The 71,712-nt window shown below is 49.3% G+C and overlaps 1 protein-coding gene and 2 pseudogenes across 1 annotated transcript; 2 read left to right on the forward strand and 1 right to left on the reverse strand.

Annotated features, from left to right (window-relative positions):
* Window positions 1-5,944: 5,944 nt before the first annotated feature.
* LOC111774787 (Y-box-binding protein 1 pseudogene) lies at window positions 5,945-6,865 on the reverse strand (annotated as a pseudogene).
* A 3,407-nt stretch (window positions 6,866-10,272) lies between these two features.
* Window positions 10,273-12,191, forward strand: LOC111774788 (Y-box-binding protein 1 pseudogene; annotated as a pseudogene).
* A 3,232-nt stretch (window positions 12,192-15,423) lies between these two features.
* LOC106781110 (cationic amino acid transporter 4) lies at window positions 15,424-35,706 on the forward strand. The gene is made up of 5 exons (XM_023646742.2): window positions 15,424-15,657; window positions 29,045-30,059; window positions 30,527-31,101; window positions 31,357-31,465; window positions 31,567-35,706. The coding sequence occupies exons 2-5, from the start codon at window positions 29,078-29,080 to the stop codon at window positions 31,623-31,625; spliced, it is 1,725 nt and encodes a 574-aa protein (XP_023502510.2). The 5' UTR covers window positions 15,424-15,657; window positions 29,045-29,077; the 3' UTR covers window positions 31,626-35,706.
* The last annotated feature ends 36,006 nt before the right edge of the window (window positions 35,707-71,712 follow it).

Below are 71,712 nucleotides of genomic sequence, written 5' to 3' on the forward strand. Positions count from 1 at the left end.
CCTGAATCAGACCGAGCCTCACCAGAGAGCTATGCCTTTGACCTTTGCTTTATTTTTAATCTAAGAGCTCTCCAGGAGGAGCTTAGGCCTTATTACCATAATCTGCAGTGTGTGTGGAAGAATGTTTTCCAGCTGAGCCTGCACAGGAGGATACTCACCTCTCCCTTTTGAACATTCATTCCTTGTCTAAGATAAGTGTCCCTGCTTCCCTTTGTTCAGGGATGCCATGACTCTGGAAATGATTCCTCGTGGTCTCCTATTTGCCACAAATACACTTTACTTTGTAAGACAACTACTTCTGGTGGAGAATCTGATTTAACTCACCATGAGGGAACCACTTTGGTTTTGGTGACACTATCATGTGAGACTTCTTGAGGTGGTGAGCACCCTAATGGCTCTTAACTGCTTGACCCATGCCCACAAATACTGTGGCCTTTTTTGGTTTCCAAGATGTCCCTTAGCAACAGCTTCCACCTCATGCACATACTCCATAGGTGGGCCCTACAGCAAACTTTACTGTGGGCCTTCCTAGACAATAGGCTCATGGCAATGTCTGCCTCTCACCCTATAGTTTTTCCCTTTTTATGACAAAAGACACACCAAAAAGCAGAGACAAGGAAAAATAGCAAACATCTCTCGGAGGAAAGGGATCAGCAAACCAATGAGTACTCAGTAGCTAGTACTATGTACTCCTTGCTAAAAGTCAGGCAATTCAGCCTAAGGGGTTACAGGTGGGGATGGAATTAGCATTTTCCATTGTTTCAGAATTTAGACACAGCTGGTGAAAAGTATATTTATGTGGCAGCTAGAACCAGATAGCAAAAATTTGGGGCATCACTGAAATCAAGACCCTTACAATGAAGGCCCAGACAAGTCATCCATCTAATGACCAATGTAGTTCCCCTGAGGCTGAGAGCAGTTTAGTAGGACCCTCAGCCACCAACAGGAGTGCAATCTGCATTTCTGTCCCACCATCTCTGACTGCAAAATGGGGTACAACCATATTTTTGTGTGACCACATTTTTGGACCCTCCCCCCAACCTGATGATTATCAAGCCAAGCCCTCAGGACATAAAACAAGCTTGGTAAGATTCTGCTGTTCTCTGTACACATTTACAGCTCCTGGAAACTCTAGGTCAAAAGGTGGAGGCCTTGGTTCTTTAAAGATCTCTTTGTGTCTCAATTTGAATGCTTAAAAGGAGCCCAAAGTAGCCACTGTTATTTTAAATTATCCCGAGTTATATTGCCAGCTGCTTATAGTTACCCCATTTTAGGGGGCTTTTCCCAAGGTCGCAACAGACAAGGTAATTTGAAGAGAGTTTGTTACCGTTACTGAGAAACTCAGTCCCCAAAACAGCCAATTCAATTCAGACAAATATTAACAGACAATACAATGCTACATATAACAGACCAGAATGTTACCTAGTTGTCCAGGAGTAGCTGAGAGCCAGTACCAGGCACTACCCAAAACCAGATTGCCAGGGGTAAGTGAGAACCAGTGCCAGGACTTGCCCAAATCCAGAAGCAACTTCAAGAGTGAATCCTTCTTTTTCTTGCCTCCAATTACCTTGTGTGGTTCAAGCCCAAGGTTCGGTCCTCAGCCCACCAAGATACCCCAGACTACAAGCCAAACTCCTATTTTCAGGAAAACAAAACAGAGAGATGAGGTAAAGGTGAGTCACTGTCTTAGAGTTACCCAGAGCCAGGAGACATCTTGATCCAGAAAGTGTATCTTCTCCTAAAGGGGGGGTAGGGGGGAACGCCTTGGGGCCCAGAGTGCTACAGGGAGGAAACTGGAACCCAATGAATAGAGCCTCTTGATGAAAAGACCCCACACCCTGCCAGGGGTTCCAAAGCCTCAGGTGGGCAGTCACAGGCCCTTTGTCCCACCCAGGGTACCAACTGCTACTGCACAAAATTGGGGTTTTCTGCCCAATGCACATAAACAAGACAATTAATTATGGCATCAGTCTTTGGGGGGAGAAATCAGCTTTTATTCTGTGAGATTGATCTGCAGGGAGATAGGGGGTGGGTGCCCTCAGATCTGTCTCTCTGACTCAGGATTTGGGGGGAAATTGAAGAAGTTAGGGAGAATAGGCTGGCGCACAGAATTGCTGGTGGGACAGGTTTTGATTGGCGAGCTTTTAGCATTTATGGTGGGGTTTTAAACACTTATGACAGGGTTCTAAAGATTTATGATGAGGTGGGGAAGGAATTTTAACACGGATCTTCCTGAAGGAGGGATCCCTCACTTCTGATAAGAGTCAGACTTTCAAGTTCATGGCATGCCCCCGTCCTTGGGTTCCATGGGGAGGAGGATCTTTAGCTCCGAGGTCGCTTCAGGTCACGATTTCTTCTTTTACAGGTGCTCTGTTTATGCGACTTTAAAGTTTTTCTGAGAGACAATTCTTAATCACTCTGTGGATAAGAGATGGGGTCAGCTGAACTGGCCCCATTGGGCCTGTGGTTACAAAGCCTAGTCCAATCCCAGAACGCCGGCCTCAGCGGTGAGAGGGCTCGCTGACAGCGCTCCGCGTTGGCTGCGCCGCGGGCTGCAGAGACTCTCACAGGCCCGGCCCTGTCCCTCCCGGCCGGTGCTGCTCGAGGAGAGCCCGCCTTTCACGGACGGACGGGGCTCGGGCGCCGAGAGAGCTGGCAGCGCGGCCTCCCCATCAGGGCTCCAGGGCCTTGTCCCTGACCGGCAGTGCTGGGACGGGCGCCACCCAGGGCCTTGTCTCAACAGCTTGTGGGTCGGGGGTGGGCACAGGGCACACTGCGCGGGTGTGGTCGCCCTCTGCCCTCACCCTTCCAGACTCTTCCTTCGGAAGCAGCACCGAGTGTTGCGCCCGAGCTCTCTCCTGCGCGTCTCTGCTGTGCTGGGAGCTCGCGAGGGCGCTTAAACGATGGGCAGTATTTACAAGGTCTTGTAATAAGAAAGATAGAAACCAGCATATGTGGAAAAATCTTGCTTCCCCCATTAGATAGGGGTTTTTTCCTGGTTGTTTATACTTAGAGTTTTTTTTTTTAAAGCAAAACCAAGCAAGCAGTCATAGATGTGCCGACATCCCCTCTTTCTTGCATCAAAGGTAGCACCCAGTATGCGCTCTGGCGCCTGTGGTTTCCTTGTACGGAAAGTCCGGCTCCCTCCGTCTCAGCTACAAGGATCTGCACGGTCGTTTGCCCCTCACGGTGTCCAGAGCGTGGCCGTGGGTCAGTCGGCCTGTTCGTGTTGCGGAGACTCGGGTGTTTCCAGTCTTGACCCAGAACGCTGCCGTGCGTGTCCGTGTGTGTCGGTTCCTGCCGTGTGGGTGTGCAGGGGCTGCCAGGGGTGAAGGGCTGGGAGTCTGTAGACGTGGGCAGATCCCTTTCTGTCGGCGACATGTGAGGATTCCTGTTTTCCCACACAGGGTGGGCTTCTGCCTTTAGCTTGTTCATTTTTGTATCCTCAGCTCATAGGTGTCTCCTGGGTAATTGTTGGACTAATATGTTAATAGTCTACACGTCGGTGGAACCCAACCATCATCACCTCTGTCATCATGCGCTTCTAGAACAAGCAGTGCCCAGAGACAGCCTGATGTGAAGAGAGGCCAGAATGACCCTGGGACCGGACGTCACATGGTCCAGTTCAAGTTTCACTTGTTCCCAGGGAGCTGAGTCTGACGGGTAATCATCTCAGCCTCAGTTTCCCCTCCTGACCACTGTGGTAGATTCCAAACTTTATAAAGAGTATGTAACTATACAGTAACTCACACCAACCTCTGCATTCTCCTTTCATAAAAGTTGGTTTTGAGGCTTCTGTTATTGGTCATTGCACAGCATGAAATCAAGCTGCTCAAAATTTCTTTAGAGGTGAAGTATTCCAAGTGTAAAGGAAAAGTTTCCTCTGTTACCTGACAGATGAAAGGAAGCTTCTGGGTTAGAAGAAATTTGTGCATTTCATCATTCTGAGGAGCTGTTATGTTCAGCAAAGGCTTTGTCTTAAAAAGAGAGAAATACCATGACTAATACTTTCAGAAGAGCTGTTCAGCTATTTTTGGTATACTAGGGTCTTCACAAGTTGAAATGCCTAAATGTGATTTTAAGTGTTCATAGTGCTTACTTGAACCAACTAAATTAAGAAAATTCAGGTGAGGGGGAGGTGGTGACAAGTCGGTGTGAATTTAACCTAAAAGAACTTACACTGACCTTCTCTGAGACAGTGTTGGCCGTCCCAGGTACTTTCCCTTTGTGTTAGAAGGGTTTGTGTCTCAAGAAGAATTTAATGGAAATCTCAGCCACAAAAATTTTGATTAAAATCCTACTTTATGCATCCAAGAACCAGGTCAGAAAGTTGAGAAACTTCTGGGGAATTTGTCCTGCCTGGAAGTGCAGTTTTTCCCCTGACTCAGTATTATGGTTTGGTGGGACATAGAATTAGCCCATTGGCTGTGAATTAGCCCCTTGTCTTTCACTGACTAAGGACAAGGCCAGAAGCAGAATTTCTAGGTTTGCAGAACATCATTCTCATGAGCTAGGAGATTACAGTGCTGGGTTAGGGCATCAGAAAGAACTCGAAGTAGTCTGAGATTTCTGAATGGTAATGTGCTCAGAATTGTATAATGGGAAAACGATACCCATGTTTAACATGCTCTGGCTCCTGATGTGGCCATTCTTGACTGTATATTTCACTTTGATTCTGGTTCTCTCTCCTTGAGTGAGCTCCAGTGGTAGGTGTAAGGAATTTGTCCGTTTCATCTGTGTTGTTGAATTTATTAGTGCAGAGTCGTTCATAATGTTCCTTTACCCTGTCAGTGTCTTAGTATCAGTAGTGACATCCTCTTTTTTGTTCCTGATTTTGGTAATGTGTGTCTTCTCTGTCTCTGAGTCTATTTGGCTAGGCATTCATCAATGTGATTGTTCAGCTCAAAGAATCAGATTTTGGTTTCATTGATTTTTCTTTTTTCTCTCTCTCTATTGTCTGTTTACTTTATTTCTGCTCTTATTTCTTTTTTTTGTGCATAATTTGGATAGCTGCTCTTTCTCTAGTTTCTGAAGGTGAAAGCTTAGGTCAGTGATTTTGAAACTTTTGAATGACTTTCTGTGTCCGTGTTCATGAAGGATGCTGGTCTGTGTTACCTTAGACTGTCATCGGTTTGGGTACCAGGGTGATGCTGGCCTCATAGAGTGAGTTGGGAAGAGTTCCTTTCTCTTCTATTTTCTGGAAGAGTTTTATAGCATTGATTTGAGACCTTTCTAGCTTTTTCTGATATGAGTGTTTTATATATGCTTCCCTCTATGCACTGTTTTAGCTGCATCCCACAAATTTTGGTATGTCATGTTTTCATTTTCACTCCATTCAAAATACTTTCTAATCTCCCTTGTTATCAGTTTCCAAACATTTGGGAATTTTTGAGATGTCTTTGTGTTACTGATTTCTAATATAATTCCAACATTCAAAAAACATATTTTGTAGTATTTGAATTTTTTTATTAAGATGTTTATTAACAGGGGCTTGCAGTTTGTTGAGTTTTTTGAAATTATCAAGTTGTAAAGCTTTATCACAAATTAAAAATGAGGTTCTTAATGAGCCAGCCCTGATGGCCTAGTGGTTAAAGTTTGGCGCACTCCACTTTGGCAGCCACGTTTGGTTCCCAGGCATGGAACCACACCACTCGTCTGTCCGTAGCCATGCTGTGGTGGTGGCTCACACAGAAGAAATAGAAGGACTTACAGCTGGAATATACAACTACGTACCAGGGCTTTGGGGAGAAAAACAAAAAGAGCAAGACTGGCGACAGATATTAGCTGAGGGCCAATCTTGTCAGGAAAAATAAAATGAGGTTCATAAATCCTAACTTGACCAGATATGAAACAATTGAAAAACATTTAGTATTGAGAAAAGCTAGACTTTATAAATAAATAACAAAACACGTTTGTCATTACCAAAAGAGACGTCTTTATATAATATAATGAAGGTCCCATGCTGCATAGATAATGCAGATGGTTGTAGTTATCTGGTCAATGGGCAAAAACCAAGCCCTTGGAGGTCTTCTGCTCCAATCTTTTGTTCACTTCTTGTTGGTGGAATGTCATCTTCATCTGTTCATGTTGGATGACTACAGACAGTGGTGGAGGTGGTAAGCCTGCGTCTACGCAACTGCCCTGCTCAGCCCCTGGAGGGGGGTTCTCAGTTGGGGGCTCTCACTGCTTTCGTCTCCTGGCCATCTTGTGGTCTAGGGATTTCTTGGCCTCTCTGTTGGTCGTTGAAGGTGCGGCGGTGCTGACGTTGAGGTGGTTGCTTACAGTAGGTCTCCTGTCCCTGATCTTCCTGATCTGCGTGGCCATCCTCTCTGGGCTGTCTTTGGCGAGGAAGGCTCCTGCGGCACTGTGGTCTATACCCCGATACAGTTTCTGTCTACTGGTCTAGCTTGTTCTCCTGCACCCTGGGTGTCAGTCAACTCATCACTTATTGCTGCACAGGAGAGCTGGAACACTGTGGTTGTCACCCATAGGGTCTCCACATGTAGTGGGGTGTGGACCATGGCCTGTGTGCAGTCAGGCCTGTGGGGGGCCTGGCCTTCAGGAGCACCCTCTGATCCCTTGTTCTCTCCTGCTGTCACTATTCTGGAGGATCTGCTGGGGGGTGTGGAGGCCCCTACGATGTGAATAGCAGCTATGCTGGCCCGGGGCTGCTGCATATTTACTGTCTGCACTGCAGCTGCACTAGGCCTGTCACATCTGTTGCCTCTGTCCCCTTCTCCCTCAGCAGTATCAGACTGCACAGTCTCCCCATCTCCTGCACTGTGAAGGTCCAGCTGGGCTTCATCCTCTGTGATGGTCTGGGTACCAGTGCATCTTCCCTGTTCCTTTCTGTGGATGAAACCATATCCACTTCTTACACTGAACCATTTTACTGTGCCCAAGCCTGTGTCACAATTACCCTCTTGGGCCTGCACTCCACCCGTGGTGCTGGGCTTGGTGTCGGCAGCACAGGGGGCGGGGGAAGCTGAGGGTCTTGGCCTTGCTGCTCAGGGTGTGGTGATGGTGGCTGGGCCAGCTCACCCCTCAAGGGTGCAGTGATGTAGACTGGAGCTGGAGGCAGGGCTGCTCAGGGCTCTCTGGGATCCACTCTTCCTCCCACTACTGAGCAACCTCTTCTTCGGATTATTTGAGATTTATTGAGACTTGTCTTTGGTTGGTGGAGAAGTGGTTTCTTGGCAAATATCCCCTGTGCACATGAGAAGAATGTGTCCTCTGCTGTGTTGGGGGGAGTGTTCTGTAATGTCAGTTTGGGCAGAGTGGTGACAGTGCTGTCCAGGGCTTCCGCATCTGTCCTCGTCTCTGTCTAGCTGCTCAATCAAATGAGTGGGATTAATAACTCATATAAAAGTAACATATGACAATCAATAGCAGAAGGCGAAGAATAGGACACAGAAGTGGACTGTTGTGAAGTGTACAGTGTCACCTGAAGGTAGACTGGCACAAACAGAAGATGGAGGCAGGAATCCTCCAAGCAACCACCAAAAATGAAATGAAGTGGCAGAGCCAAGAAGCTAATACAGGAGATAAGATGTAATCATACCAATAATTCACCCAAAAGAAGGTAGAAAAAGAGGGAAATGGGGACAAACAACTGGGATAAGCAGCAAACAAACATCAACCTGGTGGATCTAAACCCAACCATGCCCATAGTCACATCAGCATCCTGACAAATTCAATGTAATATTTGTAACATTTGTAAAATGTTGTGGTGTCCAGCAGTTTGCTCAGACATTACATCCCATGACCTGCCATGATCATTTCATATCTGAACACCCACCATCCGACATGGATAGAGACACACTTGAACTATGAATAGGAATAGCGCCATTATGAACTCGTCTTCCAAGCAATCAGTAAGTAATATAAAAATTAATATAAAATAAGCAGTCAAGTAAGCTTGCTTCCACCTAAGGGTGGATTTAGCATCTTTTTTAACAATGGCTTAAAATATCAGACAAATTTTATGAAATAACAGTTTTTGGTCACTGGACAACAGGCAGCAGAGACAGTGATGGCTCTGAGCAGAGAAGCACAGTCAGTGTGTTCCTGCCCCAGAAGCCTACTGGGGAGTTTCCCATCTGCAGCAGAGGGAGGGAGACCCGAAGCCCAGGGATCCCCCGAGTTGTGAAGAGAGGAGTCGGGGTTCAGGGAGGCCAAGGCAGCTGGAAACCATGGGGCCGAGACTGGTGGGGGAGAGAGCTGCAGGAAGAGCTCTGTGCAGACCAGTGGTGGGGGGGTCCCACAGAGCCCACAGCTGCAGCAGACTCGGCACACGTGTGTGAGGGACTCCCGAGCTCACAGCTGCCACGCTGGAAAGACCTCTCCCTCACAGACACTGCACAGGCTCCTCAGAAGCGGGGCCCAGTGAGGCCTACACTCCAGGCTGTTTGGAACCCACCTCAGCAAGCTGAAAGGGAAGGCTCAAAGGGTCACACTGTTCCCAGATGTATTGATAGCATCCCCAAAAAAGCCTACACATAGCTAAAGGAACAGCAAGAAAATCTAGCACCCAAGAATGTGAAATTCATAATGTCCAGTATCCAATCTAAACTCATGAGGTATACGAAAAAAATCCAGAAAACATGACCCTATGAAGAGAAAAAGCAACCAATAAAAACAGACCCAGAAATGGCATAGATGATAGAATCAGTAGACAAGGACACTAAAGTAACTGTTATATATCCACATGCTCAGGAAGGTAGAGGAAAGATTAGCATGATAAGGGGAACATGTTTGCTATTAAAAAGACATAAATCAAACTGCTAATGATCAAAACGATAGTGTCTGAAATGAACACTGGCTGGTATTAACAGCAGATTATATACCACAGAAGACAAGATTTGAGGATGATGAAAACATTCTGGAAACAGTGGTGCTGGTTATACATCACATAAATGTACATAATACTACTGAATTATACACATAAGAAAGATTAAAATGGTAAACTTTGTCTCATGTATATTTTATCACAAAAAAAGCTGATTCTCAGAAATAAAACGAGCCATGTCGACATGTGCAACCACACGGATGAATCTCATTCATAGTGAAAGAGTCCAAACCACAACAAACAATGAACTCAGTGATCCCATTGACATAAAATTATAGGAAATACAGAAAAGTAGATTGGTGGGAGGGCCAAGGGGGGCAGGAGGGCTCACCAAGGGGCACGAGGGAACTTGGGGTGATGGACATGCTCATTATCTTGATGGAGGTGATGGCTTCATGGGTTATCAATATGTTAATCACTGTTAACCCTTGTCAAATTGTGCGCTTTAAATAAGTACTGTTTTATGTCAATTTTACCTCAATAAAACTAAAAAATAAGGCAAAATAAAGGTTTTTTCAGACTGAAACACTGAGAGAATTAATCATTAGCAGAGCACTACTACAAGAGATGTGAAAGGAACCCCTCCAGCAGAGGGAAACAATCCTAGATGTACAGCTGGGACTACGCAAGGAACGCAGACACCACGATTGCTAAATATGGTGGCAAATATCAAAGACTTTCACCATATTATGAAAATATAATTGAATGTTAAAGCCAAAATGATGATTTGTTGTGGGGTTGATAACTCATATAAAAGTAAAATATGATGAACAAAAGCACCAAGGCCAAGAAGGGGACACAGAAGTGGACTGTTGTGAAGTGGACAGTGTCACCTGAAAGCAGACTGGCATAAACAGAAGATGCAGGCAGGAATCCTCAAAGCAACCACAAAACATGAAATCAAGTGGCTGAGCCACGAAGCTAACACAGGAGATAAGATGGAATCATACCAATAATTCACCCAAAAGAAGGTAGGAAAAGAGGGAAATGGGGACAAACAAACAGGATAAATAGCAAACAAACAGCAACCTGGTGGATCTAACACCAACCATGCCCATAGTCACATCAGCATCCTTACAAATTCCATGTAATTATCTAATAAAGGCGGATTGTCAGAGGGAGAAAAAAGCAAGACCTACATCTGTGCTAAGTGCAGGAAGCCCAGAGACAGGGAAAAGGAAAGAGGAGAGAGACCCAGCAGGCTGAGGCTCCACCACAGGAAAGGAGGGCGGCTGCAGGGGCAGCGCAGTGTGAATTCTGTGCCGTCTGCTTTCTGCTGACAACAGCACGTGCTGAGTGCAGACGGGCCTTGGTCTGGGAGAGGGGAGGCTGGCATGGATGGACAGCCCCACCAGGCATCCCACAGGAAGGTGTAGAGGGAACTCCGTTCTGGATGAGGTCATGCAGCAGGGGTCGGGGGGCACATGGCACACAGAGTGGGCAGCGAGGACATTGCTCCAGCACGCAGGGACCAGGTGGTGCTGCTGGGGCCTCCCACTCCACCACTCATCTCATGCTTCTCCAAGAGCACGACGGTGGGCTCGAACCTGCAGCTGGGTGGGCAGACTAGCAGGAACTCAGGGTCTCTCAGTTCTCTGATGCCCCCGCAGGCCACTGGTCAGGGGTGGGAGGCAGACCCCACCAGACAGCACCTGGCATGCAGGGAGCTCCCAGGGAGCAGCACACTCACGTGGGGTCCAGCGGGGAGAGCACAGGCCAAGATCAACAGTGCTGCTTTCAAAGCAAAGAATTTCCCAGGGAAAGAAGGTCATTTCCTAACAATAAAGGGGCCATTCATCAGGAAGGCATCACAGACCTCAATGGCTGTGTATCAGGAGAGTCATAGCTTCTAGACCCATTGCTTCAGATATACAAAGAAAACCCACAGAACTGAAAGGAGAAACAGACGGCCCACAGTCTGAAATTTCAACACTCACTCGATCACTGATGGAGCAGCTAGACAGAGACGAGGATGGATGCGGAAGCCCTGGACGGCATGGTCACCACTCTGCACAAACTGACGTTACAGAACATGCCCCCAACACAGCAGAGGACACATTCTTCTCATGTGCACAGGGGACATTTGCCAAGAGACCACATTCCCCACCAACCAAATACAAGTCTCAATAAACCCAAATAGTCCAAAGAAGATTTTACTCAGTAGTGGGAGAAAGAGCAGAGCCCAGAGAGCCCTGAGCAGCCCTGCCTCCAGCTCCAGTCTCCGTCACTGCACCCTTGAGGGGTGAGCTGGCCCAGCCACCATCACCACACCCTGAGCAGTGAGGCCAAGACCCTCAGCTGCCCCCGCCCCCTGTGCTACTGACACCAAGCCCAGCACCACAGGCGGAGTGCAGGCACAAGAGGGTAATTGTGACACAGGCTTGGGCACAGTAAAATGGTTCAATGTAAGAAGTGGATATGGTTTCATCCACAGGAAGGACCAGGGAAGATGCACTGGTACCCAGAACACCACAGAGGATGAAGCCCAGCTGGACCTTCGCAGTGCAGGAGATGGGGAGACTGTGCAGTCTGATGCTGCTGCAGGAGAAGGGGGCAGAGGAGCAAATGTGACAGGCCTGGTGGAGCTTCAGTGCAGACAGTAAGTGTGCAGCAGCCAGGGGGCCAGCACAGCCGCTGTTCACATCGCAGGGGCCTCCACACACCCCCAACAGATCCATCAGAATAGTGAGAGTGGAAAAGAACGCGGGATCAGGGAGTCCTCCCAAAGGCCTGGCCCCACAGTGATTTCCCAACCGCACATATGCCATGGTCCCCACCTTACTACATGCAGAGACTCTATGGGTGACAACCACAGTATTCCCGCCCTCCTGTGCAGCAATAAGTGATGAGTTGACTGACACCCAGGGTGCAGGAGAACAAGCTAGACCAGTAGACAGAAACTGTATCGGGGTATAGACCACAGTGCCGCAGGAGCCTTCCTCGCCAAAGACAGCCCAGAGAGGATGGCCACGCAGATCAGGAAGATCAGGGACAGGAGACCTACTGTAAGCAACCACCTCAACGTCAGCACCGCCGCACCTTCAACGACCAACAGAGAGGCCAAGAAATCCCTAGACCACAAGATGGCCAGGAGACGAAAGCAGTGAGAGCCCCCAACTGAGAACCCCCCTCCAGGGGCTGAGCAGGGCAGTTGCGTAGACGCAGGCTTACCACCTCCACCACTGTCTGTAGTCATCCAACATGAACAGATGAAGATGACATTCCACCAACAAGAAGTGAACAAAAGATTGGAGCAGAAGACCTCCAAGGGCTTGGTTTTTGCCCATTGACCAGATAACTACAACCATCTGCATTATCTATGCAGCATGGGACCTTCATTATATTATATAAAGACGTCTCTTTTGGTAATGACAAACGTGTTTTGTTATTTATTTATAAAGTCTAGCTTTTCTCAATACTAAATGTTTTTCAATTGTTTCATATCTGGTCAAGTTAGGATTTATGAACCTCATTTTATTTTTCCTGACAAGATTGGCCCTCAGCTAATATCTGTCGCCAGTCTTGCTCTTTTTGTTTTTCTCCCCAAAGCCCTGGTACGTAGTTGTATATTCCAGCTGTAAGTCCTTCTATTTCTTCTGTGTGAGCCACCACCACAGCATGGCTACGGACAGACGAGTGGTGTGGTTCCATGCCTGGGAACCAAACGTGGCTGCCAAAGTGGAGTGCGCCAAACTTTAACCACTAGGCCATCAGGGCTGGCTCATTAAGAACCTCATTTTTAATTTGTGATAAAGCTTTACAACTTGATAATTTCAAAAAACTCAACAAACTGCAAGCCCCTGTTAATAAACATCTTAATAAAAAAATTCAAATACTACAAAATATGTTTTTTGAATGTTGGAATTATATTAGAAATCAGTAACACAAAGACATCTCAAAAATTCCCAAATGTTTGGAAACTGATAACAAGGGAGATTAGAAAGTATTTTGAATGGAGTGAAAATGAAAACATGACATACCAAAATTTGTGGGATGCAGCTAAAACAGTGCATAGAGGGAAGCATATATAAAACACTCATATCAGAAAAAGCTAGAAAGGTCTCAAATCAATGCTATAAAACTCTTCCAGAAAATAGAAGAGAAAGGAACTCTTCCCAACTCACTCTATGAGGCCAGCATCACCCTGGTACCCAAACCGATGACAGTCTAAGGTAACACAGACCAGCATCCTTCATGAACACGGACACAGAAAGTCATTCAAAAGTTTCAAAATCACTGACCTAAGCTTTCACCTTCAGAAACTAGAGAAAGAGCAGCTATCCAAATTATGCACAAAAAAAAGAAATAAGAGCAGAAATAAAGTAAACAGACAATAGAGAGAGAGAAAAAAGAAAAATCAATGAAACCAAAATCTGATTCTTTGAGCTGAACAATCACATTGATGAATGCCTAGCCAAATAGACTCAGAGACAGAGAAGACACACATTACCAAAATCAGGAACAAAAAAGAGGATGTCACTACTGATACTAAGACACTGACAGGGTAAAGGAACATTATGAACGACTCTGCACTAATAAATTCAACAACACAGATGAAACGGACAAATTCCTTACACCTACCACTGGAGCTCACTCAAGGAGAGAGAACCAGAATCAAAGTGAAATATACAGTCAAGAATGGCCACATCAGGAGCCAGAGCATGTTAAACATGGGTATCGTTTTCCCATTATACAATTCTGAGCACATTACCATTCAGAAATCTCAGACTACTTCGAGTTCTTTCTGATGCCCTAACCCAGCACTGTAATCTCCTAGCTCATGAGAATGATGTTCTGCAAACCTAGAAATTCTGCTTCTGGCCTTGTCCTTAGTCAGTGAAAGACAAGGGGCTAATTCACAGCCAATGGGCTAATTCTATGTCCCACCAAACCATAATACTGAGTCAGGGGAAAAACTGCACTTCCAGGCAGGACAAATTCCCCAGAAGTTTCTCAACTTTCTGACCTGGTTCTTGGATGCATAAAGTAGGATTTTAATCAAAATTTTTGTGGCTGAGATTTCCATTAAATTCTTCTTGAGACACAAACCCTTCTAACACAAAGGGAAAGTACCTGGGACGGCCAACACTGTCTCAGAGAAGGTCAGTGTAAGTTCTTTTAGGTTAAATTCACACCGACTTGTCACCACCTCCCCCTCACCTGAATTTTCTTAATTTAGTTGGTTCAAGTAAGCACTATGAACACTTAAAATCACATTTAGGCATTTCAACTTGAGAAGACCCTGTTATACCAACAAACAATGGCTGAATAGCTCTTCTGAAAGTATTAATCGTGGTATTTTTCATTTTTAAGACAAAACCTTTGCTAAACATAACAGCTCCTCAAAATGATGAAATGCACAAATTTCTTCTAATCCAGAAGCTTCCTTTCATCTGTCAGGTAATAGAAGATACTTTTCCTTTATGCTTGGAAAATTCACCCCCTAAAAGTTTCTTTTTAGCAGGTTGATTTTGTGGGGGGCTGAAATTGGCAACCCCATGATATGTCTCTTTGGCATGAGGATTATCTTGGGCTGCTTACTTTTAAAAACTGCAGACATGAGAGAAACTCAGAAAAGTAGAATTTACCCTTTGTAAGAGACATTTTCATTTGTAAAGGAAATCTCCATCTGTAAAGGTGTCTCCCTCTCTGAACCAGGAAGAAGAGAGGATGACCTTATCTGTAGAAACTCTTATTAATGTGTAAGGCAGGGACTTAAATCTGCATAATAACCTTACCCTTGTTTACTGTACTTTTCTGGTAACCTCCCATAACTGACTCTCCCCACCCCCAACATCCCCCTTTGTCTGTAGCTGAAGATGGTATTTAAGATGAGACCCTCCACCATTTTGGCGAACTGCTCAGTTTTCCTGAGCCTCTCCCATGCATACGTGTTATAAAGCTTTGTTTAATTTTCCCCTGTTATTCTGTCTCATGTGAATTTAATTCATAGTCCGGCCAGAAGGACCTAGAGCAGGTAGAGGAAATGTCTTCCTCCCCAACAATTTCATGCTGTGCAATGACCAATAAGAGAAGCCTCAAAACCAACTTTTATGAAAGGAGAACGCAGAGGTTAGTGTGAGTTATTATATAGTTACATACTTTTTATGAAGTTTGGATGCTACCATAGTGGTCAGGAGGAGGGCAAAATGGGTGAAGGGGGTCAATTATATGGTGATGGATGGAAACTACACTTTCCATGATGAGTACACTGTAGTGTATACATATGTCTTATTCTAATGTTGTACACCTGAAACCTACACAATGTTATAAACCAATGTTACCTCAATAAACATAACAAATAAAAGAAAGGAGGAAACCCTTGCCTAATCTGCAGTCATGAAGATTTACTCCTATGTTTTCTTCTGAGAGTTTGCTGGGAGTTTAGCTAAACTTCTCCATAGCGTTGCTGCTTCAGCATCCATTTTGAGTGGCAAAGTGGCCTGCAGGGGCCATGAAGTGACACCAGGCCCTCCCAGGAGTGCACGCCCTAGATAACCACCGGCAGAGTCACAAGTACATGTCAGCTCCTGATAAGATTCTCACAACTGCCCCTGGGAGAAGCATTGTCCCTCTCCCAGGGCCTTCCCCCATGTGCCCCTTAGATAAGACCCCTGTGAAACTCACCAAAAACTTACTCTTTTTGGTTTGAATTGACCAATCCATACTTAGCTGGGAACACCAAAGCATCTGCCTGTGAACCCCAAGAAAGACATATGCCCCAAGTCCTGCCCTGCTCTCTGCCTGCCCTCTGCCTTCACCTCCTGGTGTGGCCCCTCTAGCTGTGCTGTGGACCTTCTCCAGGACCTGTGAGTAACAAACTTCTCTATTTCAACTCCTTTGTGGTCTGTTGTTGAACCCAGGCTCACCATCCAATACTCTCAGGGATCTATTCAACAAATGGTAATTTGACAAAGTCACAGTGGGTATTATAGGCATACCTCATTTTATTGCACTTTGCAGATATTGCATTTTTAATAAATTGACAATGTAGGGAAGAGTGAGAATTCCTTTCCCCTTCTGGTTCTCATGGCTGGTCCAAGAATTAAAAATGATATAAGGTCTGTTAGCAGGAGCAAATCAAAGTTTAATATGTGTACACAGGGAATTCAAATAAGTGGGAAAAATTCCAAAGACAGTCAGGCAAAATGAAGTGCATATATCCTTCTGGACTAAGGAGAGGGAGACAGAGACCTGAGACTTCAAAGGAGGAGAAGGCAATTTACAGGAAGATGAAAAGAGTTCATATTTGGTGAACAAATGTTTGCATTGTCCCATCCACAGACAATGGGACCCAAAAGAAATCTTTTGATAAAATGGCCCTTGCTAGATGCCTTCCTGCCCCCCATACCTAGAATTATCCATGATAAAATTTCCTTCCTGGAACAGGTCCTTCTAGCTTAAATTCTTTTAGGCAGTTTGGAGGAAGGTCAAATGTTCCTCCAGAGTCTTCTCAGCCCTGATTGTCTTCAACTTGAAATGACCCACATAGCAGAGTGGCACATCTTGGGGTGGGCTGGACTGAACACCATCAGTTCCCTCCTCTGAAACTTCCCCTAAAGTTTCACATATTAAAACTGAGTTGGTGATCATGGAGACAGAAAATGAGTTAGTAACTGAGTGGTAAGAAATCAGCAAAGGGAGAGACGAACAGATTAGAATGACGATGAACAAGCAGATAGGAAGGGATGGGAGCCCATCTCCTCACACGTCATTAAGCCAGTTCCTGATCCTGGGAATGAGTCAGTCCAAGGAAATGGGTGAGCTTCACTCACCTGATGGAAAATGTGAATCTTCTCTTTATAGATGGAAGTTAGATACTGTTTGCCCTGTTCGGTTCACATAAATGCAATGTTTTTAACTGACAATTGCACAAGCTCCTCCTTGCTGGCAGTCGGTGTGTCCAGAGCAGGTCAATTGTGGAGGACCACAGAGGCTAGGCTGTTAACCTCTGACTGGAGTATTTTCAAAGTTCGCATGCTGTTGTAGGGGAGGAAGAGCTACTTCTCTACCCTCCAGGTCTTTCTGGCAGGTCTAAGAATTAAATTGACATGAGAAAGAATAACCAAGGAAAATCAAAGTTTGATAACATGTATACATGGGAGAAACCCAGCAAAACTGAGAAACTCACCAAAATGGCAGAAGCCACTACCTTAAATACCATCTTTACCTTAGGACAAAGGAGGGTGTTGGGGGTCATGGTTTGGAACTTTAAACGGGAGGAAGGCAATTTACATGGAGATAGAAAAGCAAATGTTTGATGTTTACTTGCCCCTATATAGACAGTGTGATGAGAGAGAGAGAGAGAGAGAGAACTTTGATAAAAATTCGCTTAACAAGGATCCTCCCAGTCTATTACACCCAGAGTTGTCTACAGTGATGGCTCTTCCTGGGGACAGGCCTTCTATCTTAAATTCTTTTAGGCAGTTGGAGGGAGGTCAAAGTTTCTTTCAGAGTCTTTTGTCCTTAAAAATAATCAAGCCAAAGATACACATTTTGGGGTGGCCGATTCTGATCTACCAGAGTGGTGTTGAACTCTTGTTCCATCACCATGGAGAGATTTAAGACCACCTTTTCCAACTCGTAAACTCCAAAGCTGGGGAATAAGACCCTTGATGCTGAAAAGAACTTGGAGTTGTGATACACAAGCAGATTCTCCGTGATTTCTCAACTGGCACGTTCATGTGGCACAATCTTATGAACAAAGGAGCCCAAGTTTGCAATGTGGCTGGCATTTAGGGTGGAGTATCTGGAGACAGAAGGGCCCAGGTGTTCAAGTCCACTTCATCCTGACCAATTAGCTGGGAACTATTTGTGAACTTTGTTGCCACATAAAGTAAAAAGACCAGTGTGGTTTATAGATAAAGTTAGAACTGAACCTATAGTTTCCAGGGTCTGGAGTGTTCCATGACCTTTGTCACTGCTGCTGTTAGTGCCTAAACATCTCCATTTTCCATGCCCTTCTGTCAATCTGGGGGAGCAGAACAGATGCAGAGTAGCTGGTACAGGAGGCTTGCAGTCTGATTTTGGCAGCTATAAAGCCTGGCCCTGTCACCTGACCAAGTGAGTCTAGAGTTTGGATCCACCCATATGTAGTTTGTGGTATTGGGCAGCTTAACCATGTGGGAACCTGCAAAACCCCAAGTTCGGCAAGGGTGGCCATAAACCATCCAGAACGTTTGGTTATTGGGAAAATATTTGTGCCAAAGGGAGTAGTGTTAGAGTCACTTACAATTTCCTTGAGAGGTTTGAAGATGCCACCTGTGGAATCAAACCACAGAGTTGGATTACAATACTGTCCTGTTATGTTACCCAGAAAAGGTCCAGTGTCATGTTTACTTTCAATGCAAAAGGGAACACTTTTCACCTACTGTCTTTATCTGGGCAAGGGACCATCCTTGAGCTTCTCTAGAGGCTTTCTGGGGCCCACATGACTCACCAGGAGAAGAGGCAGAGTGATGTCTTCCTTGTCGTGGACACCATACCCTGTCGTTCATCCATTTTCTGTACTTAGTCCACCAGATGTTCACATCAGCAGGAACAGAGACCAGTTCAGGTTCTTCTGTGCTCTCTAGATGTTGACATAGCCAACAGTCAGATTGATTAGTTAGCATAGCCAGGGTTTGATAACTGTCATAAGAGGGAGTTTGGTTTGTGCTTGACCTGTAGAGAAAGAGAGGGTAGTAAGAGCAAGACACAGACTGGAAAGCCCAGAGTGGAAACTTAGAGAGGGGGAGTGGACAGATAGAGACCAGCGCTCTCCAGTCAGCTTTCTAACAAATGATTAAGAGGAATATATATGTTCATTAATAGGAAAAGGGTTGTTGTTGTTGGTGGTGGTGGTGGTGGTGGCAGCGGTGGGGGGTGTGTGTGTGTGTTTGTGTGTGTAGGGACTTTTAAAAGCAAGGGGGTAAAATAGGTTAAAACTATGTCTCTTGACCCATGATCTTGGGAAAAGTTGTCTACTCCATGAGGCCAGCTGCTTCTGGGGCCTGAGAATTGGCCCTGGAAATCCTTAGTTTAAGGTCACCTGTGGGGACTGTCTCCCAGTTGTCTTGAGAGTGATGTTCTGGGTCTATTTTGGCATGGCTTGCAAGGGTCCAGGAAGATTTTTCCTTTATTTTGATGGCAGTGTAGGTGGTCAGTAGGACTTCATAAGGACCGTCCCAGCCAGGTGACAGTACATTTTTTCTGCTAAAGACTGTGATGTACACCCGATGTCTTGGTCCAAAGGAATGGCAAGGCTTGTCACAAGATGGAGGCCATGCACCTTTTACCCATTGATGATATGCTTCAAGTAGACTAGTTAAATTTTGTCTTAGCTAGTCAAGTTTCAAATTTTTCACTTGAATTCCCATAATATTCACTTAATCCAGGAAGAGAAGGTTTAGAGATGTGAGTAAGCATTAGGCATCTAAAAGAAATCAATACATGTCTCCTAGTGGGATTATTCTAGATCTTTCTAAGGGCCAAGGGCTGAGCTTCTGGACATTTAAGTCCAGTTTCTTGACAGATCTTCCTAAAGTCCTTTTCATGTCTAGATTTTTATGTTCCACTTGCCCTAATGATTGAGGATGATATGAGGTATGAAATTTTAATGAGTACCCCAGAGTTTCACCAAGCAACTGGTTTATCTCTACTGTAAAATGAGCTCCTCACTCTGCTTCAATCCATAAAGGAAGCCAGAACAAGGAACAACCGCAGTTGTTAGTTTCTGTCCCACTGTCGTGGCCTCTGCACGTCTAGTCGGATAGCACTCAGTGCATCCACTAACCACGCAGACGATAACCAAACAGTGAGAATGGCCTACAGCTGGGGCAAGTCTGTAAAGTCCATTTGGAGCACCGCACAGGGCAGTGTGCGCCTGGGAGGACTTCCTGTGGTACGCGGATTTCTCCAGAAACTTGGTGAGATTGGCAAGTGATGCACTAAGAAACAATTGGGTCAGAGATTTCTGGATGCCAGGGAATACCAATTGTCTTTTAGTTCTTTATCTGTCCTGCATCTGCACATATGCCCCATTTGGAGGGAAATAAGTGCAAGTCAAAAAGTCAAAGGAAAAGGAGCTACAGCAAGTTCTTTGGCCCAGTGTCTAATCCATCTGATCATTGTTTGGCACCCTTTTGTATCCAGTTTTCTTTTTCAGATTCTGGCACATTTGCCTGATAATTGATAATATCAGTCAGGGATAAAGTCAGGTTTAGAAATTGGATGGAGAAATTGAAATTTGAGAAGGGAGTTGAAGAGCCTGTAATAGGGCAGCAATGAAGTGTCCATTAGCAATAGGAGTTCCTCCGGAAGTTAAGACGCCAGGGGATTTCTGGGACCAGCCCCATGGCCCAGTGGTTAAGTTCATGTGTTTCACTTTGGTGGCCCAGGGGTTCACTGGTTGAGATCCTGGGTGCAGACATGGCACCACTCATCGGGCCATTCTGAGGTGGTGTCCCACATAGCACAAACAGAAGGACCTACAAATAGAGTGTACAACTATGTACTGGGGGGAGCTTTGGAGAGAAGAAGAAGGAAAAAAAAAGAATACAGGGGATTTCCAAATTGTGCCCACAGCATGGCACACTCCAAAAGCGTATCTAGAGTCTGTGTAAAGAGTGGCAGTTTTCCCTTTTGCTCATGTGCAGGCTCTAGCAAGAGCTATGAGTCAAGCAGCTTGGGCCGATTTTACAGTCAGCAAAGAACAAGCTTTGAGCATTTCCTTTGGGGAAACTGTGGCATAACCAGTTATGTTTCCCCAGAAACTCCATGTACAGGAGCCGTCACAAAACAGAAGTAAGTCTAGAGTGTCTAAATGGATGTCCAAGAGATCCTCTTGTGGCTTTGAGACCATTTCTATGTTGCAGGGTAATCATGTGGGATGGAGTGGGGCTCTCCATCGTCAGGGAGGGGTAATAAAGTAGCTGGATTCTGAGTGATACAAGGATGTAAGATGAAGGAAGGGTTAGTTAGAAGAGCCTGCTCATAGATGGTCTGTGCCCTCTAGAGAGGTGTTGTGTCCTGTGAACTTGGAAAAGAGCAGACACAGCCTGGGGAACAGAGAGATGACTGGGAGAGCCTAATGTTAGAGTACTGGCTTTGTCAGTCAGGGTGGCAGCTCCGGCCACTGCACACAAGCAGGGGGCATGTCTGATGGCACAGGGTCTAGCTGGCATGAGAAATATGCTGTAGAACATGTCTGAGGGACAAAAGACTGTCCTAGAATGCGGGCAGCAGTTCCATTATTTTCATGGCAGTATAGGTGAAAAGGTTTGTCAAAATTAGGTAAGCAGAGAACCAAGAGTGTGGACAAAGGTAATTTTAAGGCTTCACAGGAATTTCACAGCTATGAAGGCCAGGAAATAGGCTGTGGGTGATGTCTGGGAGAAGAGCACACAGAGGGTTAGCAAGGGCTGCAGAATCAGGAATCCACTGGGGCGGTAACCAGCTGCCCCTAGATGTTTACGTAGCTGTTTCTTCATTTTGGGGAGTAGGGTGGACAAAATGGACTCAAGGCATTTGGGGTGAGCTGTTGAATGCCTTGACATGGCTCCTGTCCCGAGTAGGTCCCAGTCATCTGCACCCCCTGAGGTTTAGATCTGGAGGCTTTATGGCCTCGAGCAGCTCGTGCCTTCAGGAGAGTGAGGGGTCTGTAAGGGCTCCCTGTTTACTCTGATTACAGAGTAGAAGGTCATCCACACACTGAGCAGGAGCGGAGCCTTGAGTGAGGGCTACAGAATCCAGGTGGGCTGTAGGATTGGGGAAAATATAAGGGGAACTCACAATATCCCTGAGGTAGGTGATTCCATGTTAATTCCCTCCCTTTAAATGTAAATGCAGAATGAACTTGTGAGTCAGGCTGCAGCGGGATTGGAAAGAGAACTGAGCAAGGTCAACTCCTGTCACCCAGGCTGCACCAGCAGGAACCGAGCTCAGGATGACTGCTGGATCAGGGGCCAAGGATGCTGAGGAATACAGACTCTATGGCTCTGAGGGCTTGTACAGATCTATGGATTTGGTTCCCGTCTGAGTCAAACTTGCCTTCTTTTTTCACTAGTAAGATTGAAGTATTAGGCGGGGAGGAGGTAAGAACTAGTTCACCCTGTTGCAGGAACGGGTCTGTTAAAGATTCAATTCCTCACTCTGTGTCTCTGGAGAGCAGGTATTGTGCTACTGATGGACACAGTTCAGTCTTTTTCCAAACAATGTGCACGGGTTCTGCACTCAGTAACAATCCTACTTCATTTGCATGTGTAGCCCACAGACTAATGGGGACATCTTTTAAAGACTCATCCTCTTCAGAAGAATTTCAATCAGGATGCCTTTCTAGCAAGGAAAGTAGGAGACTTGGGGTTTGGTCTGAGGGCAGGGAGGTGAAAATGCCTTTCTCATTACAGTTTCTAGTGGCATTAAATTTACATAACAAACCTCTGCCAAAAAGGCTTGCTGGTGAGCAGTGGGAGACTAGAGAGGCAGGGTGAGTGTTAAGGGGCTGAAGATGTTGCAGTGGGCTGGGATCTGGGCCATGAAATAGGCTGCCCAGAGACTCCAACAGCTTGCACAGGGTCAGAGGGGACAGGTAGAGATAAACCCTCTGAAGGGAGAGTAGAGAAAGTCACATCAGTGTCACTTAAGAAATCCAGTTCCCCATTCTCTATTTTAAGTTTAATGGTGGTTCAGGGCAGTGACTGAGGATCAGCTGACCCCATCATTTAAGGGGGAAATGCCCTCAGGAGGAGAAATACGAGCCTTCTGGGGGTGCTGGGACCAAGTGGGGGAGGTATTTTTAAGCTTTCCCTTCTCTTAAGAGCAAGACAATCTCTCTCCAATGCCCTGGTTTCCTGCAAGACCTGCAAGTGTCTGGAGGCGAATAGGGAGCCCTCTGAGTGGCTTCAGTTTCCTCTCACAGTCACATTTCTCCTTCTCTAAAGATTCAAGTTGTAAAGCTAGAAGAATTACTGTTAATTCTTTGTTCTTTTGCTATCCTGCTGACTGTTTTCAAAGAATTATGTAGCAGCCTCTGTTATTATCCATAATGGCTGCCTTGACAAACCCCAACCACATTATTTGGAATTTGTTTTTTGATATCAGGAAGAAAATTTCCCACTAAAGCAGAAATTAGGAGATTCCTGTGCTCTGGGGCTTCCGGGTGTAATGCGCTGCGCCTGTGAAAAGTTTGTGTAAAATGTTCACAAAGGGCTTTTGGATGCTCCTCATTCTGAGTGCATAATTCTGTTTTTGATCATTTACCTTTAGGAGGAAGCACCTCTAAAATGGCTCCTATTAAACCTTGAGTGTCAGCCTTGAGCAGAGCCACTTCCTGGTCATTTGCAGGAGGGCCTGGGAGAGGGTCTGGCCCTCTATTTCCCCTGTGAGGGGGCCCCCTGGCCTGTGTGATAACTACAGTGTAATCCTGGGCTGGAAGAACCCCCTTATCAGCCAGCCACGATCTCCGTGGGTGGGGTTATGAATAGCCAGGACCTTTCTGAGTCCTCTCTAAATTTAATGGGATCTTCTGGCCATGGAGACAGGAGAAGTTTATAATTTAATAGATTGGCTGTGTCCAGGGGACATGAACTGTCTGCAGTGGAGGCCCAGGGCACATCCACAGTGGACCCTGCATGGACTGCCTGATACTGGCAGAGCCTGATGACAGAGCCCTGGAAAGCAGGAGGACTTGGAAGGGGCAGCAAACCAGCCTTCCTGCCTTTCCTGGCTGCTTCCACTTCTATTCCTGGCTTCAGCATTTGCACCAGTGACCTGTGTGCCCCTAGCTTGGGGGTCAGGCCTGAGGGCCCCTGTGAGTCTTCTAAAGCGAGGGCAGTGAAGATGGGCAGCTGGATACTGTCTGGAGAAGTTGGGGTTTTAGGATCTAAGCGAACTGACTGAGGAGCTAAATCTTCAGAAGGGGAGTTGAAACCAGGGGGCCAGAGACTCATCAGATCTTCTAGGGGGTCAGGGACAGGGAGCTGGGGGTACAAGGGAGCAGAGGAGGGAGGAAAAGGGGAATTTTCATTCAATTTGCTTTTTAATCTTTGTTCTAAATCTGACTTTGGTTGTTTCATTTTATTAAGGGATCCTCTAAGGCTAGCTGTTATATCTTTGGGGTTTTCTTTTCAATTTGATCTTCCCATAAATACCAGTAAGGCAGCTGTTTGTGATGAGAGTGCTCTCCAATAATTTTCAAATATGAAGTTTTTCCAATTCAAAAGGCCATCATCTGGACATTGACGAGGAGGATCTCCACTGTATGTTATTCTAATATGACTCCATCCAATGAGCCTTTTTAAGGACAGACCTGGAGATGACTTTCCAGGCCTAGAGTGAATCTCTACCATGGATGCAGGAGGCATCCCTGGGGAGGGCACAGGTGCTGTAGCCCTCATGACCCAAAAAGTTCACTCCCCAAAATAGTCAGAGAGAGTAAAGAGCTTCATTGCACAAGCAGTAAAGATGGTGTCGTGAAAACGGTGTCTGCAGTCTGACGAGAGCGTGGGCCACTTCCTGTCACAGACCAGGTAATCTATGACACCAGGCAGGACCTACTCGAGTAGGATTATTCCAGCACTAACAAGCAAGGAAGGTTGAGACAACAAAGGCATTTATGATAAACTCCTCCGAGAGCTTGGCACAGCTGGACAGAGACTGCTCAAAACCCGTTATTTGACTGGGCACCAAGGTGCACTCCAGAAAATGCACCTTACAAATGATGGAGACCAAGGAGAATATTCTCTCTGGTGATAAAGCCAAGTTCTCAGGACATAGAACAAGACAGAAAGAAAAACCTCATCTGGCTTTTGTTTTCTTATATGCATAATAACAGTAGTTACCCTGTGGGTCTCTTGGAACCAAACTAACACCTAGGAGGGATGTGATGTGGGTTTGAGGGTTATGTGTGTCTTGCAGAGTACCTTGTTGCGTGGAAATTTTTCTTTTTCTTTTTTTGAAGGGAAGAATTTGCCCTGCACTAACATGTGTTGCCAATCTTCCTTTTCTTTTCTTCTCCCCAAAGCCCCAGTGCATGGTTGTATATCCTAGTTGAAAGTCCTGCTAGTTCTTCTATATGAGCTGCCACCACAGCATGGCTGCTGACAAATGGCTGGTGTGGTTCTGTGACTGGGAGAGGAACCTGGACCACAAAAGTGGTGAGGGCACCAAATCTTAACCACTAGACCATCAAGTCTGACTCAAGGAAATTTCCTGGAGGTTGACGGGGACCTGTTGTCATCTACCCCATTCCATGACCACCTTATCCTATCATGGGATCCTTACGTAAACTTACTTAATAAAGCATTGACAGGGTTTGAGAGGACTGACCCAATTTTGAAAGAACTTCTACCGTGGGTAAAATGCCATCAAACAGCATCACATGCTACAGAGAAATTGTTCACGAAAGGAAGAGTCAATCGATGTGGCAAACTTCATTGTTGGCTTATTTTAAGATGTTGCCACAGTCACCCCAACCTTCAGCTACCACCACCCTGGTCAGTCAGCAGCCGTCACCATCGAGGCAGACCCTCCCCCAGCAAAAACATCACAACTTGCTGAAGGGTCAGGTGATGGTCAGAATTTTTTTTACCATAAAATATGTTTTAATTAAGGTATGTACATTCTTTTTTTTAGACATAATGCTATTGTACACTTAATTGACTACAGTAGAATGTAAGCATAACTTTTATATGCACTGGGAAACCCAAAAATTCATGTGACTCACTTTGTCACGACATTCATCTTATTGCAGTGGTCTCCAAGCAAACCCATAGAATCTCCAAGGTCTGCCTGTATAGTTTAAGCTCTTAGATTTAGGTCTCTGATCCACTTTGAGTTAATTTTTCCATGTGGTGTGAGGTGGGAGTCTGACCTCATTCATTTGCTTGTGGATGTCCTGTTGTTGCAGCACAGTGTGTTCGAAAGACTGTTTCCCCCATTGACTTTTTTGGCTCTCTTGTCAAAAATCAACTGGCCATCAAGAGAATGAGAAGACAAGGCACAGACTAGGAGAGAATATTTGTAAAGACATAGCTGATAAAGGATTGTTACCCAAAATATACAAAGAACTCTTAAAAATCCACAATTAGGAAATGAAGAACCCAATAGTAATAGGCAAATGATCTGAACAGACACCTCACCAAAAAAGATATACAGTTGGCAAATAAGCCTATGAAAAGATGCTCCACATATGTCATTAAGGAATTGCAAACTAAAACAACAATGAGATGCCACTACACACCTGTTAGAATGGCAGAAATTGAGGTTGCCAACAACAGCAAATGTTGCGGAGGATGTGGAGCAACAGAAACACTCATTCATTGCTGGTGGGAATGCAATATGGCACAGCAAGTTTGGAAGACAGTTTGGAAATTTCTTACAAAACTCAACATACTTTTATCCTATGAATCAGCAACCACCCTCCTTGGTATTTACTCAAATGAGTTGAAGACTTGTGTCCACACAAAATCCTGCACATGGATGTTACAGCAGCTTCATTCATAATCATCAAAACTTGGAAGCAACCAGGATGTCCTTCAGTAGGTGAATGGATAAATAACTGTCGACCCTTCAGACAAGGAATATTACTCAGTGCTAAAAAAAAAAGGAGCTTTCCAGCCAAGAAAAGATATAAGACAACTTTAAATGCATATCTCTAGGTGAAAAAGGCTGATCTGAAAAGGCTACATACTGTATCATTTGATTCCAACTCTATGACCTTCTGGAAAGGCCAAACTGTGGAGACAGTGAGAAGATCAGTGGTTGCCAGGGGTTAGTGGGGAGGGAGGGATGAGTAGGTGAAGCACAGAGGATTTTTAGGGCTTACTGTAGTAGTGTGTACACGTCGTTATACATTTGTCAAAACCCATGGAATGTCCAACACCAAGAGTGAGCCCTAATGTAGACTCTGGACTTTAGGTGATAGTGATGTGTCACTGTAGGTTCATCACTTATAACAAATGTACCAATCTGGTGGCAGATGTTGATAGTAGGGAGGCTGTGCTTGTGTAGGGACTGGGGGTATATAGAGATATGCGAACTCCACCTTATGCTCAATTTTGTTGTGAACCTAAAATATAAAATCTATTTTTAAAAAATCAGTTGGCCATAAATTTAAATTTGCAATAAATTTTTAAAAGTTAATTGTCCATTATTTTGGACCCTCAATTCTATTCCATTGATCTATATGTCTATGTTCATGTCAGTAACACGCTGTCCTGATTCCTGTAGCTTTGTGGTCAGTTTAGAAATCAGAAAGCACTAAGTCCCCCAACTTTGTTCTTTGTCAAAATTGTTTGGGCTCTTCTGGGTCCCCTGCATCTCCACATGAATTTTAGGATCAACTTTATAATTTCCGTAAGACAGGCAGTTGGGATTTTAATACGGATTGCACTGAATCTGCAGACCAATTTGGAGAGGATTGCCATCTTTATAACATTAAATTTTCCAGTCCATTAACGTGGGGTGTCTTTCCACTTATTTAGGTCTTCTTTAATTTTCTTCAATGGTGTTTAGTAGTTGTCAGTGTACGAGTCCTGCATTTCTTTCGTTAAATGTATTCTAAGTGTGTTTATACATAAATTTATTCTTTTTGATAGTACATAGGCAGAATTCTGGATAGTTCCTTGCTAGTATATAGAAAGACAGTTGATTTTTGTATATTGATCTTGTATCTTGCACCTTTGAACCTGAACTGGTTTATAAGTTCTAATATTTTTTGTGTGGATTCCTTAGGATTTTCTCTCATAAGATCATGTCATCTGTGGTTACAGAAAGTTTTACTCCTCCCTTTCCAATCTGGATTCCTTTTATTTCATGTTCTCACCTAATCGCCATGACCAGAGCCTGCAGTAAAATTCTGGGTGCAAGTGGTGAGAGGACCTCCCGATGTTGTTCCTGAGCAAAGGGAAAGCTTTCAGTCTCTCTCCACTGAGCACAGCAGCTGAGGGATTTTCGTGGATGGTCTTCGTCAGTTTGAGGGTGGTCCCTTCTATTCCAGGTTTGTTGACTGTTTTTTTCTGTGTCTGTTGAGATGATCATGTAGTTTTTGTCCTTTATTCTATTACATGGCCTATTCCATTGATTGACTTTCAGATGCTAAATCAATCTTGCATTCCTGGGATAAATCCCACTTGGCTCTTTTTATATGTTGCTGGATTCAATTTGCTGGTACTCAGTTGAGCAATCCTGCAACTATATTCATAAAGGATGTTGGTCTGTGGTTTTCTTTCCTTGTGATGTCCTTGTTGGGTTTGCTGACAGGGTGCTCCTGCCTTTTGTAGGATGAGGTGGGAAACGTTCTCTCTTCTTCTTGTACTTTTGGTGCTTTCTCTTCACTGCATCTTCATGTGTTGCTCAGTGTAACTGCCTTGCTCACTGAGGTCCAGCACTTGGCCCAGCCATGTCCCTGGAAGTTTAGTTTACTGCGTCGACCATGCTTGACCATGAGTATCCACTGGATGTTGGCCCCTGTGAAGAGGGTGTGGTGAGAGCCCCTCTCTGGGGAGATGAAAAGTCAGGGCTCTGAAACCCTGCACACCAGCTCTCAGGTGGCCGTTGGTCAGGCCTTGGGGGAGTTGCTGTTATACAACTGCCCAGGCCTCTTGGTTGGAAATGTATTTTTCTGGGTTTCTTTGAAGGTGTTTCAGAACAAAGAACTCTGCTCGGTTATGTTTAGGCCACACAGGAGTGAGATGTGGGAGGTGTCACCCCTGCAGGGAGTGGAAGCCCATCTGAGAAGCTCCTCAAGACAACGTCAGCCACATACCAGAAGGGAGCAAGCCTGGCAGGACAGGGGATGGGGGGATGAACGCAGCTGTCTGAGGCTAGGCGGCTGTCTAGACCAGAGTTCCTCCTGTCCTGAGCCCTGGGGGCCTGGCCCAGCTCCCAGGAAGCTTCTTCCAATGTGCTCTGGGATCCCAGACCACTGGAGCGGGTCCTAGCTAGGCTTCCTGGGGCGGCCCCTCCCAACCCTCAGAGCCCCTCCCATACACCCAGTCTCTTGCCCAGGAGGCAGGCCAACGGGATACCCACGCTGCCCTGTGGCCTCCTGCCCGCCCTGCTGCCAGGCCCTGAGCCGGCCTCATCCAGCCCTGCAGCTGCCAGTGGTTCCAAGCTTGGGTCCCCAGGGCAGGGTCAGAGCATGGACTGGAGGCTGGTCAGGACCCCCCTGGTCAGGACCCAGCTGGACAGCCTGTCACTCCCCTCTTACCCTTGTAGGTGCCAGTTTGGTGCTCCTCTCAGCTGCCCACCATGGCCTGGGGACTGACCAGCACCGCAAGCCTGGCACGCTTCTGCCAGAGGCTGAACCGGCTGAAGACACTGGAGGAGCCTACCAAGGAGACCTTGCCGCAGCGCCGCCTGACCACACTGCAGCTGACCCTCTTGGGTTTGGGTGCCTTGACGGGCTTTGAACTTTATGTGCTCACAGGCATTGTGGCCAGGAAGATGGCTGGCCCTGCGGTGCTCGTGTCCTTCTGTGTGGCTGCCGTGGCCTCCCTGCTGGCAGCCCTATGCTATGTGGAGTTTGCAGCATGTGTGCCCAGCACAGGCTATTCCTACCTGTTCACCTATGTGTCCATGGGTGAGCTGTGGGCCTTCGTTGTTGGCTGGAACACAATCTTCCAGTACCTCATTGCTGGCGTTGCCGGGGCCCGTGCCTGCAGTGGCTACCTGGATGCCATCTTCAGCTACCCCATCCGCAGCTTCATCGAGGCCCATGTGGGCATCTGGCAGGTGCCCTTCCTGGCCCAGTACCTCGACTTCTTGGCTGCTGGCATTGCACTTTTGGCCTCCGTGTTCATCTGCTATGGAGCCCCCCTCTCTTCCTGTCTTGACTACACCTCTTCTGCCATCAACCTAGTCGTCATCGTCTTCATCATCATCCTGGGGTTTGTCCTGGCCAACCCGCACAACTGGAGCACTGAGCAGGGTGGCTTTGCACCCTTCAGTTTCTCTGGGATCATGGCTGGTGCCGCCACTTGCTGCTATGCCTTCGTGGGCTTTGATGTTGTTGCTGACTCCAGTATGGAGGCCCGGAACCCAAAGCGAGCCGTGCCTATGGCCATCGCCATCTCTCTTGGTCTGGTAGCTGGCGCCTACATCCTCGTCTCCACTGTGCTCACCCTCATGGTACCCTGGCACAGCCTGGACCCTGACTGGGCATTTGTTGATGCCTTCTACCAGCGGGGCTATAGTTGGGCGGCCTTCATGGTGGAGGCTGCCTCCATCTGTGGTAAGGGGCACCTCAGGGCAAGGCAGGAGGGGAACAGGGTGGTAGGACCTTGCTCTAAGCCCCCAAGGGCACACATCTCCATCTGGGCCTGTGCTCCCAGTTGCATCCTGGGCCCAGGAGGGTGCTAATGATTAGACTCTTCACCAGGGCTTGTTGGGAGGGACCTACTCACTGTCCCTCCCAGTTGTACACAGAATGTCAGTTCTGGGCATGTGCTTCCAGATCCTTCCAGGCAGAGGGACTCAGCCCTCATCAGATTCTCCAGTGGATCTGCCACCTAAATTGGGATGTTTAATTCCTGGGTGTGATGGGGGACAATCCAGTACCCTAAATACACTCAGCCCACTCTGAGAGCCCAGACAAACTCATGCCCATGTTCCCAAGAGACCACCCATGTCTTGGCCCCCAGCAGCGGCCCCTGATGGGCCTGTCCACCATGCTGACCAGTCTCCTACTCTCTGTCACAGCCATGATAACTGTCCTGCTCTTCGACCTCTTTTCCTTGCCAAAGATCATCCATGCCATGGCCACCGATGGGCTCCTCCTCCAGGTGTTTACCTACATGCACTCCCAGATACAGGCACCTGTGGTGAGCATCCTGGTGTTCGGGGCCCTCATGACTTTCCTGGCTCTGCTGCTGGACCTCGAGGTGCTGGTCCAGTTCCTGTCCATCAGCACACTGCTGGACTATAGCTTCATGGCCACCAGCACTATCATGCTACGCTTCAGAAAGACACCTCCATCCAGCTCCCTGGCCCCAGGCAGCCCTGTGGGCACTGAGCCTGGGCAGCTGCGACCAGCCCTGAGGCCCTACCTCAGCTTCCTGGGTGGGTGCAGGCCTGGAGCTGCTGTGGCTTGGACCCTGGGTGTCCTGGTGGCCTCGGCCATCACTCTGGACTGTGTGCTGGTCTTCGGGGACTCAGCCCTGCACCTCCCGCCCTGGGGCTACACCCTGCTGCTCCTGCTCAGCTCCGCCACCTTTCTTCTCAGTCTCCTCATCCTGGGGGCCCACCAGCAACAGCGCAGGCAGGACACCTTTCAGGTACTTCCTCCAGCCAGCACCCACCGTGCTCAGCCCAGCCAGCTCCCTTCGCCCCTTCCTCCTCTGCCATGGCAGGATGCACCAGGGCCGCAGGGCTGGGGGAGGTCAGTACCCCACACCCTGCTCTCTGCATGGCGGGTGGGCCCATGTCTCTGGAATCTCCAGAGGCGGAGAAAGGCTCTGTAGACTCCTGAGAAGTCAGGCCCTGGGCCAGCAGCCCTTCCCTGTGGCCCAGCCCCATCCTTGTCCCCTCAGGTTCCCGTGACTCCCCTGACTCCCGCCCTGAGCATCCTCCTTGACATCTTCCTCATGCTGCACCTGAGTTACCTGACCTGGCTGGGCTTATTCATCTGGCTGCTGATTGGTGAGTTGGGTCCAGGCTGGGACCCCAGGTGGCCTGCAGGAGGAGGGCAAGCAGGGAGGCAGGGCTAGGACCAACCCCTCAGGCTTATGCCACCCTTGCAGGACTCGCGGTGTATTTTGGCTACGGCATCTGGCACAGCAAGGAGAACCAGCGTGGTTGACCATCCCACAAGGCAACCTGGAGGAGATGGTGCCAGCCCTGCAGCCCCCCAGCCAGGCACCAGCCCAGGAGCCCAGTCACACAGAGCAGCCGGACAGTCTATGAGGACCACTGGGGGCCTGCCTGCCCTCCCCATCTCTTCAGGTTGCCTGAGGTGTTGGCCACCCCTTCTATCTTGGGCAGCTTGGGTTTGCAGACCTGCCCGTGCTGGGGGGTCCTCAGGACCTCAAGACCTTAGACCAGGTGCTGAGCTTCGAGTCTTTGGGAGTGGGCCATGGCCAGCACTGGTGTAGTGGACTCTGCCCATCACCTTCCAGTTTATGACCAACTCTAGCTACCTGGGCAGGTGGAGTAGCGCGGGCAGGGAAGAGACTCGAGTCCCAGGGATCCACAGTAATAACTGCTTAGCCTGCCATGTGGCCAGCTGCTGTGTCCACTGTGGTAGACTTTGTGGCCCTGAGTCCTCACCTGCCCCTGGGAACTAGATGGTTGTCACCAATCCACAGCAAAGGTGCAGAGGTTCTGCAGGGAGGAGGTGCCAGGCCTGAGTCAGGGACACAGCCAGGCCTGATTCTCAGGGTCTTGCCCTCAGGCAACTGACCCCTGCCCAGCAGAGAGGGGAGCTACACACACCAGGCACAGAGGGGTCCCTCACAGAGTGAGGCCGGGCTCCCTCCCAGCCTCCCCACATGTCATCTTGAGGACAGATCCAGAGAGCAGAGCCATTGCAGTTCCAGGTTTTCCTCATTTTCCCAATCCTGAGACCTGCCTCGGATGGAGAGGGCCCCCTGCCTGGGCACACACATCTCTCAGGCACAGGCCCACATGGCCCACACAGTCCCCTGGGCATGCACCCACGTGCAGACTGAGGCAGCAGCTGTTTCCCAGCCCAGGGCTGCCAGCAGCTTCCAGCGGCCTCTCTCCCTGCTGCCCCCTCAGGGCTTTGTGACAAAGGCTCAGGATGAGACACACATGGGCAGGTGGGTGCATAAGTACCTGGGCCTGCTCCAGGGACCTTCCACCCAACTGTGGTGTTGAAGCCCCATCCATGGGGGTCCCTAGGCCCACCCTGCACCCCCCGTGGTCTCCCCAAGGCCATGCTCCATCTACAATAGCTGCCTCCCCCTCCCCGTTCTTGCCTGTGAGGACCACACAGGAAGCCGCTGGCTTTGGCAGCTTTACTCCTCGACTCTCTGCAGCCTCAACAACACTTTCTCTGGGCCCCAAGGGCAATCAGGGACATGTGACCCCACTCCAATAACCAGGCCTCAGGGCCATGATCTCTCACTCAGGCCCTTCTGAGCCAGCCTCCCATGGACACTGCCCTGGGGGTGAGAGGCAGCAGGGATCCCAAGGCTTTGCTGAGGCTCCTGGTGCCAGATGATTCCAGATGTTGCCCAGCCTGAGCCCCAGGCCCCCCTCCCAAGTCTGGCCTGTGTCCCTCCACCAGCAAGCTGCCAGCAGGGCCCTGCTCACCAGGGACCCATGTGGAGGCAGCCTCTTGTCTCCCTGGGGTAGGTACAACAAACTCTGCCCCTCCCTGGGAACCAGAGAGGGCTTGGCTCCTGCAGCCCTGTCCCTGCCCTCCTGACCATGGGCCCAGGACATGGGGAAATTCTCCAGCAGGCAGGACTCAGACCCCCAGGAGGATTCCAGAGCCAGAACCAGGCCAACCTGCTGGGGGCCCTATGTCTTCTCTTAGGGACATTCTCTCCACCCCCTGGGCTCCACCTGGGGTCTTGTTCAGAGCGTGAGCTTCATGCAGTTGGCTTAGGCTGCATGGGCAGCTGCCCAGACATATTCTTGGGTGTGACCTTGGGCAGCTGTGACACGTGTGTCCAGGGATACAGCCTCCCCACCCCATGGCTCCCAGGAGTCCGGTGAGCAGCTTGCAGGGTCTTGTGCTGCGGGTACCAAGGAGACATATAGAAGATTCCAAAGGACCCCATGCCCACCAACTCAGCCCCTCCACCCACGTCCCCATCCCAGCCCTCCACAGGCTGAGGGCTGCCACCAGGAAGGGGATGGTGCTCATCAGCTGAGCAGGTAGGGGACAAAGGAATCCTGTGCCCTTGTCTGGGGTCCTAGGGGGTCAGAGCATCTGCCCACCACATTCCTCACTCTATGGATGAGGCCCAGAACTGGGAGGGGCCCTGCACTGGGAACCCAGCACAGAGCAGCTGCCACAGCTCCTCTTGTCAGGCTGCCTTCTCCCTGGCCTTGGACTCTGGCTGCACAGACCCCAGTGTGGGGCAGCTGAGAGGGCAGGGCCTCTTCCTGTCAGGGGGTGCCAGCAGGGGGAGGAGGGCTGGGAGCCAGGCAGGGCCGGAGGTGACCACGGCCAGTGTGGTGCACAGCTGGAGAGCGGGGAGCTGCTGGGAACACTGGAAATGGAGACTAGGAGAGCATCTCCAGCCCCAGCCCCAGCCGGAGCCCCACTGGACCGGGGCCCTGCGTCTGTTCCCTGCAGTCTCTACACAAAACTGGCTTCTGTGGTCCCCAGGCAGCACCTGCCGAGGCTGGCGCTGGGGAGGGACAGGCTACCTGGGAGCAGAAGGGTGGAATTCTTCCCCAACCCCTGCCCTGGGCCTTCCAAGGCTTCAGCCATGAGTCCCCAAGGTGCGGGCCCCTAGTCATTTGAGCCTCCAACCTCCAACCAGCAGAGAAAGGCTACAGGCCTCAGGAATGGGCCAGCAAGTGGGTGCCAGGCCCACCCTGGTGACGGTGTCCAGCTCCCAGCAGCAGCAGTGGGGGCAGGTGCTGGGCCCCCTCTAAGGCACCTGGGCAGCCAGATGTGGAGAAGCTGCCTGTCTGCTCAGGGTTGGCAGTTCCCTTTGGGGTCTTTGTCTGCAGATGAAGACAGCAGGTCAGGGTTCCAGCCACCATCCTCCAAAGTGTAGCCCACGGTCAGGCAGGCCTGCAGCCCCCTCCTCATGCTTGATCCTCCAGTAGAAATGGGCTTCTCCATCCACGTACAACAGCAGCAGGTCACAGAAGGGGGTGATCTGGGAGAGGCAGGGCAGACCCACGGCCCAGCCCCCAAACTGCCATTCGCCTCCTCCCCAGCCCTCACTCCAAGACTCAACATCAGCCAGGGGGCTTGGGAGGCACTCGGGGGGCACATGCTTGCTGACAGCCAGAGGGAGCCACGATGGCCAGACTCATCACCCCCAGCCAAGCCGCTCCAGTGCCCAGCATGTGGGGTGTGGGGATAAGCCCGAACTTTCCTGCCTGAGAGAGACCTAGGCCGAGCCTCTCTGCCTGTGGCTGTCACCCCCTCCAGCCCCTCCTCTCTTCCCGCCCTCACCTGTCCTGGCCTGACCCCTACCTGCCCAGTGATGAGGATGGCGAAGCGGATCCCATAGAGCTGAGCAGGCTTCGGGCCTCCACGCCTGAGGCCTCCCCTCAGTGAACAGCTGTCCTGGGGCAGGAGAGAGTCCAGTGGCTGCTCTGCCCACTCCTGGATGGCCTGGCCCTCACAGGTCTCATCTTCCTCACCCACTAACTCCACCCCCAGCCTGAGTCCTGGGTCTCAGACCTGTGTCACTGCTGAGGACACAGGGGACAAGCAAGATGGGACCTGCCTCTCAGAAGCTCCCTGACTGCTGAGGGGACAGGGACAGAGGATCCCTAAACAGACAGGGGCAGTGGGGGTGGGGGAAGTGGGGCAGGCCTGTGGCTGTGGGGTCCTGAGAGGGGCGATCACTCTCCCCCAGGAACCAGGGAAGACTTCCTGCTAGGAGACCCTCAGGCTGGATTCCCAGGGCTCAGAAAGGAGCTCTAGGCAGGGCAGGGAGAGTGCAGAGGGGAGGGGAGCAGGGCATAGGTGGGTCCAGCCCCACATGGTTGCACAGGGCTGAGGAGACCAGCGAAACCAGGCCAGGAGGGCCCAGAGGACAGTATCACAGAGCGTCCCCTCCAGGCCTGGTGGCTGTGTGCATGTCTGTGTGAGGGTGACAAGGTGACATGAGGGGGCAGAAGGATGGGACACATCTGCTTAGGAGACTCAAAGACACGACAATACACACAACAAAAGAGCCTTGAGTGCATCCTTGATAAGAAAATAAAAAGCTTTAGGACTATTTCTGGCACAGCTGGGGAAATTTAAATATTAGATCTATCTGCCAATGTTAAATTTCCTGAGTGTTACAAGAGGACAGCGGTCACCTGGGGAAGGTCCTCCGTCTCAGGACACCGTTGAGAGAGGTGAGTGTCCGGATCTCTGCAGCAGGGTGTGGGGACAGATGGGGTGGAGGCCAAAGGGCTCAGGAGGGAGGCTGGATGGAGCCTGTGCTCGGGGACCTGGAGCTGAGAGACCCCCGCCTGCCCTGGGACCCCCTCACACACACAGCAGAGCGTCCAGAGGGATGGGCCAGGCTGTGGTCTGTCCTGGCCACCACAGGAGGACAGGTGGGGGAGGACCTGGCTGAGGAGCAGCAGGTGGGCAGTGGGGCCGCACCTGAAGTTGGAGCTCCTCTCCTGCAGCTGGAAGGAGCTGTGGGGCCGGAAGACAGAGCCCCCGCTGTCCAGGTCACAATCCCAGCAGACATGGATGGTACATCACCACCCTGCACACAGTGCATCACTGCTCCCCCAGAATGTGGGCCTGAGAACCTCTCCCTGAGCCCTCCCAGAGCCCTGCCCCCACAGACCCACCAGCAAAGCCAGGTCCTCAAAGACCTCTCCAGCTGTGGTCAGAACATCACCCATGTGGAACACAGGACAGCAGGGGCTGAAGCATGGGATGTAGTGGCAGCACTTGAAATAGGTGGTGTCCCAGGTCTCGAAGGCATTGGACCTGAGAGGGAGTGGGGCTGGGGGTCAGGCCAGTAGGGGACAAGGAGGATCTGGGGCCAGCCAGGACCCACCATGCTTACTTGAAGAAGTTGAACTTGCTGAAGGAGACAGTGATTTTGATGAACAGCGTGAAGTTCTCAGCCTGGACCAGCAGGGGCTTCCTGCAGGTGGGGGAGGTAAGGGGCAGGTTCTGCTGGTCCTGGGACCTGCCCTGGGTGTCTGGAACATTTACACAGGTACAGTGTCGCTCTCCAAGGGGCACTAGTCCAGGATGTCACAGGTCCTGTGGGTCCCATTGAAGATCACACACTCACCCGTTTTTATGCCTTAAAAGCATGAGACAAACTCCAGGCCTCCAATCCCCAAGGGCCTAGGAAGGGAATGGGCAGGGGGCTTCTGGCAGAAAGAAGAGACACAGAGGTACCAGCAGGCCTGTACATGGGAGACACCCAGGGACCCAGCCCAGCACCCTGAACCCCATCCCAGTGGAGGCGCTGGAAGACAGGGCCCACAGTGACCATGTCTGTGCGTCCCCGTCTCCCCTTCAGGACAGTCCTCATCAGCCCAGCAGGTCCCCAGTGGGATGGAGGGGGGCTGAGGTGGTGAGAGAGCAGAGCTGTCCTGGGCCAGGAGGGTCTCCCCTGCGTGACCCAGCCCTGCAGTCCCCAGGGACACGCCCCTCCCCTGCTTAGCCCCCAGGTTCCCTGAGTTTGGGGCACATGGAAAGCTGGAGGGCGCAGATAAAAGGAAGTGGTCAGAGGGGGAGGGGGAGCAGGCCCCTGGTCAGATAGGGGTGCAGCGCTGTCTCCCAAGGCAGAGCGAGACTCCTTCCCTCCCGATAGTTCTGTCCCCGGGTGAGCGAAGTGACTCCTCGAGGCCCAATTCCCCTGGTCCCATTCAGATGACAAACTAGATATGGTGGAGGGACTCTGGGAGGGTGAGCCCATGCCAGGGTGGAGGTTCTGGGCATGGCATACAAAGGGCAGGACTCTTGCTAGAGGGGCCCACAGGGAAGTGGAACCCCACACACTGGCCAAGGGACCACAGGCCAGTCCCTTCCTGGCTTGTTCTGCTGTAAACAGGGACATCAGTGCCTGCACAGGGTCACAGAGTTCTGGGCATCACCCAGGAGGGGGTGGGGGCAAGTGCTCTGGGAGCCCCAGACCCTGGAGAGGAAGCACCTTCAAGCATCGGGCACTGAGACAGACATGGCTCTGCCAGGTGGAGGGTGGACGCTGCTGTCCAGGGCCCCTGGCTCAGGGGCAGCAGGAGGAACACAGCACCATAGTGGCAGGAAGGGCTGGGGACTTGGTGGCCACCATCATGGAAAGGGAGCCTCCAAGGGTGGAAAGCAAAGGCTGGCAGTCTCTGATGGTGTCACCTGTGAAAGCTCAGCCTGGCCTCTGCGTAAAGCACACCTGGGGGCCACAGGAAGACCACAGGGACAGCGGAGGCAGCAGAGAATGGACGGGAGGGAGGGGCAGGCAGGTGTTGAGCCAGGTCTAGCTTTGGCCCTGGGGATGTCGTGGCCTCATTGCATGAAAAGAGGCCCCCCTTGGAGAGGGAGAGGGTCCCTTGGATGAGGTGGGTGTGCACCAGGAGGCAGCTATGCAGGGGCAGGTGTCCCTGGGGTACAGTGGGGGGATCAGCAGAACAGAGGAAACGGGGGCTGTGGAGGATCTGGGTGGAGGGAGGAGGGGCCAGAATGCCATGTGGGTTGGGCAGAGGAGGAGCAAGCCCACAGGGCCCAAGGCAGGGAGGGAGCCTTCAGGATCCCCAGGCTCTGCCCCCTGTCCCCCAGCCCTCCCTCAAACTCAAGCCTTGAGCCCCCAGACCCTCCACTCTTCCGGATGCCCCTTTGTAAATGCAGTCCCTCTGGCCCAGCTTCCTGACCCATCACCCTGTCCACCTGGAAACCTCTTACAAATCCCCAAGATCCTGTCCAAGGCCACTCCTCTGTCAGGTCCTTCCTGAGCCTGGCCCTGTGACAGTGCCAGCAGCCCCTCTGGCATCACATCCCCTCTTGCACACACTCGCTACAGGGAAGGGGTCAGAGGTGTCAGCGCCTGGCAGCAGCACCCACACACCCACTTGTGGTGGCTTCACGAAGTTGGCCATGACCCACAGTTGGTTCCCCAGCTCCTCTATCTGAGTCACGTAAACCCCTTTGAGTTTGGTGATGACAGAAACCTGGGGGTCCAGGACCTGCTCCTGGTAGCCTTTTTTGGCGAGGAGGGTCCACCTGGGGAGGAGGCGATGGGCAGTGTGGTGTGTCCCCCGCACATGATGAGCAGCAGCAGAGCTGGCCCCGCCCACTCAGCCCCTACACACCCTATAGGCTCCCAGCACAGCGTTCAGACCCCGCCTCTTCTCCAGCCTCATTTCCACCCAAACACCCGGCACAGGCTAGACATTCAGGCCATGCATAAGAGAGCCATGCACTCAGACTGAGCTGCCCACCTCCTCCCTCAGCAGCCCTTGCCCTCCCCTGCCCCGGCCACACCAGCTCCTCCTCAAAGGCTCCCCTGACCCAGCACAGCTGGTGGCCTTTCTCAGGGGCCTCAGGGCTGCAGCTCTCACAGGAATCAGGGACTACCTCCTGCCCTCCTGGGGCCTCCTGGGCAGGACAAGACCATACTGCTCTGCGCCCAGAGCCCAACACGGGGCTGAGGACAAGGCACAGGAAAGGGGGCAGGTGGACGCACAGGAGGACACAAGCACACGGCTCGCTCTTGTCGCTGCTGGCCTCTAGACAGACGGAGATCCTTCCTTCTGCCCCTCCCCTGTCCAACATGCCCACTCCACCACCACCAGCCTGGCCCCTGAAGAGTCAGACCCCCCCATCCTCAGCCCAGCAGGACCAGTCAGGGTCCCTCCAGCCAACCGCCCAGGAGCCATTCTCTCACCCACCACATAGACCAGGACCCCGAGCTGCAGCAGCCTCTGCAGGGCGCCCACACGCCACTTCCTGGTCATCCCATACTTCTCAGTTTTGTAATCCAGAAGCCCCCAGCCTGTCCCGGCCCCTGGGGAGCCCCTGCTCTCAGCTCTAGCTGACTGCTGGGAGCAGGAGTCAGCACAGCAGCTGCAGCCCCAGCTGAACAGGAGGCAAAGCAGGGGCCCAGGTCAGGCCACGCCAGCAGTGTTAAAAGGACACTTCCACTGGGGACAGGATCAAGCCCCAGCCCAGTCCTGGGTGCAGTCCCAACCCCCAGCTGCCCTGGGCCTCCCTTCCTCCCCACACTCCCACTGCTGGGCCCTAGGGCACAGACAGGAGCACACCCTCTCCCCTGCCCTTTGATCTCACTTCCTTGGGGGTGAGCAGATGACAGGGTTATAGGTACTTTGAGAGGGTGGCACGGGGTTGGCAGAGCCCAGGAGGGGCCAAGGAAAGCTTCAGGAAGAAGGGCCCTCTGAGCTGACACTGCAGATTCTGAAGTTCAACAAGCGAAGCTGGGGAGGGATGTTCCTGGTGGAGGAAGCTGCACATGGGACCCTAGAGCAGGAGAGAGAACTGGGACCCACAGAGAGAGAGCGTGACTCTGGCTCCAGAGAGGAGGGTGGTTGGCTCTGCAAGGTCCCCAAGGCCCTCCTGTGCAATGCCCAGTAGACCTGTCCCACCCCCAAGCGCAGGGACTAAGCACAGCTCTGGAGTCAGGGAGTGTCCTCAGTCAACGAAAGGGGGGGCTGCTGCACCCACGCTGACGGCAGGGAGAACAAGCGCCCGCAAGTCGCCCAGCCCTGCGTCAATGGCCCGTGGCGTGCGCCCTTCTGAGCCCTGGCCAGGACCGGGCTTAAGGTCAGCGCAGGCCAGCGGCGGTGTCCGCAGCGACCAACAGTGAGGGGTTGCCCATGCAACCGCCGCGGGGAGCGTGTCTCTCCTGGCTGCGGGGGGCGCCTGTCAGCTGCCTGCCACACTGATGGGTCCATCGGGCAGGCGGGTCCGCCCACATCCCCAGCTGCGCTCTAGGTGCCACCTGACTCAGTCCCAGGCAAGAGCCCATGACTGAGAAATGGGCAGAACCATGAGGGGTCCCTGCAAGAGGTCTGGGGAGAGGGAAGAGCCGGAGGAGGAGGCGGTGGCCGCTGGGCGTCCTGTAGGGGTCCCGGGTGCCAAGCGGGATTCGGATGTGGACTCCGACTCTGACCTGCAGACACAAGGTGCCCGGGCAGGGGGTTCAGGTCTGTCTCCTCACCTTGGGGCTTCTAGGCAGGGGTGGAGGGGGCAGATTGGGGCCGAGGGGACAGGGGACCCATGTCCAGCAGAGAGCGCATCCCTCCCTGGGACACCTTCTGGGCAGCAAGCGGCCCCTCCGGCCCCGTGCCCTCCCGGAGATGCTCTTGGCAGCAGCAGTTGTTCCGCCATTAGAACACGCTTCCAGAATGATGTTAAAAAGCAAAAGCTCAGCCAAACTGTCTAAGAAGGGGTGTCCCATCTCTTCCCGAAATGGGATCAGGGCTGGGATTTCCCAACCCACAGGAAAACTCAGCTAATGGATGTATGGAACTCAGAGAAGGAATAATCAAAGAAAGAATAAAACAGTGTTCAGTTTTTCTTATTCTAAACTGATCTAACAGATTCATCTTGTTCAAAATAATAATTATAAAAATACATTGGGTGATAACAGTTAACAGATAAGTGGAGCCATTTTACACGGGATGGGAGGGAGGAATCGGGAGGACTCTGTCATAAGGGACCTGCACTAACTATGAAGAAACAGTGTCATTGCAAAGTGAACTGAGGTTAGTTGTAAATTTATGTTGTAAGCTCTACGGAAACCATTTAAAAACTGGAAAGAAATATAATTGATACACCAGAAAAAGAAGTGGAAGCATATAAAATGCTCAATTAAAACCATAGAAGGCAAAAAAAAAAAATTTTAAAAAGGGCTAGACAAAAAAGGGAAGATCAAAAGCAACGGATAGAACCAGTTAGAAATGTGGTAGATATTAATCCAATTATTTCAATAATCACTTTAAATAGGAATGGTCTCAATGCAGCTGGTAAGAGACAGATTTCAGACTGATTTTAAAAAATAAGAATGAACTACATGCTGTCCAGAAGAAACCCACTTTCATTATAAAGACACAGCTGGATTAGGAGTAAAGGACAGGACGAGATTAAGTCAGGATAGCACACATCCAAGGAAAGCTAGAGGAGCTGTGTTAATTCCAGACAAAGCTGTTTTTAGAACAAGGGAAATTCTCAGGGACAAAGAGGCATTCCATGACATGAAAGGGGTCACTTCTCAAGAAGACATAACAGTCCTTAACATACACGCCTCTAACAACAGAACATCAAAATATGTGAGGACAAACTGTTAAAACTGGAAGCAGAAATAGACAAATCCACTATCACAGTGGATGGACACATGACCGGACAAATCCCCATGACAGCACTAAACACCGCTCTTTCAGTGAGTGACAGATGCAGCAGGCAGAACCTCAGGAAGGACGGACTGGACGATGCCACCCATCTACTGGAGCTCAGTAACATTCATAAAACACCGCATCCAACACAGCAGAGCACCCAGGCTGCAAAGCTCACATAAAGGGCCAGCCTCGGGGCAAAGTGGTCAACTTCGCACACATCACTCCAGTTGCCTGGTGTTCATGGGTTCGGATCCTGGGCACAGACCTACACATGACTCATGACGCCATGCCATGGTAGCATCCCACATACAAATTTGGAAGATTGTCACAGACGTTAGCTCAGGGCCAATCTTCCTCACCAAACACAAACAAACAAAAACACATGAAATATTCACCAGATAGAGCACATTCCAGGTAAAAAAAAATCATACTTCAACAAATTTGAAACAATAGAAAGCAAATAAAGTATGTTGTCAGACCAAAAATGATGTTAAAGTAGGAAACAAAAACAGAAAGATAACTTGAAAATCCCAAAATATTTGCAGATTAAACAACACATGGATGAAAAAAAGAAGTCTCAAGAGAAATTGCAAATATTTTCCGCTAAATGAAAATGAATATACAACTAATAAAAATGTGTGGAATGCAGTGAATGCAGAACCTGGAGGGAAATCTATGCCAGTAAATGCACATTTTAGAAAAAAAGGGGCTGGCCCGGTGGCTGAGTGGATAAGTTCCCCCACTCCACTTTGGCAGCCCAGAGTTTTGCTGGTTCGGATCCTTGGTGCGGACATGGCACTGCTGATCAGGCCATGCTGAGGCAATGTCCCACACAGCACAACCAGAAGGACCTACAACTACAATATACAACTATGTACGGGGGGGCTTTGGGGAGAAGAATAAGGAAAAATCAAAAAAGAAGATTGGCAATAGATGTTAACTCAGGTGCCAATCTGTAAAAAAAAAAAAGATCTGACACAATAAGCTAGAGAAAGAAGAACAAAGGAAGCCTAAAGCAAACAGAAGAGAGGAAATAATAAAAATTACAACAGAAATTAATGACACGGGGGCTGGCCCAGTGGTTAAGTTCACATGTTCTGCTTTGGCGGGGGGTCACCAGTTCAGACCCCGGTGCAGACATGGCACCACTCATCAAGCCATGCTGTGGCAGGTGTCCCACATACAAAGTAGAAGAAGATGGGCATGGGATGTTTGCTCAGGACCAGTGTTCCTCAGCAAAGAGGAGGATTGTCAGCAGATGTTAGCTCAGGGCTGATCTTCCTCAAAAAGAAAAAGGAAATTAATGACACTGGAATAGGGAAGTCAATAGAGTAATCAATAAAACCAAATCTAGCTCTTAAAAAAGACTAAAAAATAGATAAACCTCAAGCCACGCTAGCTCAGAAAAAAAGAGAGAAACACAAATTCCAAATCTCAGAAATAAGAGAGGGGCTATGATCACTGATCCCATGAGCATTAAAAGGATAATAAAGAAATATTTGACATTTTATACCTTCCCTGACGAGTTCTTTTGGATCTATAGTAAATCTTGTAATGAACTAATTCAAATCTCTCCCTGACCCTTTCCCAGCTGGCTTCTAACTCAGATAACCAAAATATTGATGAGGATGTGAGTTAATGTCTGAATCATTTCCATCTAGTAAGACTCTATCGTGCATAAATTAGACATCAGCAAAATGCAAAACTTTTGGGATTCAAAGGACAACATTAAGAATGAGAAAAGACAATCCACCATATAGAGAAAAATTTGCAACTCATAAATCTGATAAGAAACATACCTAGAATATATAAAGGACTGTGACAACTCACTTATAAAAGACAACCCAATTTAAAAATGGGCCAATGAGCTGAGCAGACATTTCTCCAAAGAAGACACACAAATGGCCACTGAGCACATGAAAAGATGTCCAACATCATCAGCCGTCAGAGAAATACCGATCAAGGCCGCAGAGAGAAGCCATTTCACACCCACAGCGTGGCTAGAATCAAAGACAGACGGTGAGTGTGGGTGAGGATGTGGAGGAACTGGGACCCTCACCCGCTGCTGCAGGAACGGGAAACGGTGCAGGCGCTTTGGAGAAGGTCCTCCGGGCATCCAAACAGGGACACAGAGAGTGACCATCTGACCCAGCAGTTCCGCTCCCAGGTGTGCGCCCAAAAGAAATGAAAGCAGATGTCCACGCAGAAACTTGTGCTGGAATGTTCACAGCAGCCATATTCATAAGAGCCACAAAGTGGGCACAACCCAAATGTCCCTCACCTGAGGAAAGGAGAAATACATCGTGCTACAACCGCACAATGGATATTCTTCAGCAATCAAAGCAATGAGGGGCTGATACACGCCACAACACGGATGGACTGTGAAACCACTACGCCGAGGGAAAGGAGCCAGACACAGAAGGTCACACACTGTATGATTCCATTCTTAAGAAATTTGCAAACGGGCCAATCCATAGAAACAGAAAGTGGATTTGTGTTTGCCTAGGCCTTAGTGGCTGGGGAAATGGGACTGTCTCCTAACAAGGAAGGTGTTTCTTTAGAGGGATGACGGAAAGCTTCCAGAATTGACTGTGGTGGTGTTGCACAATTCTGTGAATATACTAAAAAACCACGAATTTCACACCTTCGAGTGTGCCTTGTATGTGAATCATATCTCACTAAAGCTGTTCCCATGATTAAAAGACAGCATTGTGCATCTGAACACAGAACGTAACTCCCAGAAGGGAGCACAGAATCTTGTTCACTCACCTTAAAGGATCTGAACTAGGGCAACAAAACCCAGAGGAATTCTATTAGTTAACATTCTGGGTAGCAGGAAATCCTGAAATAGTCACAAGGATTTCCATGTTTTAATTTTCAGAAAAAGGCATCAAAGGTTTAAAAACTCATATTCCTAAATGTCTGGAAAGAATCATCATCACTCAGGGGGAGGGGACACGGGGAAGTCGTCAAATGGAAAGAAGTGTCAGTATTTGGGTCACACAGATCTGCACCTGAATGTGAAGGTGGACCCACACCCATCACTGCTCCGCCCCCAGGGATGACCTCAGAAGTCAAAGAGGACCACCAACTATCTCTTTTGAAAGCATCGGTTTGTGAAAAAACAACATATTAAGAAATAAACATTTTAGACTCATGAAGAATTGAATCTTCCAGATTCCCAGTTTTAAAACTATAAACTTGTGAAGAGTCCATTTCACAGGCACTGAAGGGACGCTCCTCCTCGTGGTTGGAATGGATTCCAGATGTGACAGATGCCTCAGGATACAACTGAAAAGAATCCATAGTGTTTGCAAAGGGCTCTTTGTTGACCCTGAATCCAACCCTAAACGCTCTATCAGACAACAGACACAAACGCGGGTCAGCACGGCCAGCAGGCAGAGAAACAAGGATCATGGGAAATTCAGTACTTTGCAGTGACGGTGCAGAGCACGCATCTATTAAAATCTATCAGGGTTTAATGTGCCTTCCACAAGTGAGCAAATACAAATACAAAGACATTCTGGATGTGTCACAAAGCTGTGCACCTGTTCTTTATACCAATCTTTGTCCTCCTTCAGTTCATGTGACCATCACTGACCACGATACACTCTCCTGGACACACACCACTCACCAGGGCCAAGGTGCCTGTGGTGCTGATGCCACAGAAGTCCTGGCTACTTAGCCAGTGACACCTCCAACCTCCATCTCCCCAGTTCTGTCCTGGGAAGGTCAGGAGGACCCCCACCCCACCCTAGCCCAGGGGCTCTCCAATGACTGTCATGACACAGAGTTCAATGGATTTGGTGGCCTAGGGTCGCCAAGCACGGATGCATAAAGAAGCTGCCTTGTATGTGCACTATGATCACATCAAGGAGCGTTGTTGACACTGAAAAGAAAGGACATCGTTTCCAGAATAAAGGACAGACCATCCCAGGAAACAGCAGTTGCCAAGCTTCCCCTGACATGTGCGTGCACATAATATACAAATCGCACTCACCCCACATTTCTAAGGGGTTCTCCCTCCTCCCTAAATGGAGATGATGAGAAACCTGCCCCCAGGGGTGTGGTGAGAAAGGAGCCCCGGGAAAGTGTGAATCCAGCCCCAGCACAGAGCTAGAGGGAAGACGTGTTAGCTGCTTGATTCTCACACACACGTCTCCTCCGGACCTTGATCTGCTCACTGCCTGCCGTCAGGGAAGACTGTCCTGGGCCAGCATGGGGCACAGCCTGGCCATGGAGACCAGGCCTCAGAGAGGCCCAGGTGGGGACACCAGGTCACAATGCAGGGGCACCATGGCGTCCTAAGTACAATGCAGCTCAGGTCCACTCTGCACACCCACCTGAGCGCTGACCTGCTTTATGCCAAGCACAGTGCTGGGCAGTCACGGTCGGGAGCAAGACAGCTCCTGCCCCCCAGGAACATCAGATCCAGGGAAAGGAGAACCAATGACAGCCTCAAACATCCAATGATCACTGATCTAGTGCTTCTTATAGAGGTTTAAACAGGAACATAAAGAAGCAGGACATTTGAAACACAGTCAACAGGAATTGGAAAATGACGCAAAATGAATCATCTAGCTAAACGACCTTGGGGGAATCGTTTGTTTGTGGAAGTTTGGCAGGATGCTCAGGGCCTGTGACAGCTGCTGGCTGAGTTCTGCAGCAGAGGCAGTGGAACAGAACCGCTCAGTGAGGGAACCAAGCCCACTAGGGGGAGACTCCACCCAGAGCAGGGCTGTCATTACCGGTCCCCAAATGACCTGTGGTAGAATCTGACCCTCCCCCAATATGTGCCCTGAGTGGTCATTTTATTCATGGAGACCCACATGAGCACTGCGTGTTCAAGCTCTGGAACAGCAGGATATCGACTATCCCACACATACCAGGACCTGGCCTTGGTCCTCTACCCAGCAGGTGCCCTGGTGCCAACAGAGAGCACACCCTGATCTGCCAGAAGCCGATGGTGACTGTAGCAGTGGAGGTGAAAATTTTAATGACTGACGGGGCAGGAGATGACGTCCAGCAGGAACCCCAGCTGGCCAGGAGGAAATACTGAGTAGTCACAGGTCTGCCTGGTCCCAGAGGACATGGGCAGACATGGGCTGGGAGATGGGGTGTGGGTGGGACTAGGGTTAAGGGCTGGTGGTGACACGCCCTATTTGGGCTGGTTTGGAAAGCAGGAAATGGAGGCTGGGGTCTGAGGCCCTGGGAGCATCTCCAAATGTCCTGGCCTCTCAGCAGAATAGGGGAGGGCTGAGGGCCGAGGGCACATCCACCCCCTCGTCTACCCCCACAACCGCCACACACACACACACACACACACATACAGGGAGAGCCCTCAGAATGCAAAGAAGGAAATGCAGAGAGCAGGGGCAGCCCCAGGAGGCAGGTGCCTCGGGGCCCCAGGAAGAGCAGAACCGCAGCCCCCAACACGGCAGGAAGGCCAGAGGATCTCACCGAGAGCAGGAGCCCCACGGGAAGGCCAGCAGCACAGCACAGGCGGGCTCACAGGAGGTGTAGAAGGAGACCAGGAGGGACATGATGGCCGTGGGGGCCAGAGTCACATCCCAGGGGTGCCAGGAAGACCTACATGAAGCACCCATGAAGGCAGAGTAGAGGCCAGACTGTTGGGGAGAGAGAGCGATGAGCCCCCAGGAGGCACATGGCACGCCCACAGCGTCCCTGTTGTAGACGTCTGAGCACGGGAGTCTGTGTGTCCATGGTGTATTTTGGGCACACCAGCGCACACAGGCAGGGTAACCACTCACCCTCTGTCACCCACGGGTATGACCTGCAGTGACCAGGGGACCTCTTCTCCCCACACCCAACTGGGGCCTCGGGTGCCACCTGCGGGAGCACAAAGGCCTGTGTGCCTCTGTGTGAGTGTGTGAGTCTGAGGAAGTGTTCTTAAGGCCACAGTGAGCCATCCCGCTGGCCCCATCACACAATCCAGAACTAGCTTGGTGCCTGTGTGTGACAAGTGTGACAGGAGCAGGTACAGGGACATGTGTTTGCCCACAGCAAGTCACATGCTGTAGATTGTAAACTGAGGCTTCTTGGGTCCCATGGGGCTGGAGCCCTGGGTGCCCCACTGTCTGGAGGGGATACTGTGCATTTCTCCTTGGCTTCTGGGTGGATCATGAGGCCTGGAGTGGCGTCAGGCCGTGGGCGTGGCATGCAGCATGCATCATGGGCAGACATCACACCTGAGGCAGGAGTCAGGCCCCTCAGCACAGGTGAATGACTGGGGAACGACCTTGAGCCCGATCTAGAACCTGACCATTAAGTCCATCTTCAGCCACTGCAGAGTCCTGGGACAGCCAGGCCAGGATGCGCAGCCTCCTCTGCACGGCCGAAGGGGGGCAGCAGAGGACTGGTCGGGCCATGCAGGCACCTGAGGTCCTGGCCTGAGCCAGCACCTTCACAGAAGAGGGCACGCTGGGGCAGGCAGGGGGCGACACAGAGCAGCAGTCAGGGTCCCAGCTTCAGAGAACCAGCAATAGGGCGGGGGTCCAGGGCATCAGGAGAGGCACAATCTGTCTCCCATGCAGGGCGTCTGACCTAGATGAGTTAAATGCCCACTTGCTGGTCTGAGAAGAAGCCAACAAGCTGTGCAGAGGGGCCTCCACCAAGGTGGCCTGTCCCCTCCCCTGCTCACTGCTCTACCCGAATCCCCCTGCCCAAACCCTGGGCGCCTTCTCTCCCTCCATCAGCGCTGGCCTGGAAGAATGCGATAAAGGATTTCTCAGTGAGAATCTGAAATGGTAATTAGACTCAAGGTTTTTCATCTGAGAGAATTTGTTTCCTTTTTTTCCCCTCCTCAGGGAATTTAACGGGGATCAGCATAGAGAGAAGCTGGGTCCAGGGGGCACCCTCGTCTGGCTGGCAGGGAGTGGGTGGGGCACTGGCTCCGTGAGGCCCACAGACTTTCCAAGTGCGCACCATTCCACCCACTAAGTGGGACGGCAGCGCTAGAGGGGGTCTCCTATCCTGAGGCCATGTCTTACCCAACCCCTACCTGTGGCATCGCATCCCTAGAGAGGCCCCAGGGGTTCTAGTCATTTCTGGGAGAAGGCCAGATTCTCCTGCATCAATTCAGGGTGCACAGCATCCTCTAGGATCCTGCGTGTAGAGTCGGCCCCAGACCACCCCTCACCCGGGCCCCTGGAGCCTGCTCCGGGCAGAACCTGGCCCCTGGCTCTGAAGCTGCTTGCTCTGAACCCTGGGGTAGAAGGGTGGGGACGCCATGCCAGCTGATGGTCTGTGGCCTGCTGGCCCAACAAAGCTGATGGCAGCAGGGACCCAAGTGGGGATGCAGTGGGTGGGGAATGGGGGTCCCCGATGGAGGTGCCTACACTCTCGGATCCTGCACTGCCCCTCACGTCCACCACGCCCCGGTGACCCTGGTTGTTCCCAGCAGCTCATCCACCCAGTCCAGGAGGCTGGAGGAGGGCACGGGAGAGGGAGAGCCCCCAATGCCTCTGCTGCAGGGGACCCCTCCCTGGTCTCCCCCAGGGGTGCCCCCACCTCCCCCCACCCCCACCCAAGTGGTCCAAGTGCAGGCTGGGGAGCCGCCTATCCACCCATGAGCCCTGCTCCACCGCTCTGTGTGACAGAGAGCAGGTCACTCACCTCTGTGCACCACGGTCTCCTCCTCTGTCACACGGTGTCACAGTAATACCTCGTCCTGGGATTGTCACGGGATTAGCCAAGTTAATGCTTTCTATGTACAGCATGCAGCAGGGTGCCTGGCACGTGCCCTCCCACTATTAACTGCTGTTATGATGTCCCAGGAGCTCCAGTGACCAAAAAAGCTGCCATTGAAGGCACTTACTCTGGTGTTATTGTGCTAAGAGATACATAATGTAAAATGTATCATTTTAAGCATTTACTCATTTATTTATTGACATAACACTGATTTATAACATTATATAAATTTCAGGTGTACATCATTATATTTCGATTTCTGTGTAGATTACATCATGTTCACCACCCAAAGACTAATTACCATCCGTCACCACACACATGTGCATAATCACCCCTTTCACCCTCCCTTCTCCCCCCCCCCCTCCCCTCTGGTAACCAGTAATCCAATCTCTGTCTCTATGTGTTTGTTTGTTGTTGTTTTTATTTTCTACTTATGAGTGAGATCATACAGTATTTCACTTTCTCTCTCTGACTTATTTCACTTAGTATAGTACCCTCAAGGTCTATCCACATTGTCACAAATGGCTGGATTTCACCCTTTCTTATGGCTGAGCAGTATCCCATTGTGTATATATACCACATCTTTATTCATTCGTCCCTTGATGGGCACCTAGGTTGCTACCAAGTCTTGGCTATTGTAAATAAGGCTGCAATGAACATAGGGGTGCATGTATCTTTATGCATTTGTGTTTTCAAGTTCTTTGGATGAATACCCAGCAGTGGGATACCTGGATCATATGGTAGATCTATTTTTAATTTTTTGAGGAATCGCCATACTGTTGTCCATAGTGGCTGCGCCAGTTTGCACTCCCACAAGCAGTGCACGAGGGTTCCCTTCTCTCCACATCCTCTTCAACATTTGTTGTTTCCTGTCTTGTTAATTATAGCCACTCTGACCGGAGGGAGATGATGCCTCATTGTAGTTTTGATTTGCATTTCCCTAAGAGTTAATGATGTTGACCATCTTTCCATGTGCCTATTGGTCATCCGTATATCTTCTTTCGGAGAAATGTCTGTTCAGATCTTTTGCCCATATTTTAACTGGGTTGTTGTTTTTTTTGTTGTTGAGATGTATGGGTTCTTTGTATATTTTGGATATTAACCCCTTATCTGATATATGGTTTGCAAATATCTTCTCCCAATTGTTAGGTTGTCTTTTCATTTTGTTGATGGTTTCCTTTGCTGTGCAGAAGCTTTTTAGTTTAATGTAGTCCCATTTGCTCATTTTTTCCTATTGTTGCCCTTGCCTGGCCAGACATGGTACTTGAAAATATGCTGCTGAGACCGATGTCGAAGAGCGTACTGCTTATGTTTTCTTCTAGAAGTTTCATGATTTCAGGTCTTACATTCAGGTCTTTAATCCATTTAGAGTTAATTTTTGTGTCTGGTGTAAGATAATGTTCCACTTTCATTCTTCTGCATGCGGCTGTCCAGTTTTCCCACACAATCTATTGAAGAGCCTTTCCTTTCCCCAGTGTGTGTTCTTGGCTCCTTTGTTGAAAGTTAGCTGTCCACAGATGTGTGAGTTTATATCTGGGTATTTAAGCATTTGTAAGAGTACGGTTCAGTGGCATTAGGTACATTCACATTGTTGTGCAGCCGTCACCACCGTCCGTCTCCAGAAAGTGCTCATCATCCCAGAGCGAAGCTCTGTCCCCATTAGACACTAACCCCCATGCCCCCTCCCCAGCCCCTGGACCCTCCATCCTACTTTCTGTGTGTGAGTCTCACTACTCTAGGTCCCTCAAAGAAGTGGAACCATACAGTATTTGTCCCTTTGTGACTGTGATTTCACTCAGCATAATGTCCTCACAGTTTCTCCATGTTGTAGCCCCTGACAGTACTCCATTCTTTCTCGGGCTGAATGGTACTCCAGCGTGTGCATACAGCACATTTGTTTATCCTTTCACCCATCGGTGGACACTGGGCTGTGTCCATCTCTTGGCTGCTGGACTCATGCTGCTATGAGCCTGGAAGTACTCGGGCACTTCCAGTGATGTGTTCTGTCCCGACAGCACCTTGATATAGAACCTGAAGTGAGTTAGCTCATCCATTGCACAGTAGGCCAATCTCTGACACCAGGTGTGGTGGAAGAAAGTAGGAATTTTATTATTGCACAGTGCTGGGCAAGGAGAGAGGGCAGCTAATGCTGAAATCTCAAACTTCCCGAAAAGCTAAAAGGAAGGGTTTTTATTTGGGGTTTAGGTAGGGGAGGGGGAGCATACAGCCTTGCTGGTTGGAGCTTTCCCACCAGCCTGTCTTTGGCCTTGAGATACTTGCAGAGAGGAGGGAGCTCATGACCTTGCTGGTCAGCAGCTTTCCCACCAGCCTGTGTCTCTTTGTCGGGAGGAGATAATGAATCCAGGTGCTTGCCCTTGGCAGTGTCTGTCTCCATGGAGGATAGTGCATTCTGGAGCAAGGGAGTAGGCAGGAAATGAGTGCTGTGGATTTCACCCCATATACGCTGGGTTTAATGTAGGGAAACTAACATCAGGGTCAGTATCAACCTTACGGTGAGCAGGTGCTGTGTCCCCATCTGAGAGACTGAGGCTGGGTAGGAGGCCTACGTGCAGAGGGGACTGAGGCCTGAGCACAGACGCTTCCTGAAAGGTCCATCAGGCAGCTGTGGATGTGCTCCTGTCTGGGTGGGGCCACAGGAGCACAGAGGGGCTTTTCCTTCTCACCTGACATCTTTCTGGTCTGAGTGTGTGACATGTGCCACGATCCCTCACATACTAGAGAAGAGCTGGTGAATTAAAGGTGGCTGCTGCTGTTGTTTTCAGTCTGCGACTTGTGCTAGTTACAGAAATGTTGGGAAGAGCAGAGAAGCAGAAAGAAGAAAATAAAAGCCCCCAGAGTCGGTGTACATCCTCCCAGTCTACTGTGTTTCCTGTCGATGTCCCAGTGGAGGGACCCGTGGGCCTGTGGGGTGAGGAGGCAGAGGCGGGGCAGACCTCCATGGGTGCCGCTCACCTGAGGTCCACACCAGGGCTCAGATGAGCGCCGCTGGCTGCTGGGGGCCCCGCCTCCCCGCCTCCCTGCCTGTGGCATGAGAGCTGAGTGGAGGGTCAGCACCAGGAGCTCCAGCACCTCGCCTCCTCGGGCAGGTGCAGAGCCTGCTGCTGCAGCTCAGCTGGGCTTGCTGTCACACAGTGGGGGCTTCATACCACCGTGGGGTCAGGCCAGCACCTTCCCTCCCTCCCCCAGAGGGAGGAGGCCCTGTCCAGAGCCACCCTCAGCCCCATGCTGCCTGCTCTGAGCACTCGTCCCCAGGCCCCGGGCCTCCTGGCTGGGCCATGGGTCCATGAGAACAAGGGCCTGGTCTGACCTCACAGAGGCCATGGTTGGGCGCAGGGCTTGAGGGTGGAGAAGGGAGCCGAGGGCACTGGGAGACTGCAGGAGCTCTGCACAGGCCCGTCTCCTGCCTCCAAGCATCCCAGGGAGGAATCACATGGGGCTGGAGATGGCGTCCCCGATGGACTTGGCATCAGGAGGATGGTTCTGTCCTCCAGGTGGGGCAGACTGGAATTAAGCTGCTGTTCAGGAACACCTGCAAACTCGGGATGACGGGTGATGAGGGCCGTGTCCCCTCCCCTCCCTCACGGGGCTGGACCTCTGGGCAGTTAACACGGGACAGGTGGCCCAGAGTCTTTAGTTGGGCTTCTTGGAGTCCCCAGATGACAGAGTGGGGGTGGGGGAGAAGGTTCCAGATTCCCTTAGTTAATCTGATCAGAGGAAGAGGGGACCTGGGGAAACTGAGGCAGTAGGGATCACGGAAGACTTTCAGTTCTGGGGGAGGAGGCAAAGTCCACAGGGCTGTTCCTTCCTGAGGACTGGGGCTCCTGGGGTCGAAAGGCAGGTGGTATGTCAGCCAGCTGACCTCAGCACTCCAGTCCCTGCTCACTGTGCAGGCCTGTCATCCTCTGTGTCACCTTCCATGGCCCCCGGCACTGCAGACACCCCAGCCCCAGTGCAGGACCTTCTATGAGAAGTGTGGCCATGGGGAACGTGGCCTGGGCAGACCCAGACTTGACCCCAGACCTACGACCTGCATGATATGCTGGGAGAAGGGCCTCTCCCATGTTTCCCAGATGCCGCCACCTTTCTTCCTCCACCTCGTAAATCTGGTGTCTGTGCCCCTCCTGTGGGCTCACAGGCCTGGCCTCAGATGTGTGGCTTTAGTGTCTAAGAACAGACCCTCTGACTCACTGGATCTGTGTCCCTATCATGGGGTGGGTGGAGAGAAGGTGAGGATGTGTAACAACATCCAGAAGGATGGACGTTCCAGGCAAATTCACTCACAGAAAGGACGATGATCTCAGGCCCTGGGAGGAAAGCCGGCACCTCTGCCTCCTGCTCCAGTTCAAGGGCAGCCCCTGTCCCCCACCTACCTGCTTGAATCTTGACTCCCACCCACCTACCCCTCAGTGCCTTACTTCATCACTGAAACCCCAGCATCCTAAGCTGACCTGGCCGCTCAGGACACCACCACTGGGCAGAGGGACCAAGGTGGGTCCAAGGAGCCCAGACAGTGGGGTGGGCCACAGCTTGGGCCCCATCCTTGGCCAGCAGTCTGAAATCACGGCGTCAGCAGACTGGGTTCCCCCTGGGCCTCTAGGCCCTTCCTACCTCCTCCAGCTTCTGCTGGCCCCACGCGTCCCTTGTGACATGGCTGCCCCACTCCAGGCTCTGCCTCTGGCATCACAGGGCCTTCTCTATGTCTTCTGATTTGCATCTGTGTCTCTCCTCCTCTTATAAGGACACTTGTCACTGGATTTAGGGCCACCTGGGTGCTTCAGGATGCTCTCACCTTGAGATCCTTGGCAATTACATCTGTAAGATTCTTTTTCAAACGTCACGTTCACAGGTTCCGGGAGGTCACCATTCAATCCCCTACAGGAGGTGGGTGCCTTCCTCATTTCCCTGTTGGTGCCACTAGTTCAGGGTGACCTGGGAAGGAGGTGGGGGTGAGGGATCCTCTCTTCCAGCCCCTGCCCAAGACTGTCCCTGGTAGCTCCATGGGCAGATGTGGGATTCCAGAAAACACAGAATCCAGAGGATGGCAGGTAGCAGCTGCATGAGGGTGGCACAGAAGAGCCAAGGGATGGAGGGGAGGGCTCAAGCAGAGCTGTGCAAGGCGTGCTCCAGGACGGGGCACTGGTGGAGCAACCAGCTTGAGCCTAGGCTCTGAGCCCCCATCCACAGAGTCTTCCTGCCTCCTGAGATGTGAGTTCATCCCACCTCCACCCCTTTGCTCAATCCATTCTCCCTGCCTAGTGTGACCTCCCCCTCCATACCACCACTGTCTTTGTCAAGGGTCCTCCTGCTTGGTGGCCCCTCCTCAGAGGGCCCATGGCTCTTTGTCCCTGGACCACTGAGCAGTCAAGCTCCCATCCCTGCTTAGCGTGGGTGTCCCACTCTCCCTGTGGCCAGAGGACGAGCTCCTGCAGGACAGGGGTGGCCCCACTGCCTCCCTTCCATGCCCTTCAGGCCTCCATGGATCTTCCTGACACAGGCACCTGAGAACCGGGGTCAGGAGGAGGCGGGCGGGGACACAGGCCTGGGAGAGACTCCTTCCTGAGTGCATTCTCGCTCCTGTGTGTGCACTCACTCACAGTACAGACTGGCCTTGGAGGGGGGCCAGCCACGCAGGTCACAGGAAGGGATCCCTGCCCAGAAGCTCTGACATCCCCACAGAACAGAGTGCAGCCTTCGAGCTGGAGGAGACTGTACAGGTGGACGCTTCCAGCCACCCATTCCACAGACAGGGACACTGAGGTCCAGGAGGAGGGGTCGGGGAGTGGCCAGGTTCACTGTCAGCCCTGAAGTGGCAGAGCCAGCCCCAGAGTCCAGGTCCAAGGCCTGCCCATGCCCAGCACACAGCACATCCCAGAGACAGAGAGAGCCTGGGGCAGCCCTTCTGCAGGTGGGACCAGAGCCACGAGGACAAGGACCCAGGAAGGCCAGGCTGTGGGGACCAGGGAGGGCTTGCCTGAGACAGTCATGTCCCCACTGCACCCCAAACTTGGCCTGTCTCAAACCAACGGGTGGCTTCCCCCCCAAACCCAACCCTCCCTAGGTCTCAGCACTAAGGCCTGGGGCTTCCACCTCCTGACCATCTGCTCCCTCTCTGTCACATGCCCACCACTGCAGGCCACAGCCTCCCTTGCCCACTGATCCTCTGGCTGACTACTGTTCTCACAGCAGCCACAGGGATCATGTTAAAAGGACAATCAAGCATCACCTCCTCACAGAGTCTTCCTAGATCAGCCCATCTAGCATGGGGCCCCCCACCAGATCCCGCACCTCAACGTGGCTGTTAATTCCATCAGCACACAGTCCTGTCTACACCAGCTCTCATGTTAGCTCAGGCCTCTGACCGCCTTCTCCTGGGCTCCACCATGAGGGACAGCATCTCTGTTGGCTGCTGTGTCTCCAGCATCCAGAACATGCTGCACACAGTCAGTGCTCAATAAATGCTGGGCTTTCTTCATTACAGTTGGAGGGAGGCTGTGATGGAGGACACAATCTGCCCAATGAGATGACTGAGGTTGGTGCATGCGGGCAGCTCGATATCCAGGTTGCGCTGACATATGTCATAGATGGCTTCCTAGTCCACCATGAAGGCCACACCCAGGATCGTGTGGGTGGTCAGGATGCAGTTGGAGGGCTCCACCACAGCTGTGGAAACCTGGGGGGCTGGGTAAATGGCAAGTTTGAGCTTGGACCTCTTGCCATAGTCCACCGAGAGGCGCTCTGTGAGCAGAGATGCAAACCCAGAGCCGGGGCTGCCCCTGGAGCTGTGGAAGATGAGGAAGCCCTGTAGCCCCGCTCACAGATCCGCCTGAGAGAAAGCAGAGAAGGGAGCCAATGCGGGCAGAAGGCACAACACAACCTCCAACCAGCCCCGGTCACTTTTCCTCCTCTGCAAGATCACACGGTTCACACACTCCACAGTGAACATGCATGGTACTTAGAGGCAAAGCAGACAGATGGTAAAGACGTACAGATGCACCGCAGCCACCCTGAAGGGTAAGACTGTGGACTCATGATCAAGGCTTCGGTTTGCCACAATGTCCTCCGGGTCTACCATCCTCTCCAGGACAGCGTCCACAGCAAGCCTTCTCAGCACTCTCCTAACCAGTTTGAGCATCTGGTCCAGGACCAGGTCGACAATCTCCTTGGTGATGGGGCAATGGCCTCTGGCGCACATATTGGCTACGTCTTCCTTCCTGGTGATCAGCTGCTCGAAGTGGAAGGGCTGCCTGTGGGTCCCTGTGCACTTCATCTACAAAGAGGACACAGGGGCCACAAGTCTTTAAGGCCTCTTGTTAACTCACCAGGGTGGACAGATCGGGACCGTCCCCTTCTACCAAGCACATGCTGCTCCTTGTAGGTCAGCAGCATCAGTGTCTCACAGGAAACACCTCTGTGTAATACACAGACCACAGCTGCACCCGATGGCTCTAGGAGAGAGGAGTCAACTCGCGGGACAAATGCCAGTGTGACCGGGTCCCCAAGAAGGGAAGAGAGCTCTCACACCCACACACAGGCAACTCTACACGTGCCTGTTTCTTCCATCCCTGTAGCCACAGCCAAGGGTGGAATTTAAAACTCCCTTACAGGCTAGACAGTCCCTAACATGACTGTTGCTGGGCAGTCCCATCAGGGCACCCTATGTGGCCTGGGTCTCACAGGCTTCAGGGTGACATTCTGTCATCCCCTGGTGCCCACCAAAAGGTGCTCTCTTTGCAGCTCTCCTTGGAAACTGCCTCTGACTTCTAATCTGGGGGAACCCAATGAATGTTCTGTACTGAGCTTTCTATGTCTAAGATGCAGGTTAAGACTCATTCCCCAGCCTGAGGGAGTGCACAGCACTAAGGAGAGACCAGTGCCCGGGCGCCCTGTAGACAGGGTCTACACAACCACCTGACTGGGCCGAGGAGGCCACGAGTGACTCCACCCACAGCCCATCTCAGTGCTGGCCAACCTCACAGCAGGTTTTTCTCAATTAGGAGCCTGAGTCCCACGGACATTTCAGGCAATAACCTTCTAGTGTGTCACCTAAGGTAGCCACGGGCATACACTTGTACATCTGTCCTTTCTGCAGGGGGATGCAAAGGAGCCCATGCGGGGCTTTAGCAAGGCTCTCCCACACTGCCATGACAGCCGCCCTGAGTGTCTGTGTACCCACTGACACGGTGGGCTCTAGGTCCACAAACACTGTTCTGGGCACATGCTTGCCAGCCCCAGTGTCGCTGAAGAATGTGTTGAACGAGTCATCCCCACCACCAATGGTTTTGTCACTTGGCATCTGACCTTTGGGTGAATTCCATGATCAGGGCAGCACCATTCCCAGCAGGCATCGCCGATCTGGACCCCCACCTGCCCCACGTGGATAGAGATACACTCACGCTTCGAACCAGAACGTAAACATGAGACCCTCGTCTTCAAGGCAATCATCCCTCTATGACATGCCGATGGGACCTGAGGTCATAAATTAATATTTGTAAAACATTTTAGTTTCTGGAGGTTTCCTCAGACATCACTTCCCATGACCTGCCATGACCATTTCATATGTGAACACCCACCATCCAACGTGGATAGAGACACACTTGAACTATGAACAGGGATACCGCCATTATGAACTCATATTCCAAGCGATCAGTAAGTAATATAAAAATTGATATAAAATAAGCAGTCAAGAAATTTTGCTTCCACCTAAGGGTGGATTTAAAATATCAGAAAAATATAAAATAACAGTTTTCAGTCACTGAACAACAGGCAGCAGAGACAGTGATGGCTCAGAACAGAGAAGCAAAGTCAGCATGTTCCTGCCCCAGAAGCCTGCTGGAGAGTTTCCCAGCTGCAGCAGAGGGAGGGAGACATGAAGCCCAGGGATACCCCCAAGTTGTGAAGAGGGGATGTGTGGTTTGGGGAGGCCCAGGCAGCTGGAAAACATGGTGCCGTGACCGGGGGGGGAGAGATCTGCAGGGAAGAGCTCTGTGCAGACCAGCGGGGGGTCCCACAGAGCCCACAGCTGTGGCCGGCACAGCACACATGTTTGGGGGACTCCTGAGCTCACAGCCGCCACACTGGAAAGACCTGTCCCTCACAGACACTGCACGGGGTCCTCAGAAGTGGGGCCCAGTGAGGCCTACACTCCAGGCTGTTCTGAACCCACCTAAGCAAGCTGAAAGGCAAGCCTCAGTGGGTCACACTGTTCCCAGGTGTATTGATAGCATCCCCAAAAAAAGCCTACACATACCTAAAGGAACACCAAGAAAATCTAGCTCCCAAGAATGTGAAATTCATAATGTCTGGTATCCACTCTAAACTCATGAGGTATACGAAAAAAATCCAGAAAATATGACCCTATGAAGAGAAAAAGCAATCAATAAAAACAGACCCGGAAATGGCATAGATGATAGAAGTAGTAGGCAAGGACATTAAAGTAACTGTTATATACCCACATGCTCAGGAAGGTAGAGGAAAAATTAACATGATAAGGGGAACATGTTTGCTTTTAAAAAAAAACTAAATCAAACTGCTAAGGATCAAAATGATAGTGTCTGAAATGAACACTGGATGATATTAACAGCAGATTATATACCACAGAAGACAAGATTTGAGGATGATGAAAATGTTCTGGAAGGGGCCGGCCCAGTGGCCAAGTGGTTAAGTTCACGGGCTCTGCTTCAGTGGCCCAGGGTTTCACTGGTTTCGATCATGGGTGCAGGCATGACACCACTCGTCAGGCCATGTTGAGGTGGTGTCCAGCATGCCACAACTAGAACGACCCACAACTAAAATATACAACTACGTACTGGGGGGATTTGGGGGGGAAAAGAGGGAAAAAAAAGAAAACATTCTGGAAATAGTGGTGCTGGTTATATAACATGTGCATGTACTTAGTGCTACTGAATTATAAACATAAAAATGGTTGAAGTGGTAAATTGTGTGTTATGTATTTTATCACAAATAAAGGTGATTCTCAGCAATAAAAGGAGCCATGTCTACACGGGTAACCACATGGATGAATCTCAAAATAATCACAGTGAGTGAAAGAATCCAAACAACAGCAACAACTGAATTCAGTGATCCCATTGACATAAAACTATAGGAAATACAGAAAAGCAGATTGGTGGGAGGGCCAAGGAGGGCAACAGGGCTCACAAAGGGGCACGAGGGAACTTGGGGTGATGGAGGTGATGGCTTCATGGCTTATCAATATGTTAATCACTGTTAACACTTGTCAAATTATGTGCTTTGAATGAGAACTTTATTTTTATGTCAATTATACCTCAATAAAACTGTAAAAAAAAAAAGCCAGTATAAAGATTTTTCAGACATTGAAACACTGAGAGAATTAATCATCAGCAGAGCACGAGGACAAGAGATGTGGAAGGAACCCCTCCAGCAGAGGGAAACAATCCTAGATGGACAGCTGGGACTGCGCAAGGAGTGCAGACACCACGACTGCAACATATGGGGCAAATATCAAAGACTTTCACCATATTATAGAAACACAGTTAAATGTTAAAGCAAAAATAATGATTTATTGTGGGGTGAATAACTCACATAAAAGTAAAATATGACAATCAATAGCAGAAGGCCAAGAAGGGGACATGGAAGTGGACTGTCGTGAAGTAGACAGTGTCACCTGAAGGCAGACTGGCACAAACAGGAGATGGAGGCAGGAATCCTCAAAGCAACCACAAAACATGAAATGAAGTGGCTGAGCCAAGAAGCTAATACAGGAGATAAGATGGAATCATACGAGTAATTAACCCAAAAGAAGGTAGAAAAAGAGGGAAACGGGGACAAACAAATGGGATAGATAAACAAACAGCAACCTGGTGGATCTGAACCCAACCATGCCCATAGTCACATCAGCGTCCTTACAAATTCTATGTAATTAGCTAACAAAGGTGGATTGTCAGAGGGAGTAAAAAGCAGACCTGACTCTGTGCTAAGTTCAGGAAGCCCAGAGACAGGGTAAAGGAAAGAGGAGAGAGACCCGGCAGGCTGAGGCTCCACCACAGGAAAGGAGGGCGGCTGCAGGGGCAGCGCTGTGTGCATTCTGTGCCATCTGCTTTCTGCTGACAGCAGCACGTGCTGAGTGCAGACGGGCCTTTGTCTGGGAGAGGGGAGGCTGGCATGGACGGACAGCCCCACCAGGCATCCCACAAGAAGGTGTAGAGGGAACTCCGCTCTGGATGAGGTGGGACAGCAGGGGTGGGAGGGGCGCATGGCACACACAGCGGGCATCAAGGACATTGCTCAAGCACATGGGGAGCAGGTGGAGATGCTGGGGCCTCACACTCCGCCACTCATCTCGTGCTTCTCCAAGAGCGCCACGGTGGGCTCAAACCTGCATCTGAGTGGGCAGACTAGCAGGAACTCAGTTCTCTGATGCCCGCTCAGGCCTCGGGTCAGGGGTGCGGGGCAGGCCCCACCAGACAGCACCTGGTCTGCAGGGAGCTCCCAGGGAGCAGTCCTTTCACTGGGGTCCAGCAGGGAGAGCACAGGCCAAGATCAACAGTGCTGCTTTCAAAGCAAAGAATTTCCCAGGGAAAGAGGGTTATTTCTTTATAATAAAGGGGCCATTCACCAGGAAGGCATCACAGTCCTCGATGGCTGTGTATCAGGAGAGTCACAGCTTCTAGACCCAGAGCTTCAAATATACAAAGAAAACCCACAGAACTGAAAGGAGAAACAGACAGCCCACAGTCCGAGATTTCAACACTCGCTCGATCACTGATGGAGCAGCTAGACAGAGACGAGGACGGATGCAGAAGCCCTGGACGGCACTGTCACCACTCTGCCCGAACTCACGTTACAGAACACTTCCCCCAACACAGCAAAGGATACATTCTTCTCAGGTACGCAAGGGACATTTGCCAAAAGAGACCACATTCCCCACCAACAAAAGACAAGTCTCAATAAATCCCATATAATCCAAAGAAGAGTTTGCTCAGTAGTGGGAGGAAGAGCGGAGCCCAGAGAGCCCTGAGCAGCCCCGCCTCCAGCTCCAGTCTCCATCCCTGCACCCTTGAGGGGTGAGCTGGCTCAGCCACCGTCACCACACCCTGAGCAGAGAGGCCAAGACCCTCAGCTGTCCCCACCCCCTGTGCTGCCAACACCAAGCCCAGCACCACAGGAGTGCAGGCACAAGAGGGTAATTGTGACACAGGCTTGGGAACACTAAATGGTTCAGGGTAAGAAGTGGATATGGTTTCATCCACAGGAAGGAAAAGGGAAGATGCACTGGTACCAAGACCGCCACAGAGGAGGAAGCCCAGCACGGACCTTCACAGTGCAGGAGATGGGGAGACTGTGCAGTCTGATGCTGCTGAGGAAGAAGGGTGCAAAGGCAGCACATGTGACAGGCCTGGCAGAGCTGCAGTGCACACAGTAAATGTGCAACAGCCCGGGGCCAGCACAGCCACTGGTCAAGTCGCAGGGGCTTCCACACACCCCCCAACAGAACCACCAGAATAGTGAGAGCATAAAGAACATGGGATCACAGAGTGCTCCCGAAGGCCAGGCCCCACATCACCGGCCTGACCACATGCAGCCACTGTCCCCATCTCACAACATTCGGAGACCCTACGGGTGACAACCACAGTATTCCAGCCCTCCTGTGCAGGGAGAAGTGATGGAGGGAACTGACACCCAGGTGCAGGAGAACAAGGCAGACCAGTAGACAGAAGCTGTATCGGGGTATAGACCACAGTGCCGCAGGGGGCCTCCTCACAAAAGACAGTCAGAGAAGATGGCCATGCAGATCAGGAAGATCGAGGACAGGAGACCTACTGTAAGCAGCCACCTCAACGTCAGCACCACCGCACCTTCAACGACCAACACAGAGGCCAAGAAATCCCAAGACCACAAGATGGCCAGGAGACGAAAGCAGCTGCCCCCCAGCTGAGAACCCCCCTCCTGGGGCTGAGCAGGGCAGGTGAGTAGACATAGGTTTCCCACCTCCACCACCATCTGTAGCCATCCAACACGAAGAGATGAAGACGACATTCCAGCACCAAGAAAACAATAAAAGTTTGGAGAGGAAGACTTCAAGGGCTTTCTTCTTTCCTCTTGACCAGGTAAGTACAACTACCTCCATTATCTACACAGCATGGGACTTCCTTTTCTTTTTCCTGCTTTTTCTCCCCAAATCCCCCCAGTACATAGTTGTATATTTTATTTGTGGGTCCTTCTATTTGTGGCATGTGGGATGTTGCCTCAGCATGGCCTAATGAGGAGTACCATGTCTGCGCCCAGGATCCAAACCAGCGAAACCCTGAGCCGCCAAAGCAGAGCACGAGAACTTAGCCACGTGGCCACAGGCAGGCCCCAAGATTTTTAAATTGTTTCATATCTCGTCAAGTTTGGGTTTAAGAACCTCATTTTTAATTTGTGATAAAAATTTACAACTTGACGTTTTCAAAAACCTCAATAAACTGCAAGCACCTATTAATAGAAGTCTTAATAAAAAAATTCAAATAATACAAAACGTGTTTTCTGAATGGTGGAATTAAATTAGAAATAAGTAACAAAAAGATATCTGAAAAATCCACAAATATTTGGAAACTAATAACAAGGGAGATTATAAAGTATTTTGACTGGAATGAAAAGGAGACATGACATACCGAAATTTGTAGGATGCAGCTAGAACAGTGCATCAAGGGAAACCTCTATAAAACACTCATGTCAGAAAAGGGGAGAGATGGTGTCAAGATGGTGGCATAGGTGGACTCTGAACTCACCTCATCCCATGGACACAACAAATTTACATCTACTCTTGGAACAATTATGCCTAATGAATGAAATGGATAAGGAAATGAAAACTGGATAAAAAGAATCCCAAAACCACGGACAGTGCTGACTGAGGTGGAAGAGGCAGAAATTCCTTTCTGGAGAGAAAAAAAGCCACCTTTGGGCAGTGATGCTTCATGACTGGCTGGGGGCAACCTTAAGGTATGAAGCCTTTCCTGGAGGAGCGGGGGATCTGAGGGGGAGAGTGTTACCACATTAAGCAGCTTTTGGACTCAGCACAACTGAGACAAGTGTCATAAGACTTAGCTTTGCTGACCATTAACTACAATGGAGAATACACCCAGAAAAGCTATTGGACATAAGGGGGGGGGGGAATGCCTGCTCTTAAAGGGCCCAGACACAAATTCACTCATTTCAGACAGCAACCTAAAATAGTCAGAAAGGGACACAGTCCTTTGGTGAAAAGAGACTCACCTTATAGGCTCTTGGTGCATCTTGATGAGAAGTCAGACTTCTCCAGAAATTAAGACATTGGCAGCAGCCATTAATGTGACGTAGTACATGTACGCTGACATAGATGCTGACAGATGCCACTGGAATTCTTTGCCTGATCTGTTAGCACAGGGGTCTGCCTCACCCCCCAAGGGCACTGATTTAATCCAACTCTGTCAGGGCAAGTAGACTGCCCTAGGGACTGGCCCCACCCAATAGCAACCCCTTGGGCAACTTATGGGCCTGCATAGGTGGGGGTGCATGGAACCTCTGCAACTGAATGACTGGGTCCTCCTCTGTGGGATAGGGAGCATGAGGGCTGGGCCTGCATTGGTGGAGTGTGTGGGGTCTTTGCAGTGAGGCGATAGGATCCACTTCAGTGAGTCTGGGTGTGCACACAGGGCAAGACTGTGTTGACAGAGTGTGTGGCCCTGCAGGCAGTGGGGCTTGTCACCTGCAGCAGACTTGTGCTTCTCAAACAGCCACATAGGAGATCAACCCAACCTTCTAAATCGTAAAACAATTGGGTGCTCCTGTGGCTGGGGCCAGTCCCACTCAGCTGCAATCCTGAGAGAGCTGACCACAGCCTTGCAGGCCCGGGCACTACAGCAATAGTAAGCCACTGAGTCTACCAAGCAACCACACTGGGAGTCTACTCACTTAACAGAAAAACTGCAACAGGAAAGTGCTATTAGAACATGCAGCCAACTGTACTGTGGCTCCCCATGCCTGAAAGAGTGACTGAAACGACCATAGCAGCCACACACAGCTGAGCATTACAACCAGATGGCCAGGGGGACAGCATAGCCTCCCCAGGCACCTACAGTATGAGTAACCCTGCAATAAGAGAAGGACACACATGGCCCACACAGGGGACACTCGTGGAACATCTGGATCTTGTGACAAGAGGGAAGCACACTGCTGGGCCTCATAAGACATGTCGTACATAAGGCCACTTCTCCAAGACCAGGAGACATAATTGACCTACCTAAAACATAGATATAAGCAAAAAGAGGAAAAATGAGACAAAGGAATATGTTCCAAGTACAAAAACTCAGAAAAAGAACTAAATGAAACAGAAATAAACAATCTACCTGACAAAGAATTCAAACAAAAAGTCATAAGGATGCTCACTGATCTTGGGAGAAGAATAGATGAACCCAGTGAGAACTTCAACAAAGAATTGGAAAATATAAAAAAGAACCAATCAGAAATGAAGAATACAATACTGGAAATCCAAAATTCACTAGAGGGACTCACTAGCAGAGTAGAGGATACAGAAGAGTGGACCAGTGAGCTGCATGAAAGACTAGAGGAAAGCACTCAAGCTGAACAGGTAAAAGAAAAAAGAATTAAAAAGAACAAGGATGGCCTAAGGGAATTCTGGGACAACATCAAGCACATTAACATCCATGTTATAAGTGCCCCAGGAGAAGAGAGAGACAAAAGGACAGGGAATCTACTTGAAGAAATTATAGCTGAAAACTTTCCTAACCTAAGGAAGGAAACAGATATCAAGGAACAAGAAGCACAGACAGCACCAAACAAGATAAACCCAAAGAGGCCCACACCAATACACATTATAATTAAAATGACAACAATTAAAGATAAAGAGAGCATCGTAAAAGCCACAAGAGAAAGGCAACAAGTTACATACAAAGGGAACTAGACAGGGCTATCAGCTGACCTCTCAGCAGAAAACTTACAGGTTAGAAGGGAGTGGCACAATGTATTTAAAGTGCTGGAAGGAAAAAACCTACAGCCAAGAATACTCTAGCCTTCAAGGTTATCATTCATAATGGAAAGAGAGAGAAAGAACTTACCAGACAAGCAAAAACTAAATGAGTTGATCACCAAGAAACCAGCTTGACAAGAAATACTAAAGGGACCTATTTAAGTGGAAAAGAGAAGATCACAAACAAGAATAAGAAAATCATCAGAAAAAGTAACAAAACTAAAGGTAGCAGATCAACTACCTATGAAGCTAATATGAAGGTCAAAAGATAAGAGTACTAAAATTATCTACTTCCATTATAAGAGGGTAACAGATACACACGAACAAAAAAAAGAGGTTAGATCTGATGTCAAAAACATAAAATGTGAGAGGACGGGAGTAAAAGAGCAGAGCTTTTAAGCAAGAGGTCAAACTAAAGAGACCATCAACTTAATATAGATTGCTGTATACACAGGTTTTTATATATGAACCTCATGGTAATCACAAACCAGAAACCTATTATAAAGACACAAGAATTAAGAGAAAGGAACCCCAACATAATACTAAAGAAGCCATCAAACTTCAAGGGAAAAGAGCAAATGAAGAAGAAAGGAACAGAAAAGAGCTACTAAAACACCCAGAAGAAAGTAAAAATGGCAACAAATACATTCTTATCAATAGCTACTTTAAATGTCAATGGACTAAATGCTCCAATCCAAAGGCATAGGGTGGTTGATTGGAAAAGGAAAAAAGACCCATATATATGCTGAATACAAGAGACACACTTCGCACCTCAAGAGACTCACAAACTGAAAGTGAAGGGTTGGAAAAAGATACTCCATGCAAACGACAATGAAAAGAAACCTGGTGTAGCAATACATATCAGATAAAATAGACTCTAAAACAAAAACTGTAACAAGACACAAAGAAAGACACTACATAATGATAAAGGGAACAATCCAACAAGAGGCTACAATACTTGCAAATATCTATGCACCCAACATAGGAGCACCTAAATATATAAAGCAATTATTAACAGACATAAAAGGAAAAATAGACAACACCACAATATGGTAGGGGACTTTAACACTCGGCATACATCAATGGGTAAATCATCCAAACAGAAGATCAATAAGGAAGCATTGGCCTTAAATGGCACATTAGACCAATTGGACTTGGTAGAGATATACAAACATTCCATCCCAAAACCACAGAATACACATTCTTCTCAAATGCACATGGAACATTCTCCAGATTAGATCACATTCAGTAAGTTTAAGGAGACTGAAACAATGCCAAGCATTTTTTTCTGACCAAAACAGTATGAAACTAAAAATCAATTACAGGGAGAAAATCAGAAAAGCTGCAAATATGTGTTGATTAAACAAAATGCTATTGAAAAACAATTGGGTCAAGGAGAAATTAAAGGAGAAATCAAAAAATACTTGGAGACAAATGACAATGAAAATACGGCATGCCAAAATTTATGGGATACATCAAATGCAGTTCTAAGAGGGAAGTTTGTAGCAGTACATGCCTACCTCTACAAACAAGAAAAATCCCAAATAAATACTCTAACAGTGCACCTAAAGGAAGAGGAAAAAGAAGGGCAGACAAAGCCCAAAATCAGCAGAAGGAAGGAAATAAAATAAAAACCAGAGTAGAAATAAATGAAATAAAGAATTAAAAAAATAGAAAAAGATCAATGAAACTAAGAGCTGATTCTTTGAAAAGATAAAAAAAAAATTGACAAGCTGTTAGGCAGACTTACCAAGGGAAAAAGAGAGAAGACTCAAACAAACATAATCAGAAATGAAAGAATAGAATTACAACAGACACCTCAGAAATACAAAAGATTAGAATACTGTGAAAAGCTACACGCCAACAAATTGGATTATCTATAAGAAATGGATAAATATTTAGAATTATACAACCTTCCAAAATTGAATCAAGAAGAAATAGACAATTTGAATAGACAAATCACCAGTAAGGATATTGAAACAGTAATCAAAAATCTCCCAAAAAATAAAAGTCCAGGACCAGATGGCTTCCCTGGTGAATTCTACCAAACATTCAAAGAAGACTAAATGCCTATCCTTCTCAAACTCTTCCAAAAAGTTGACAAGGGCAAGAAGCTTCCTAACTCATTCTATGAAGCCAACATTACCCTGATATCAAAACCAGATAGAGGCAAGACAAAAAACGAAAATTACAGGCCAATATCACTGATGATCATCAATGCAAAAATCCTCAAAAATACTAACAAATCAAATACAACAATACATTTAAAACATCATACATCATGATCAAGTGGGATTTACTCCAAAGACACAAGGATGGCTCAACATCCACAAATCAATCAACGTGATAGACCACATTAACAAAATGAGGAATAAAAATTACATGATCATTTCAATAGAAGCAGAGAAAGTGTTTGACAAGATACAGCATCCATTTATGGTGAAGAACCTGAATAAAATGGGTATAGAAGGAAAGTACCTCAGCATAATAAGGCCGTATATGACAAACTCACCGCTAATATCATTCCCAATGGAGAAAAACTCAAAGCTATCCCTCTAAGAACAGGAACCAGACAAAGATACCACTTTCACCACTCTCATTTAACATAGGATTGGAAGCCCTAGCCAGAGCTATCAGGAAATGAAAAGAAAGAAAAGAGATCCAAATTGGAAAGGAAGAAGTGAAACTGTCACTGTTAGGAGATGATAAGATTTTACATACAGAAAACCCTAAAGAATCCACCAAAAACCTTTTAGAAATAATAAATGACTACAGTCAAGTTTCTGGATACAAAATCAACATACAAATATCAGTTGTGTTTCTACACACTAACAACAAAGTAGCAGAAAGAGAATAAAGAACACAATCCCATTTACCATAGCAACAAAAAGAATAAAATATCTGGACATAAATTTAACCAAAGAGGGGAAAAGACCTGTACACTGAAAACTATAAAACATTGTTGAAAGAAATCAAAGAAGACACAAAAGATGGAAAGATAATCCCTGCACTCAGATTGGAAGAATTAGCATAGTTAAAATGTCCATACTTCCTAAAGCAATCCACAGATTCAGTGCAATCCCTATCAAAGATGGAATGACATTTTTCACAGAAATAGAATAAAGAATCCTAAAATTTATATGGAACAACAAAAGGCCCTGATAGCCAAGGGAATCCTGAGAAAAAAGAACAAAGATGGAGGTACCACACTCACTGATTTCAAAGTATACTGCAAAGCTATAGTAACCAAAACAGCATGGTACTGGCACAAAAACAGACACACAGGTCCTTGGAACAGAATCAAGAGCCCACACATCTATGGAGAGCTAATTTTCAGCAAAGGAGTCAAGAACATACACTGGGGAAAGGAGAAGACTCTTCAGTAAGTGATGCTGGGAAAACTGGACAACCACATGCGAAAGAATGAAAGTAGACCATTATCTTAACCATACACAAAAATTAACTCAAAATGGATTAAAAACTTCAATATAAGACCTGAAACCATGAAACTTCTAGAGGAAAACATAGGCAGTACACTCTTCAAGATCTGTGTTAGCAGCATATTTTTAAGTACCATGGCTGACTGGGCAATGGAAACTATAGAAAAAATAAAGAAATGGGACTACACCCAACTAAAAAGCTTCTGCACAGCAAAGGAGACCATCAACAAAATGAAAAGACAACATAACAATTGGGAGAAGATATTTATGAACCATATATCTGATAAGGGGTTAATATGCAAAATATATAAAGAACTCACACATCTCAAAACAACAAAGCTAACAACACAATTGAAAAATGGGCAAAAGATCTGAACAGACATTTGTCTGAAGAAGATATACAGATGGCCAACAGGTACATGAAAGAATGTTCAACATCAGGGGCTGGCCCCGTGGCCGAGTGGTTAAGTTCGCGCGCTCCGCTGCAGGCGGCCCAGTGTTTCGTTGGTTCGAATCCTGGGCGCGGACATGGCACTGCTCATCAGACCACGCTGAGGCAGCGTCCCACATGCCACAACTAGAAGAACCCACAACGAAGAATACACAACTATGTACCGGGGGGCTTTGGGGAGAAAAAGGAAAAAATAAAATCTTTAAAAAAAAAAAAAAAAAAAAAGAATGTTCAACATCATTAGCTATCAGGGAAATGCAAATCAAAACTACAATGAGATATCACTTGATGCCATCAGAATGGCTATAATTAGCAAGACAAGATATGATAAGTGTTGGCAAGGATGTGGAGGAAACAGAACTCTAATGCACTGCTGGAGGGAGTGCAAACTGGTGCAGCCACTATGGAAGACAGTATGGAGATTCCTCAAACCATTAAGAATACAATTACCATACGATCCAGCTATTCCACTGCTGGGTATTTATCCAAAGAACAAGAAAACATGAATGCATAAAGATATCTGCACCCCCGTGTTTACTGCAGCATTATTCACAATAGCCAGAGCTTGGAAGCAACCTAGATGCCCATCAATGGATGAATGGATAAAGACATGGTATATATACACAATGGAATACTACTCAGCCATAAAAAAGGATGAAATCTGGCCATTTATGACAACAGGGATGGATCTTGAGGGTATTACACCAAGTGAAATAAGTCAGAAGGAGAAAGTCAAATACCATATGATCTCACTCAAAAATAGAAGATAAAATGAACAACACATAGAGACAGAGATTGGATTGGACAGAGGGGATGGGGAGAGGGAGGAGGGCAAAAGAGGTGATTAGGTACATGTGTTTGGTGATGGATTGTAATTAGTCTTTGGGTAGTAAACATGATGTAATCTATATAGAAGTTGAAATACAACCCAGTGCACCTGAAATTTACATAATGTTATAAACCAATGTTACTGCAATAAGAAAATTTTTAAGTGTCTAAAACCAGTCTTACAATGATGTAAGATGATGAAAGGGTTAGTTACAAGAGCCTGCTGAAATGTGGTCTGTGGTCCTGTGTAGAGGTGTTGTGTCCTGTGAACTTATAAAACAGCAGACAGCCTGTGGAACAGAGAGATGACTGGGAGAGCCTAATGTTAGAGTTCTGGCTCTGTCAGGGTGGCAGCTATGAACACAACAGGTAAGCACGGGGCATGCCTGATGCCAGAGTCTAGCTGGCATGAGAAATATGCTATAGGACGTGTCTGAGAGGCAAAAGACTGTCCCAGAATGAGGGCAGCAGTTCCATTATTTTCATGGCAGTATAGATGAAAAGGTTGGTCAAAATTAGGTAAGCCAAGAGCTGTAGTGTGGACAAAGCAAATTTTAAGGCTTCACAGGAGTTTCATGGCTCTGAAGGCCAGGAAATAGGCTGTGGGGTGATGTCTGGGAGAAAAGCACACAGAGGGTTAGCAAGGGCCACCGAATCAGGAATCCACTGGGGTGGTAACCAGCTGCCCCTAGATGTTTACATAGCTGTTTTTTCATTTTGGGGAGACGGTGGACAAACGGACTCAAGGCATTTGGGGTGAGCTGTTAAATGCCTTGACATGGCTCCTGTCCCGAGTAGGTCCCAGGCCTCTGCACCCACTGAGGTTCAGATCTGGAGGCTTTATGGCCTCAAACAGCTCGTGCCTTCAGGAGAGTGAAGGGTCTGTAAGGTTCCCTGTTTACTCTGATTACAGAGTAGAAGGTCATCCACATACTGCACAGGAGAGAAGCCTTGAGTGAAGGCTACAGAATCCATGTGGGCTGTAGGACTGGGGACAATATGAGGGGGACTCGCAATATCCCTGAGGAAGGCGAGTACATGTTAATTCCCTCCTTTTAAGTGTAAATGCAGAATGAACTTGTTAGTCAGGGTGCAAAAGAATTGAAAAGAATACTCAGCAGAGGTCAACTCCTGTCACCCAGGCTGCACCAGCAGGAGCCCAGCTCAGGATGACAGCTGGATCAGGGGCCAAGTATGCGGAGGAATACATGCTCTATGGTTCTGAGGTCTTTTACACATCTATGGATTTGGTTCCCGTCTGAGTCAAACTCTCCTTCTTTTTTCACTCACCAGATTGGAAGATTACAGGAGGAGGAAGTAAGAACTAGTCCACCCTGTTGCAGAAGGGGGCCTGTTAGAGGTTCAGTTCCTCACTCTGCATCTCTGGAGAGCAGGTAATGGGCAACTGATGGACATGGTTCATTCTTTGTCTTAGTAATGGGCTTGGTAACAATCCTACTTCACTTGCATATGTAGCCCAGAG

This window comes from Equus caballus, chromosome 8 (assembly GCF_041296265.1).
Source record: "Equus caballus isolate H_3958 breed thoroughbred chromosome 8, TB-T2T, whole genome shotgun sequence".
NCBI lineage: Eukaryota > Metazoa > Chordata > Mammalia > Perissodactyla > Equidae > Equus > Equus caballus.

Coding starts and splice junctions, on each gene's coding strand:
- LOC106781110 (XM_023646742.2), top strand. CDS start 29,078: ATGGCCTGGGGACTGACCAGCACCGCAAGCCTGGCACGCTTCTGCCAG. Junction 31,102..31,356: donor GCAGGCAGGACACCTTTCAG/GTACTTCCTCCA, acceptor TTGTCCCCTCAG/GTTCCCGTGACTCCCCTGAC. Junction 31,466..31,566: donor ATTCATCTGGCTGCTGATTG/GTGAGTTGGGTC, acceptor CCACCCTTGCAG/GACTCGCGGTGTATTTTGGC.